Source organism: Scardinius erythrophthalmus, assembly GCF_964197995.2.
Source record: "Scardinius erythrophthalmus genome assembly, chromosome: 11".
Classification (NCBI taxonomy): domain Eukaryota; kingdom Metazoa; phylum Chordata; class Actinopteri; order Cypriniformes; family Leuciscidae; genus Scardinius; species Scardinius erythrophthalmus.
Window position 1 is genome coordinate 32,767,051 of NC_138231.1, and position 72,089 is coordinate 32,839,139.

General features: G+C 39.0%; 1 protein-coding gene across 3 annotated transcripts; it reads left to right on the forward strand.

Moving 5' to 3' along the window:
- Window positions 1–7,508: 7,508 nt before the first annotated feature.
- On the forward strand, window positions 7,509–37,367 carry tnfaip2a (tumor necrosis factor, alpha-induced protein 2a). Of its 3 annotated transcripts, none has more exons than XM_081379547.1 (14): window positions 7,509–7,634; window positions 13,788–13,925; window positions 16,326–16,445; window positions 16,886–17,026; window positions 27,476–28,106; window positions 28,230–28,344; window positions 29,357–29,479; window positions 29,614–29,708; window positions 29,790–29,882; window positions 33,921–34,047; window positions 34,243–34,368; window positions 34,519–34,674; window positions 35,548–35,669; window positions 35,889–37,367. In XM_081379547.1, the coding sequence occupies exons 1-14, from the start codon at window positions 7,610–7,612 to the stop codon at window positions 36,046–36,048; spliced, it is 2,172 nt and encodes a 723-aa protein (XP_081235673.1). In that variant the 5' UTR covers window positions 7,509–7,609; the 3' UTR covers window positions 36,049–37,367. The 3 variants fall into 3 exon arrangements, with proteins under 3 accessions (XP_081235673.1, XP_081235675.1, XP_081235674.1); XM_081379548.1 differs by having other exon boundaries at window positions 7,540–7,634; window positions 13,833–13,925; XM_081379549.1 differs by lacking the exon at window positions 13,788–13,925 and having other exon boundaries at window positions 7,527–7,634.
- Window positions 37,368–72,089: the final 34,722 nt, after the last annotated feature.

The window sequence follows — 72,089 nt, forward strand, 5'->3', positions numbered from 1 at the left end:
CACGCAATTGCGACTTTATTTCAGGCAATTCTGACTTTATATCTCGCAATTCTGAGAAAAAAAGTCAGAATTGCGAGATGTAAACTCGAGATAAAAAGTCGCAATTATCTTTTAAAATGTTTTATTCTGTGGCGGAAACAAAGCTTCCATAGCTTACCTCCTGGCCTCTTCCTCCCATCCATCCTCCCTGACGCGTACCGTTACGGCCGGCCCAGCTATCAGTAGGCGCCGGCGGAGCCGCGGTAGCCTCCCTGAGAAAACGTTTTGAAAAGACGGGCTATGGACCCAACCATTTCTATAGGAGGGGAGGGGAGAACTCCCTCACATGGTACAACCCATGCTGAGTTGCGCGCTGCGGTGGCAGAATGCGGAACGTGTGTATCCTAATGTAACTAATGTGACATTGAAATGTAAAAAAAATAATAAAAAAAAATTCCTCGACCGGCCCAAAAGTGAAGCGGCCCACCGGGAATACTCCCGATTCTCCCGATTACCCACTCCGGGCCTGCTTCACAGTCTGTCATTGTTCGGTAACGTAAAGTGTGTGTTCTTGCCGTCTGTTTGCCTGTTCTGAGGATTATTGATATTAAACTCGTGTTGGAACCTTATTCTTCATCTTCATCTTCTGTGACACGACACAACCGAAGTTTGGGTTCAGTGCATTATTTATTTATTTATTTATTTATTTATTTATTTATTTATTTATTTATTTATTTATTTATTTATTTATTTATTTATCTATCTTCAGCAAGGATTTATTAAATTTACCAAAAGTGACAAAGTAATTGATAATGTTACCAAAAAAATCTATTTCAAATAAATTTTGAAGTTTCTATTCATCATAGAATCCTGAAAAAAATGTGTTATGGTTTCCATGCAAATGTTAAGCAGCACAACTGTTTTCCACATGTATAATAAGAAATGTTCTTGAGCATCAAATCATCATATCAGAAATATTTCTGAAGGATCATGTGACAATGAAAACTAGAGTAATCTTGCTGAAACTTTTGTAATACTATTATTGTTTTTATGGTATTTTCAAATGATCAAATAAATGCAGCCTTAAGAGACCTTCAAAAACAATTTTAAAAATGTTCCTGACTCAATTTATGAATATTAGTGTAGTCTGTGATCCATGTTGTTGGCTAAACAACAACAACAACAAAATATTACACAGCATTTTTTTTATCTCCTCAGCATGGTTTAATTGTAGCAACAACAACAGCAATAAATATGGAAGAGTGGTGATATTACTGGTCCCGATGGGTGTGGATGCATCATAACGCAAAAGAAAAAGTTTAAGAATTGCCAGATTAATTTATTCTGCAACAAAAAGTGTCCGATTGTGATTTTTTTTTATATAAATTCAGTATCATTAAGTGATGAGGGAATCATAAAGAATAAAATAGCTTTTCCTTAATGACATGCAAAATTAAGCTTTCTGTACTTTGGATTAGTTGGACTAATTACTTCACAAAATGACTCACAGTTTGAAGCACTTGCATTTTATGACGACATTAGATGATCAATATAATTGTTCTAGAATTTTTAAGGGGAATTTTGACCTACTATATCATGTGTTTTCGGTGTTACCCGTCTTAGTAAGTGCCTGCATTTGGGTAATTTATTGTTAGTAACTTCAGTTGCCTCAGTATTTTGCTTGTCAAGAAAGCATGTGGATAGCCTATAGTTTTGGAAGCCAACATGTGACCATTTCTATCACATAAGAAAAAGGAATGCTTTGGTAAATCATAATTATGGCACAAAATGTCATAATTATGACATACAATTATTAAAAAAGTAATAATTACAATTTTTAATTTTTATAAATTGTATTTAATTTTTTCTTAATTAAAATTGTCTACCTCATAATAAGGACTAAGTATCCCATGATTTGGGGGTTTTATCTCATAATTATGATTTACCAAATCATATATTTTTTCCTTATATATAATTAGGTTTCCATATAGTTCAAACTTGCACATACGGCATAAAAACAGCCCTAATTTTCTTCTGCAGCACAAAGAAAGACTGGGATGAACCTTATGTAAGGTAAAGAACCAAATCTTGAACTCTAACATTTATCCAAGACCGAAACGACTCTCATCATAGCATCAACTAACTTCTTGTGTGTCATCAGCTCTGAGCTGACACCACCATCCTCCACTCGGATAGAAAGAGAGGCATTGTGCAGAGGCATTATAATGACCATCATGCATCGTAAACATTGTGACCTCTCATGAGGAGCTTTTATCATGTATCATGGCTAGATGTTTATTATGTGCTGATTAACAGCAGTTCACTGAAGCAGGCTAAATTTTATTTATATGTAGCCTAATGAAAGTTGTACTGCCCTTATGAAAGAGTGTGCTTAATTGTATTGAATGTACACTTGTAGTGTACTTCAGATCTTACATGTGTATTGGCCTTTATATTAAGTGTCTTTTAACTATGTGCTAACATTTAATCATTTAATACAATGCACTTATTGTGTACATGTTTTAACATTGTAATTAAATTTAAAAATACCCGCATATAATTGCAGCTGTATAACTCATTTCTGTAATTATTCATTTCAGTAATGTATGATTACACTACTTCCCTTACCCCTTAACCCACCTTTAAACCTAACCATAAACATGCCTACCTGTATTCAACCTCAATAGCAGAAAAAGTGTTTTGCAAAACAACATGAACAAAATAAGTACTGTACCTAAAAAAATGTTTTTGAAGTACAGTGTAAAAGTGTTAGCCTGGTAATACCAAACTCTGCTACTTCACTTTGCTTCGTAGACAGAGTCTGGAATGGCATAATAGAGAAGTGTTTTCTCTCTCGCGGGGTCGCTTGTCTGAAGTTTAAAATCATTGGTTACCCGTAAGCCAATCACATGACGTTTGGTTATGGCGTGTGTTATGCGCATGCTCAGCCGCATCTTACTTCCACTGTAAACCCATGTATGATGCGAAAACAAAACCATTGAGCGAAATACCGGAGTAAACATGGCTGTGAACGACTTTTGCAGATTATGTGAAGTAAATCTACGCATCCACGGTACAATCAGCGTCTACGTCACGGTTCTCAGCCCGCCCTCTGTTCGTTGATTGGCCCGGCCGTCCGAAGGCCGTTGGAAAACTTAAAGATAGGCTGCTATCTCAGACTGACTACAGAGGCGAAATGAAATTGAGCGGAAGTATAAAGTCTCACGTAGTCAGGCTATAAAGTGTAAAGACACCTATATATATATATATATATATATATATATATATATATATATATATATATATATATATATATATATATATATATATATACGCATACTGTACTTGCAGATAATATTAATGAAATGCACCATAACACAAAGTCAAGTATACACTTTTAAAAAGTATGTTGCTGTGCTTTAAAGAAGTACACATTTTGATGTGTGATCTAACATAGTAAATCACATGTAAAGTACTTTATTAGGCTATTTTAACCGCAGTGGGTTAGCCTATTTGATATTACATTTAAAGTTAATATATTTAAAATGTACTAAATTGCACATTGATCATTATGTGTAATTACATGGGCTATATTTTTAAACACTTGTTATACATTTCAAAAGAAATGCCAGTTATATTTTAGTTTTTCACTTTCAGCAATAGGCTTTATTTCAAAGACAATAAGGATGACGTTACATAAAGATGTTCTTAAGTCCTATAAGTGGGTCAAAAAATCACTCTAAATTTCAGCTAATCAATATTGATTAAATTGCAACAGGCAATTAGGGGTCTGAAAACATTACATTCGGTTAAGTAGCCTATATTCTTTTAAAGTAGCCTATTATTTCAGTAATAAGTAGTCTAGCCTACTATATATATATTTTTTAAAGTATGCTAAAAGTGTGAGTCTTTTACACAAGGGTGGACTAAACAGTAACCATGTTGAATATGACAAGATCAGCATCATCCCCCGAACAGTATCGAGTTACAACATTCATTTTTTCAGCAAGCGCCCACTATTTGCTGTGGCAGCAGGTGCCCTTAAATATGCGGTTTTATTCTGTAAGTCACTAACTGGCGTGTTTGCTGGTGAATGTGAATGAGCAGATGATGAGAACAAATGCAGATTAGCCCCCGCTATAGCTAATATGTGCAGCAGTCTTCACGCGGCCAAAACAATTTGTCATCGGGTGTGAACGAGGTCTGAGGATGAGCAGGGCGATTCACATGAAGGTGAAACGCACGTGTCATATTTGCTCATAACGGACTCCCCAGGCACCCCCTTTCAATAAGGTCTAGAAGGGAACAGTTTAACATAAGCCTAAATATAATGTTACAGTTTAACAGTGTGTAGAGTGTCAAGATAACCACATAAAGAGCCGTTGAAATCTATGCAATAGTGTAAACTATACGTAGGCTATAGCATGTAGGCTATATGCTTTTCATTATCTGTTGTTTTGCCAAAGCACTCCAACACACTTCATAAAACCTTATTGCTGTGTCTTTATTTGATTATAATTACATGTTCGCCTGATGATGTTATTTTAAAGTGAACTAGTGACCTCATGCGGTATGTCAAAATAAAATAAATAAGCCAGCTCGTTTTATACACTAGATGTCACTGTCTAACTGGGTCTAACATTATTTCTCAGTGGCTTACAAATTCGTTAAAAGTGGACCAAAACAAATATATAAATCTTTAGGCTTCTAAAAAGTGTAAAGTCCATACTGAACATAGTAGTTTTACAATCACTCAAATTTGTAGTTTTCGGGTCAGGTCACATGATGCTCTGAGATCACAATAAAGGTCAAACAGCACTGCAAAGATGCTCAAACTTGTATTTGACTTAAAAAAAAAAAAAGACAGACAGACAGATAAAAAAAAAAAAGGTCTCTAAAAAGAATAAAAACAAATGTCTAAATAAAATGCGGTTTGAGCTAGTTTGAGCTAAATATAAGGCAAGCTAAATACCAGTAGGCTATGACACCATGCAGGCAGTGAGAGTTGTTCATTACCATGAATCAGAAAAAAAAAAACATTTGTAAATTTGATTTGTTAATAAAAATAAAATCGTATGTTTGGAATTAATTCAGCAGCTCACCTTTTTAAGAGCCCTGCTTGAAGCTCTGTGGAACAGCGTAGCTATCCTGACCCACTACACAAGCATCCTTTATGGTTAGACTGATAATAATTGCTATTTTAACTGCACATAACACTTAACTTCGTACCTATAAAACTTAAAATGTTTTTTTGCCACCGTTAATTTGAATAATTGCACGTTTAAGGTGAACTGACCTCATGCATTACAATGAGCACTTCAAATCCACTAGATGTCACTGTCCAACTGATGCCATAAATAGTAGACTGCAGTCGACAATAGGCCATTGTTTCTCATCTCATTTATTTACATTTATAAATGCAGTCCAAAGCTGCCCTGAAATAATTCCTGACTTATCCAGGATGAATGACAGTTTTGATGTTCATCAAATTCATTAAATATCAAATGTATAGTCTGGATTTTTTATTTATTTAAATGTATTTACCAAAATATCAGTTATCAGCTGTCATTATATTATTCTATATTAGGAGTAATCATTCATTTCATTAACATAAACCCCCATACTACAGAATGTAAGCGTTTCCCACATTGGAATGTCCATACATTTGGGAGACCTCTGGAGGCAGCAGTGGGAGCATTTCCAGAGAAACCACGCGGTTTCAGAGAAACTGTAATGGCTGTGACCCATTCTGATGAAAGAGAAGGGGGGGGGGGGGGGGATCTATAAATCATTTTTGGTAGTTTAATTTTTTAGTTAAAAAAAAAAACAATCTCATGGTTGCATTATACCAGCAAATACTTAGACAATGTGGTTCCTATATTTGGTATATTACCTCTTTTTATTTCATATTGTCCTTCAGAAGCTGCATACAGGTTCAAATATTGCAGAACATGCTGTAAAAAAAACTGAAGAACAGAGGGCAGTTTAACTGCTCAGGATGGACAAGGGGCTTATGAACAACAGTCAATCACAAAACATAAAAATGTTGGGGTTTATTCAGGTAGCAGCAACACACACTACTAAGACTATACACTAAAGCATATGCAAGCTTTAGGGAAAAAAGGGTATTTTTTTATATTAAGCTACTATTTTGTTTTGTGACAATAGCCTATATAGATATAAGTAGGCTACTGGCCTATTTGGAAGAACTCAGAGTGCAAGAGAGAAATCACATGGCTTGTGTGAAGAGGTTAGCGGTTAGCTTGCATAACAGATTCAATACACATCTTTGTTGCCAGTCTCTAAAATTAAAGACATTTATTTAAATGTTCTGACATAAAGCACTTATGTTTCATTATCAGGCCTTGCTTCAATAAAAAAACTTTCTTGTTGTCTTATTATAAGTCACTTATTGTAAGCCATTAATACAAATGGGTAATATTTATAATAAATAAATCCTACTGTCAGAGTAGACATTCAATTTTAAACCGAAGAAAATGAGGGCTGCTCAGAGTGCCTCTTCCCTGCATAGCTAAATAAAATGAGATGCAATTTACTGCAACTACAGATTACATTGTATCACTATAATCAAAACTAAAATACTAGTAAATTAACTATATAGATTCAGTCAGACAGCTAAAATTACATAAGCAAAAAAACTTGAATCTCATTAAATTACCCTTCTTCTCTAAAGGGATAGTTCACCCATAAATGAAAATGGTCATCATTTACTCATCATCCTAATGTTGTTCCAAAACTCTATGAGTTGATTTCTACTGTTGAACACAAAAGTAGATATTTTAAAGAATGACTGTAGCCATTTACTTCCATAGCAGAGAAAAAAAAAATGGAAGTCAAAGGTTACCAGCATTCTTTAAAATATCTTCTTTTGTATTCAACAATAGAAAGAAACTCATACAGGTTTGGTTTAGAAAAACATGAGGGTGAGTAAATAATGACAAAATATATATTTTTGGGTGAACTATCCCTTTAAAGTTTGCTATTGAGTTTTTCATTGTTAATGCTGTTAAAAAAATGTCTAAATCAGATTGCAGCACAAACTCTCAATAGCCTACATTTACAGCACAATAGTAGTAATGCTACTCGCAATACAACAACTCAAAGGCCATTTCTAAAGACTGACCTAAATCCAGTGTCCAATCTGTAAAATAAAAATAAAAACAACCAAATTTGGGTAATTTTGGGAACCCAGTGCTGCATGGTCAAAAAGGGACGCTTGTTATTAACGCTTGTTTTAAGTTAAAATAAAGAGAGAGGAAAAAACAAGAACAAGTAAATGGCATTGTCAGACACATTCATGAGTCATCAGACATGAGTCATGTCAGAAATATAATTAGGATATTATTATTTGTATTCATTATATTTGAAGTCCAGGAAGCTGGCTATAGCAATCAGTATTTAAATGAAAACATGATAATACAGAGTCAAAAGCATCAGCAGTCTTTCTTTGGGAGTCCAGCTTTCCACTAGGTCACATGATGTATGGAGCTCATCACCAGCAGTCTATAAGAGCAGTGGGGGCTCAAACACAGAATGACACAGCCAGCTGAAAGCTGAAAGAGAGACTGAACACACTTGGGCAGCTTTTAGCTGCATTGAATACTGGATAATGCTGCTTAGAAAAGCGTGGAAAGGTAAGACAGATCTATAGCATGCATGACCAGAGCCGGATTAACGCAAAGGCAAACTAGGCACGTGCCTAGGGCCCGATTGGCGGGATGGGGCCCAGACAGAGGGACAAAAAAAAAAAAAAAAATGTACAAATGTCCTATCTACAATTTATTTCAAAATGTATTAATTAACTAAAAATAGTGACGATGTTTATCTTAACCATAGACTGTTACATTACGTCACATTAACGCCAGCCCATGACTGTATATATAGAGGCGCCAGCCAGTTAAGTCCGAGGGGACGTCAGAGGCGGTCAACGAACGCATCCATCAGGTGCAGCGAGTGCGAAGCAAAAGCCTAAATAGGCACGCAAAGAAGCACAGCTCGAAATGCAGGTCATCGATTTTGGAGTGATTGCAATGTATTTTAAATATAAACGTGTGGGCTACTGTAGATCAGCGTATTTCTGGAAAAATCATTCACCGCTTTGTTTGTCTAGTCTACGAGTTTAAAAGAGCGCGAGCGTCTAACGTGCCCAGACGCGACGCTTTGAATTTGCGCGTACAACGAATAACATCGCGTTGGGAGCTGACTAGTAAAAAGCTACAAAAGTAAAAGACAAGACGTTTGTATTCAAAGTTAAAAAACCAACACACTGCAACATTTTTAAATGTTTCAAATAAAGGATCTCATATCTATGGGTCTATCTTCTATATTCTGATGCTGATGATTAGATAATACCCTGACATCATAGCCTATACGAATATTAGATTAGAATTTTTTTCCTGCTCAGTAGCGATCGTATCTTTCTCTTCCACTTGATTTGTGTATAGCATATTTAAGGTAGCAATGCAATACATAATACCATATTACTGATATTAATAATATGACAATATCTGCAGATATTGATTAAATGGGAGGGAAAAATACTGCCCATAACGCAGCTAAAACAATTATAAAAGCAGGTTCATGTTCATCTACTGAAGTGGGATTCTGGAACTGTGAATAAACTGAATAAAACAGCTAAAAATAACAACAAGAACAATAACATCTTCATTAAACAAAAAAGAGATTACCTTAGATAAATTTTGATGTAGTAGCTACCAGTAAAAAGTCTGGACCCATTACTATCTTTAATGTTTTTGAAAGAAGTTTCTTATTATGCTCTACAAGCCTGCATTTATTTGATCAAAATACAGAAAAAAACAGGAATATTCAGCGAGGATGTGTTAAATATATAAAAGTGATAGTGAAAACTTTTTTAAAACAACTTTTTAATAATCAAAAAATCCTGAAAAAAGTATCACATGTTATAAAATAAAAATTAAGCACCATTTCTAACATTTGATAATAAATCAGAATATTATAAAGTTTTCTAAAGGATCACGTGACACTAAATTCAGCTTTGAATCGCAGAAATATATTTTAAAGTATAGTAAAATAGAAAACCATTATTTTAAATTGTAATAATATTTCACTATATTATTTTTCTGTATTTTTGATCAAATAAATCCAGGCTTGATGAGCATAAGAGACTTCTTTCAAAAACATTAAAAATAGTAATTTGTCCAAACTTATGTACTGTGTAAGTAAAAATATACTAAATTTAAAATTAAATGTTGTATAAATAAAAAGGTTAGGAATCATATTTGTTTCAAGTGTTTTTTATTGGGGGTGGGGGGCCTCCAACATGAATTTTGCCTAGGGCCTCCAAATGTCTAGAACCGGCCCTGTGCATGACACCATCATATTCTGAAATGATTCATTTTTGAATGCAAGTGGGCATGAATTAAAACTTTTCTTGAGGTCTGGGTAGTTTATCTACATATACTATACATTAGTGTACTATATGCGTCGACAAAATTCTTAAAAGATTCCTACAAGCCGTTCATATGCACAACAGACTGTAAACTGGGCATTTTTCTCCGCTTATGTCTGTGGTGCTGCTGAACTGTGGCGAACGAAAAAACAAGTGACAAGGTATTATTAGACGTTGAATGTCACGTCGTGAAATGACAATTTAGACCCAATAGGTTTTCCGAATCTCGAATCACAAATGTGGTTTTGACCATTATGTTAGAATTTATATCTCGCACCTTTTTACACCATTAGAAGACAGCGAATACAAACTGATTTTAGCATTATTTATTACTCATATTACATTTGCAGTTTTTAGCTCTCTCTCTCTCGCTCTCTCTCTCCATCAATAATTTCCATCTACATTTTGCGTAAAAAATGGCATCTCCAGCCTTTTTCCATCCATTTTGACGATGAAAAGGTGTGCGTTATGACGTTGTTCGTAATAAAATGCATTATCACATAAGTTTTGTATGCTATGTCAGAAAACAACAGCCATGACATTCAGCGCAGCGCCATGACAAGAATGAAAGCGAGGCTGTGAGGCATCTCATTTATGTAGGATCCTTGCTAAAAGTGTACGTGCGCCTGAAAGCCGAAAAATATTCAGACTTATAAAACCGTTCGTACGTACGCCAGAACATCCGCAGAATTAACTTTATAAATCCCAGTCAGCGGAAGATAGTGCGCACATGCGTCTCCTCCCCGAAATAACCATATCATGGAGCTTACAACGCCTAGTTTTATTTTACTTCATATCCTCATCTGCATCAGGGTTATTATAGTTTTGCATTTTTCATTAGTTTTTATTTTTATTTCGTTTTGACTTTTTGTTTTCCTTTTTTGTCATTTTACCTCAAACTAGCGACTAGTTAACTTTCTAAATAAGGCGCAATCGCTTCTCGGGTCGACATTTACACTGACAAAATTATATTCAGAATTTAAAATATTTTATACCACTTTTTAATGTGTGATTGTGTAAAGGTGTTCACGAGATAGAGATACCAACCTTTCGAACGAACACTCGTTCTCATGGAAACGCGGTGTGCACGGAGGGGCTGTGTGTGTGTGTGTGTGTGCGCGCGCGCGCGCATGTGAGAGACGCTGACAGAAGCCTATGGGGGCCGTTTGTAAAGCGGCTTACTACGCTGAAAATAACAGCAACATTCTGTCACATTTAACTTCAAACAATGTTTAAAAAACTGGTATGAATTTTTGACGGTCACTTTTACCACATTTACAACAATATTTGTCAACTTAGGGATATTTTAAATAGTTAAATCTAAATATTAAATGTTACACCTAAATGTTAAATCTAAATGCTAAATATAAATATAAATGTTAAATCTAAATGTTAAATCTAAATCTAAATGTTAAATCTAAATGGTAAATATAAATATAAATATAAATATAAATGTTAAATCTAAATATTAAATCTAAATCTAAATGTTAAATCTAAATGTTAAATCTAAATCTAAATGTTAAATCTAAATGGTAAATATAAATATAAATATAAATGTTAAATCTAAATATTAAATATAAATCTAAATGTTAAATCTAAATGTTAAATCTAAATCTAAATGTTAAATCTAAATATTAAATCTAAATCTAAATGTTAAATCTAAATCTAAATGTTAAATCTAAATGTTAAATCTAAATCTAAATGTTGAATCTAAATCTAAATGTTAAATCTAAATCTAAATGTTGAATCTAAATGTTTCGGGTGAAACTAAATATTTAACTAATATGCAAATTACAAATGCCGGTAACCGGAAGTGCCAAAATAAAAGCTTGAGGTGGTCAGTGTGTTTATAGCATGGTTTATAGTGTCAAATAACAAATACAAACCATCTCATCCGAGGAAACGGACTCTTGGACATGGATTATCGTGATAATAACTAAAATAATAAACACGTTTGGAGAAACTGTATTTGAAGAGTAGGCTAGTGTCACTTTTATGAAAAGTGCGGGACTTATGACCTGTAGCCATAACAGCCAGCCACTAGGGGGCTCACTTTGACTGAATGTCATGTCATCACTCTCATCACGAAACTCTACAGTTTCTCCAAACGTGTTTATTATTTTAGATAGTTATTATTGTTATATTATAGTTATTATTATGAGATGATTTTTAATCGTTATTTGACACTATAAACCATGCTATAAACACACACTGACCACCTCGAGCTTTTATTTTGGCACTTCCGGTTACCGGCATTTGGAATTTGCATATTAGTTAAATATTTAGTTTCACCCGAAACATTTAGATTCAACATTTAGATTTAGATTTAACATTTAGATTTAACATTTAGATTTAGATTTAACATTTAGATTTAGATTTAACATTTAGATTTAACATTTAGATTTAGATTTAACATTTAGATTTAGATTTAATATTTAGATTTAACATTTAGATTTAGATTTAACATTTAGATTTAGATTTAATATTTAACATTTAGATTTAGGCTAACATTTAGATTTAAATTTTACATTTAGATTTAACATTTAGATTTAGATTTAACATTTAGATTTAGCATTTAGATTTAACATTTAACATTTAGGTGTAACATTTAATATTTAGATTTAACTATTTAAAATATCTCTAAGTTGACAAATATTGTTGTAAATGTGGTAAAAAGTGACCGTCAAAAATTCATACCAGTTTTTTAAACATTGTTTGAAGTTAAATGTGACAAAATGTTGCTGTTATTTTCAGCGTGAGATGCTTTACAAACGGCGCCCCATAGAAGCCGTTTCTCAATACCAAGTACGCAAAGTTCGGACTTGAGTCCTTGGTAGTTCGGACTGACAAGTTCGACTCAGGAGAACGAACTCCCGAGGACGGGAGGACGCGAGTCCGATAATTCTGCAAATGGAACAGCAGCGTACTTGATAGCGTCACTCAGCTTGCTCTGTCTGGATACCCCGGTTATCTCTTTATAGGCTACAAATAAAACAAAATATGTTATAAACCACCACTTTGCCTCTTTTCATTTTCATTTAAAAAAGATCTTTAACATAATGGCCACACAAATGAGGTTCAGGCAAATTGATTATCTTCACTGCATATTTACAACAACCCGAAATATAAAGCACAACCCTGACTCTTTTTGTTTTCATTTTAAAAATATGATGAATAAAAAACATTATAATATTGATCAATAAAACGAACATTTAGCAAAAAGAGACAGGGTTGTGTCATATATGTATATACAGTGAAGAGAATGTAGGCAACATGTAGGCTATTATAATAAAATATTTTATGTTTTAAATATATAAAATAAAATGACATAACCTTTTTTGCTAAATGTCAGTTTTAATGATCAATAATAGCCATTCTAAAAGTATAAGTAGCCTAAAAGGTATAAGAAGCTATACAATAATAAAGCCAACGATTCAGTCAAACATAAGTCAGCTCTCTAGGCTACATAGTTAAATAGACTAACGTTAAATAAAGCTATAACTTCACTTTGCCCTCAGCTAACGTTTTGCCAGGGAACAAATAATACATTAATGAGACAAATAAAATAAACAAATCGCCTGTTGGATATACACAAGACGATTTAAATCTCATGTTATACCCATAGACTGTAAAAGGTTATACCACTAGACTAGAGACATCCGAGCCAACGGCAAGTCAGCAGCAGAAGCCGAGGAAAGGCTGTTCTAGGCAGGGTACGAGCGCCGAGCGTCCGATTTCCTGGTTCTCACAACTCCGAAAACGTCAGATCAAATTTTCAAATAGGCGCTATCTTTATAAATAAACCAAAGATTTGAGCGTTAAACAACTACATTCTCGCCTGAAATACTCTTAAAACTACATTTCATGACACATTTATAGCAGTATTTTTAAATTACACGGGGTTTCTCCTCTGCTATTGACGCTTGCTGGTTGGTGGTGTGAGATGCATTCTGGGATACCTGGCTTGTCAAGTCCGCACCATAGACTGGTCCGCACAAGTCACCTCTTGATGCATCCTCGGTAAAAGGGGCGGATCAAGAACACATCCGGGGATTCGAACTGGACTTGGCTAGATGTGAACTTTGAATTGGAATAGGACTAGGGCAGCGACTGATGACGTTTCACAAGTCCACAAGAACACAAGTACAGACAAGAACACATATTGAGAAACGGCTAGAGAGAGGGAGGGAGAGCAGGGAAAGGAAATGAAATGCAGCTGAACGGTAACTCCATTAATGAGAATGGCATATTTAATCTAAATGTTTAGCCTATATCAGAAGTAAAACATAGTTCACTTCAAATCATTCTTTTATTTATTTAAACTGTTATTGTGTGCATGCACTGTATTTCTGATTAGGACTCATGATGAAGATTTACGGTTCTTCATCTGCGTCGGTTTCAGATAAATTTGCGTCAGTTTCACAAAACGGCCCAAAGCGCTCGCTGGCGCGGACATTTAAGAAGGGATGGATATTTGCTTCAAGTGATAGGCTTGGTGAGTGAAATTATATTTGTATTATCTTTCTGTATATGTATAATTTCCTTTAGATTTTCGGTCTAAAAGTGACCAAAAATACATTTAACTCCAGCTCACCATAGGTGTCGCCAAACTGCTCCATCTCCAAAACGTTCGTACGTATGGGTCAGAGTTTGCGTGCAGGTGCGCAAATTTTCCCTTCAAGTTTGTTTATATAAATCACAACTTATTCTCGGAAGTGGCGTACGCCTCTTTCAGGCCCTGTTTTGTGCATACGCAATAATTGTTTTCAATGAGGCCCCTGAGATGTGAGGTGTTTTCAATGGCATCTTCTGTAAAAAAAAAAAAAAAGATGTATAAAGCTCCTAGATCACTTATAATTTTCTAAAGTTCATGTTGTCTGGAGTTTCTTGTCTAGCCTACTGAAATTTCTTGGAAAGATATTTTTAGTGTTTCGTCAGCAGAACAATCCAAAAAACATCTCGGTTACGTATGTAACCTTGGTTCCCTGAATAGGGAATGAGACGCTGCAAAGCCGTCGCTATGGGAACACCTTCGGTGTGACTAATGTCTGAAACCCTTATCATGCCACTTCATTGGCCAGTAGCGCTTCGTCCTGCCCCGAGAATGTCACATATGCTTCATATCACATATGCTTCATGCGTAGTCCTAAGGTCCTCAACTAATCAAGCACCAAGTCTCGATGAGCTACTGCCAAATCCTGTAATTGAGCTAATATCAGCCTTACGAACACTTTATGAACGTTCAAGGAGCCAGATCCAGTCCGAACGGAAGGACACGGTATTGGTAAGCTTTGCCCTCGGAAGCGAACCTGAGGATCTTCCTGTGTCTCTTGACGATCTGGATGTGGAAGTACGCATCCTTTAGATTGACGTTCACAAACCAATCTCCAGTTTGGATATGAGACAAAATGGACAGCATCTTGAATTTACTTACCCTGAGAACAAGAATTAGGCAACATAAGTCCAAAATTGGACTCAAACCACCATCCTTTTTGGGCACAACAAAATAATGGCTGTAGAAGCCTGATTCCATCTGAGTGGGGGGGGGGGGGGTATTTCTACTATAGCCCCTTTCTCTAAGAGTGACAAAATCTCCTAAATCAAATCTCCCAAGGATGCACCATCATAGGAAGAATCCCTTTGAAAGGAGGCTGGCCTTTTCAGAATTTGATGGTGTAGCTGTGACGAACGGTACGTAACACTCACTGCGAGATCTCGGGCAGGCGTTGCCACATGGCCAATTAATCCGCCAGGGGCCTTAATCGTTCCATTTTTGGAACCTGCCATACCACAGGTACCAATACATCCTCTGATTGAAGAGAGCCTCTGGCATCTGCAAAAACAGGTTGCACATGTGGAGAGACCACATTTAATGATCTTATTGTTATAGACTGAGCTCCTTGCATATGGCCCCGAGGCACATGAGTGGCGGGAACCTTTAAAACAGCTGCCCAATCACCCGATCGGGCTGGGCCACCACATCGACAGCACATGACATGCGCACATGACTCTAGGGCTTTTCCACAAACTCTGAAGGCTGGAACGCACTGAGAATCTGTGTCATTGCTTGTCGAGAGGGCTGTGCCAAAAACCGACCCAGGTGCAATCTGCGGTGGGACAGTTAAGACCGGAGCCAGGAGGCCACGATGAGAGAGGCAAATACACTTGTGCGGTTCGTCCAAACTCTCCAATGGAGGGCCTGGCATCCAAGGACGAGTGAAGGAATCAGGAACTGCTGCTGGGAACCTGAAAATGAGAGGCCTTGGCCGTCAAACTCAGGTCTATCCGTTTGCGTTGCCCCAAGCGAACCATTGGACGAGTCCTAGGACCCCAGTCTCTGCAAGGGGGTTCCATAGGCGATGGCTCACTTCATTGCACCTCACGGGGGAGCTATAGAGAAGACGAGTGTGAACAAGCTGAAGGCAGTTGCAGCTCGGCCTCCTTAGACCTGCGTGAGATGAGCTGGTGAAAAACAGCAGACTGCTGTTTCACTATCTGAAACTTCTCCACCACACCAGTGACAGACTCACCAAATAGTCTTAGACATGGAACGGTTTTATCCTTTTCTTTGTTGTCAGTAAGAGTAAGCCAAAGATGGCGCTCTACTGACACCATTCCCGCCATGGACCTGCCTATTGCCTGGGCAGTATGCTTGGTAGCTCTCAGCGCCAAGATTTGCTCATAATTCTACAAGCTCTTGAAGGCTTTTTACAGTTCAGAATCATTACGGTAATTACGACATTTTTAGAATAGCATGGTAGCACATCCTGGCAGATTAACCACCTTAGGGACACTTACGCCCCAATATTCAAACAAAGGGATTTATTTCTTTGAAGAATTTACAAGATTAATGTTTTAATTTGTACATTCACTGTTGTGTATTTTATGCTTTCAGATAAAGACCTTGACATTTGTGAAGAAATCAGAAGCGATGATGGCATAGCTGATAAAGATCCCAACGCACAATGTCAGAAAAATCAGCTCAAAAAACATGTTCTCAGCCCCGAAGCATTAGGTAAAATAGCAGATTGTTTTGTTCATGTTTTGGATGGTTTGTCTTGTTGTCTACATTGCTACATGTTTCATTTATGAAATTATAAGTCAGTGAAGCTCAGTTTGGATTTCCATTTACAGATCATTAGCACTATATTAACACCCTATTCTGATGATATGAACAGAAATAGCAGTACACCAGCATATTGCTCATTAGCTTTACATGAGCATCATAAAATGCTGCTAATATTGCACTGTCGTGGTATCTCTTTCGTGCTGTTCAGCAGCTATGTGGCGCTAACAGGAGGGTTGGGGTGCCAGTGATATGCATTAGCGGAGCAACTTCGTCAAGCTTAAGTGAAGTCTATTAAAGAGTCCATTAACTAGAGTTTTAATTAGAGCATGTAATTTAGAGAAAATGAAGCAAGTTTCTTATCTGTTAATTTCTGATTTATACTTTAGTTGTGGACCTTGATGCCTATGAAGGCATAGCAAGTTCCCCTGGTGATCCCGAAGAGGAAAGACCGAAACATGGGTTCAAAATGAAAATTCCTGACTTCATGAAACGGCAGAAGAATGCAAAATCCCACGAAACTCCATCAGGTAACAGACAATCTTTTCATGAATTCAAAATTACAGGAACTATTTTACAGGGGTTTTAAAACTGGGTTATAGAAACCCAACAATATATATATATATATATATATATATATATATATATATATATATATATATATATATATATATATATATATGTAAGGGTGGAATTCCTGCAGTGGTTCAAGCTGCAAGAACTGCTGAATGACTAAAGAAACGTTATTGGCAAGATGGTAGAAAACTGCACATTTCTTGTCTTTAACCACCCACTGCCACTTATACCAACGACGGAAATAAGTGCAGTTACAATAGCTTAATATTTGTGGGAGAGCGTTGCTATAGATAGTGATGATATTGTATTGCAATATGTAGCACTTCAAAGTCAAATCCGAATCAAAACTAGTTAGCACATTAGTTGCAATTGAAAAGGTTTAATGACAAATTATGGTTATGGTTACACACTCTAAAAACTGCTGGGTTAAAAAATAACCCAACCTTAACCACACCGCTGGGTCACTATTGGACAGAACACGCGCTGGGTTGGTTTGACCCAAGTGCTGGGTTTTACCATTTAACCCATATTTCTGGGTCATTCATTTGACTCAACCAGTGGGTGAAATTAACCCTCTTGCTGGGTTAAGTCTTACTCATGTGCTGGGTTATTTCTTGTCTCATTGCCTTAATAAAATTAGTAACAAATATTTGTTATATTACGAATGTAAAATAATTATTATCTCTGTAATACAATAAACCAGAGAGGCCACAGTATATGTGATTTCAATCTTATTTAATTTTTTTTTTAATTTTATACATTTCTTTAATACTTTTCGTTATTGAATACAAATGTTAATCAATGTCAAAGGTCTGACATGTCCCCCTCATTTCATCCCTGAGGCACAGAATGTGCAGCAATTCACCAGTCATCCCATTTTGTAAATATTCAACCATGTTGGTCCTCACAAGTCAAGTAGAGTCATCTTTAATTATATAGCACTTTTTACAATACATATTGTATTAAAGCAGCTTCACAGTAATACTGTAACATGAAAATAATACAAAAAAAAGTTTGTTTCTAGATGAAAAATTGCGTCATTGTCCACCTTAAGGCAAATCAATAATATTGTTGAATATTAAATGTCCCCAACTAAGCAAGCCAAAAGCCAAGGCAACAGTGGCAAGGAACCAAAACTCCATCAGGAGACAGAATGGAGAAAAAAACCTTGGGAGAAACCAGGCTCAGTCGCTCAGTTCTCCCCTGGCCATCGAGCGAACAGTGTATGATTATGATTCAGGCAGCATTACAGGTCAGAGGTCAGATTGAATAAGAAAATTCAGAATATTTATCCAGTTCCATCTGGTTGGAAGTCGGAGTCATCACACCGGTATGGAGACGAGTTTGTTGAGGATCAGTCGTGTCGATGAGGCCTTCACAGGGCTGATGAGGCTGGCACATCAGGGATGCGTCATGGATGGGTCCAGGCCCAGGTCCACCTTCTGATCTGGATACGGCCTGGATCCGGCTGACTTCAGTAAACTTTAGAATGAACAGAAAGACAAAAATTAGCATAGATGCCATTCTTCTTATTAAATAATGAGTACATCAGGTGTTATAGGAAAGTGTCCCCGGTTCCGGCTGACCTATGCAGCCTAATAATCATTTAACTGATTTGAATAATAGAAATGTATAATGTTCTATATGAATGCCAGGTAAAAGATATGCGTTTTAAACTGACAGAGTGAGTCTGCTTCCCAGACAATCACTTAGAGTGTTGCAATAAAACTGACATGCAAGTTAATTTTTTTTTGTGGAAGTATCAATTTATTATTGAATATGCAATTAAAATATTGCAAACATTAAATGACCAAATGTGAAAAACAAACAAAATGTGTATTCAGTATTTGCAAACTGAATTATAGTAATAGTAATAAAAGAGTAATTTGGACAAATATTATCAACATTAAGGCATTCAAATAAAACATTAGACTACTTTATTAAAAGTAAAATATTACTGTAATGTTGATAGTGTTAACGTTAACCCTTTCAGGCTCAAATTAAGTTTTAGTAACAGGAAAAATCTGATATTTGGGGGAAATTATCATATGGGGTAGTACAATAGAATCCTGACTTTTTTTTTAGAGAGACCTTCACATGCAAGGCGTTCTGGGATGTTGCAGATTTGCAACATTGGCCCAGTGTGGTAATTAGACACTGACAACTGAATATGATATGAACAATAACTTTTTATATACAACTTTTCAAACAAAGTGCTTTTCAGTGGCAGAACAACAACAAAAACAATATGGGATCCAAATCCAATATCTCAAATCCTCATTGAGTAGGGCATGTTTCCAAGTCACTTTGTCGTGTGGTACTCCAAGAAACAGTTTTTGTCTTTTGTAAAGCACAGAAGTACTTTGCACTTCAGGCAGGCCATTTGCGTGTAGCCACTCTTGCACAGTCTGCATCGTCCACGTTTCTCAGCATGGATGGGGAAATGATCGCATCGGTCTAATCTGACATCAACCGATGGTGCAGAGATCCTCTGAAGTGGAGGTGGAGGTGGGGCAGCCTGATGGGCGGTTGGATCATCTTCCAATGACGGTCGTCCTCTTTTCCTACTGTTCAAGTCAGCCTGTTTGCCAACCTTGATGAGGGCATCTGCAACTTGAACACGGAAGTCAAGAAGTGGCATATACTTCTTCTCCTGCTTCTGGGTGAGATGACGGCGATAGAGGAGCCAACCATTGACCAGTGATGGCTGGCTAAGGTTCATTGTCATCTGGGACCTCAGTGTCACTGTCTGCATGTATGTTATGAATTTCAACATCAAGGTGGTTGAGATTAGCGTTTGCCAGTGGCTCATCATCATCAAAGCTGGAGTCAGACTCGTATGCTTCAGGAGATTCCTCAAAATCTGGATCAGCAATTTTATCATCTGGAATGGATTCTGTGTCAGATAAAGCACCATCAGGAAGGCAAACGTACTCAATGACTTCCTTGACTGAGTAAATCTTTCGTCTGGCTGCCATAACACACTGGAAATCCTGCATAGAGAGTATTCTGTAAGGTAGTTTGCCAAAAAATGCTTTGACACAATGATCTGTACTAATAAAAGTGCCATGGAATTTAGGCTACATCAGTTTTCCTCACTGCACAGTCAAATGAACATGGTATTGTGCCATTGCTTTTGATCAAATCTGCCTCTGATTGTTTGTAACTTCACTCCAAATTATAACATTTTCCATATAGGAAAATAACCCTAGTATAAACTGTTGCTCAAAATATAGGCAAACTAGTAGATAAAGCATGTGGTATCCAGTGGTACCTATCTGGCCACACGTTGCAAATCTGCAACGTTGAAATAGAGCTGCACCAGGTGAAAAATCCAGAAGAGATCAAATCTACTAATTGGCATTTACTGTGTCTATATACACTTATGACTCTTCTTATGCAGTTTTAGTTTCAAATTAATGGAGGTTGATAGTGATACTTACACGAAATTGATGCCAAGAAAATCAGTTTCAGGGAATCCATGGAAACAAACATGCTGGAAGTGAGACTACACTGCCATCTGGTGAGCAAGTGGGAAACTGTTTGTTGCTAATGGACAACCAAGTCCTGCAGTGGTACTTCTGAGTAAAAAAAACTCATTAAATATGTATCTGGAAAAATAAGGTAGTTAATTTTTAACTGTTGCAAATTAGCAACGCCTGCCTTGAGAGGGTTAAAACTCACAAACCCACAAAGCTGCTCGTTAATCTCCTAACTGGCGCTGATGATCGCCTCGTTTAGATGTTACACACAATAAAATACTTCGGGTAGGCTATCGTAAGTTTGCATTTTTTAAGTTTTAAATATTGACGATCATTCGTTCAACTAAACGGGTTTACTTTTCTTCTCAAAACTGACGCCTGTCCATTTATTTCTCCTTTCCTCAGTCGCTGTTTATAAAGATTGCAAGTCATATCCTACATAATAAAAACTAGGCTATATCAAGCTCTTGAAAGCCTTTTTTGGCAGAAACGATGGTTCGAGACAGTACAGAAGACACACGCAGATTGTGCTGGAACTTACCTCAGTCACTTCTTCTGACGAGTATTTCTAAAACTACGCCAGCAGACTTTTCACTCACAACTCACTAGCTAGCCTACATAAGAGACTCATTTCCCGCTGATTTTACGTGCGAGCCCTGTGAGGAAAGTGCGCGTATGGATTTCATAGTACAAAAGCTTATCTCACTTTTAAATACGCAACGTCCACAATGAATAGGCCTACGATAATTACATGATGAATTTATAATTTAAACTGCATATTTCAAAAAGGCTGCTGATATAGCTGGTTTAATTTCAACTAAGGATTTAACGTGGCATTTTGTCAAAAAAATTCTAACCGGCTAGCTGTGGCTATTTAATGTTTCACAGAAATAAATAGTTACCCCTCACACTTCCATATCAAAGACTGTATGTTGAACAGTGAAATTAGCTTGCTGCTACCACCACAACTTATTAAAAAATATAGGTAAACATTCATATTAACTTACCATAAAACAGCTGCCTGCTCCGAGTGGCGTGCTCCTCGAGTCAGAAGTGAAGAATCCAGAAAGTTCCGCAAAGAATGAAAAAAGTAACCAGTTGCTGGGTCAAAATAACCCAACCAGCGGTTTATTTGTGAATGACCCCCTTACAACTCATTTGACCCAGCATGATCAACCCAATTATGTGTTTACAGTACCCCAAACAGCCCAACTTTTTGACCCAGCACAATCAACCCAACAATTTGTTTACAGAAACAACCCAGCATTTTTTTGAGTGCACCTAAAATAGTTACAAAATATATGTATGAGATGATGATAACTTATATTATTAATTGTACCCAGCATATATGAAAAATGTTACCTGAGAGAGAGAGAGAGAGAGAGAGAGAGAGAGAGAGAGAGAGAGATAGAGAGAGAGAGATAAAGAGGAGCCCCCAAGAAAGGGACCCAGAGAAGAAGATAGCCAGAGCATCCAAGAGACAGAGCAACAGTTTCAATCGTCTTTTATCCTTTCCTTGACCATGTGACTAAAACCCAAATGTGAGACATTCAAACTGACCAATCAGATAATTACACTTCCACCACTGTACTAAAGGTGTGAAATTCATCTACCCCCAAAGTACAAACATTTGGCCTCCAAGCCTAGATCACTATCAGCCCCTCTGTGCCTTTTGTAACTCCAAATGGTCATTGTGGTCGGAAGAGGGGGTAGAAAAACAGTCAAGCAAATATATTTGTTCATATTATTTTCAATTCTACAATTCCCCCCTTGGCACCATTGGCCACACACATGGAGTCCAAAGGTGACACAATCCATAAAGACATGCTTTCTGTTGCGTGTAGTTGTATCTTCAGACTTTTCGTCCAAGCTTGTTGCAATCTCAATTGTTAATGTTCAGCCTTTGTTCTCCTTCAGCCTTGCATGAGGAGGCTCCATCAAATGGTGTTGCACCGTTCATAGAAATGCAAATCATCCATCGAACACTTCACACCTCCACAAGAACAGGCACTGAATCTGTGAGCAAACACTGGTTCCTCTTTCTGAGGCAGGACACAGAATGTGAACTTTGGTTGCAGGGATCCTGTGGTCTTAAAAGAGCATAACAACAAACAGCAAAAGCAGACACATGGCATTTGTCATTGATCAGAGGATTGATATGGTCAGATTAAAATTAGTCTTTGGCAAAAAGCCCTTAAATTGATGTACTTAAAAATATGGTCAAGGGAGAACAAAAGAAGATCTTACAAGCTCTTACACTGTTTCTGGAAACATTTAAATAAATTGCATTTCAACAAAACAAAAAATGCTGGTTTAAAACCCCATTCCATGAAGAGTATCAGCAAAATATTCAGTGTAACCAAACACAGAGATTCAATTGAATTAATGTCCAAAAACATTGTTGCAAGTAAAATGGACAAAATACAAATAAGCAGAAATGGTTTCAAATGCATTAATGAGAATACAAATATTTGTACTTGGGTAAAAATTAGAAATACTGACATACAATTTAAAATTTAACTTGGTGAGACTAATGATTACTTAAGTGATAAAGTAAATCCAAACAAAAACAAAACAAACAATTACTGGATGCAATTCATAGTTATAATTCAGTCTAGATGTAAAGACTTAAATAACATTGTATGCATTAATTTTGTGAGGCAGAATCAGATAGATGCAGATTTGTCTTTGTGTGAAGATCAAATGGTGGCTGCATTTAGCTGTGGCTATGTGTAAATTCATCATGCCCCAAAACAAAGGTGAGGAGGTTTTACAATTGTGATGCAAATTTGGTCCTGTTGTTGTAACAGGGAGCCAGCATGAGAATGTGGGTATGAGGTGTGATCTGGCTCAAAATGTTCCCACACCATTGTTTCAGTTAAAGGAGCATGAGAAAAGTGCAAAGTACAGAGTTACTGAATCCTGTTCTGTTGTGAGGGAAGCATTTTCATGTTTAATGCAAATCGTGATTAACATTGTGGCCACGTGGCAATTCTATGCTCCTTTGCGTGGTTTTACTGCAGCTATATGGAAAAATAGCAGAGTTTTCCACTAAGGAGACAAACAAATTCAACATAGTCACACGTGCAACTTAAAATTGCTATGCAATTCCAGTAAAACAAATATTCCAATTTACACAAGATACATGGCCTAGAATTCTTAGCATCTACAGCCTTTTAACCTAAGTGTTTCATATAACACTTACAGTAAAGCACTCATGTGTCTTAAAGAATAAACTTAATTAGCCTATGTGCACATGTAGTAGCACAAACAACTATAACGTGTGTTCTATGAGCACAATGTGTTACACACAATTACAAATTTGAAAATACAAACAGGATCATTGCAATTTGGATATTAAACTTCTTGCTATTGGGCTACTAACCCACTAGCAAGTGAAGTTAATAGCTGAAGGCCTTGCATGAACAAAGCAGTTAACTCACTAAGAGTTTTGCCTGTACGTGCAGATCGCTGATTTTTGCTCTTAGAAAGTGGTTTACTATTTTTCTGAAAATAAGGTGGAGGTCTGCCCCTTCCCAGTGACCAGCATTTTCCCTCTTTATGGCCTATTTTCTGACAGGAACAGCAAAACCTGTTTTCTTTACCATAGGGATGTTTGCTACGTTCTCCTGGAGTTTGAGGATTTTCACGACTCTCTAATGCTTGTACACCATGCGTTCTGGTACATGACTCTGCGCTATTACGGTGTTGCATCACCTTAAGAACTGAAATAGGCACACTTTCTTGGTCAGTTGCACATGCATTTTCTGAACTAAACATTTCAGATTCATTAGAGCAAGTCACCTCCTCTAAGAAGTGAACATGCTTTTTAGTCCCATCGCTGTTAAAGCTCCAATATGTAGGGATTTTGTAATAAAATTTCCAAAAATAACTTGCACAGTGTGATATATTTCCTCCAGTTATGTACTTACAATATCTCAAAAGTCTCCAAAGATTTTTTATTTCAGAGAAATTCCGATTTTAAATAACTGGCCGTCCCGGAAAAGAAATGTCGCGCCTCAGTGACGCAATGTCCGCTCTCTCTATCCTTCTTTCCGGTGTGGACCATGTGATAGGATATTCCACCACACCGGATTTTTTTTTTTTTTTTTACAACTTTATTGAGGTTTTTTTCTTATCACAATAAACAATAAAGACATCTGACAAAGAATAAAAAAAGGAATAAAATAAAAAATATGACCCACATCACCGGAATATCGCATGGTAAAATGCGGAAGTGGTGGTTAAAGCGTTATAGCCATAGACTGTATGGTTATAGCTGTTATGGATCACGAACTCTTTGGCGAGTATTGAAGTGCCAACAAAACGAAAGCGTCCATATTCGGATACACGCGGAGTCACGGACTGTGTGACAAACGGAGGAATAAAACCCGGATAAATATCGGCAGGCGTTTTCGAGATGGAGAGAGCTGCGCGTCTGGACTTGTCAGAGACTCTCTCGCGAGTGTATTGAGACAGGTAAGACATGCAACTGTCAATAATAGCACTTATAAACAAAGTTATATTGCTCTTTGTACTTTGGTAAGGCTTTTTATCACGTGTGGTGACCGAGATTATGGCAGTACAATTACAATCGGAGATGATGTTAAAAAAAATATTTAGTCATTACTTGCAAATGTTCGTTCAAATTTACTTTTAGATATTGGTTTGAACACGTTAAACAACACGGCATTAACCATAAAAAACGTAAAACTGCACAACATTAACCAAACAAATCATTTGACAAATAGCTGTATGTTGTAACGGGATAGCCTAATATAGCATAACATTTCACGTCCCTTGCAGTTCATTAATTATGATGACATAAAATAATACGATAAGACATACAGGTAATACAAAAACGAATAAATTACCTCATCCGTGATCATGATTCATTAATTCCATTTAGATACATCGCTAGATGGTGAAAACGCATTATAAACCACATCTCCCATCGTCACCTCCTTCATAGCGTCATCAAGCTTCGCCTTTGTTATTGTTGGAAACTGCGCCCTCTTGTGGTCAAATACCAAAGTCACATACTGGAGCTTTAAGCATTTTGGGAGACAATTTAGCATTTAGCTTAGCCTTGAGTTCTGCAATGGTCTCTTTGTGATTTTTACACTTTTCAGTCAGGGCAAACTGCTCAGCTAGACATTTATCTAGCTGCGTTTGAAGATCTTGAATCTTTGCCTCAGACTTTTGTGCCTCTGCATTTTTAGATTGCACTTCTTTGCATTTAGCATCTATACTTGAAGATAGACATGTTGTTAACTCACGTAGCCGTGTAAAACTTATGAAGTTTAAAGCCTCAATTATTTCAGCATGTTTTGATTTCTTTTGATGTTTGCCAATTGTGTCCCACCATTGGAGCATTTCTTTATCTGGACATTTAATTCCAATGTACTCTTTTTTGAGTTTACACAAGGTAGGCTCAACTTTTTTGCTCCATAAAGCAAACAATACATCACTATTATCAGATTTTTTCCCTTCCATCCCCGAGGAGATCTGAATATTCACAATATTTACAAATTATACAGTAATGGGACTATTAAAGCTATTCAAAACCTTCTAAATTCTGTTTCATTCGATTCATGCAAATGGAGACATTTCCTATCATACCATTAAACAATGAAAACAGACTTACCCATTCCATGGTCAGAAGGTCAGCTTTAATCCATTCACAAAATCAACTGTGAAAAATGTCCTCATTCTGTTTAAAGTGAAATTTCAGAAAACACACTGCAAGGGATCCCGGGTTTCGGCACCATCTGTAAGGGTGGAATTCCTGCAGTGGTTCAAGCTGCAAGAACTGCCGAATGACTAAAGAAACGTTATTGGCAAGATGGTAGAAAACTGCACATTTCTTGTCTTTAACCACCCACTGCCACTTATACCAACGACGGAAATAAGTGCAGTTACAATAGCTTAATATTTGTGGGAGAGCGTTGCTATAGATAGTGATGATATTGTATTGCAATATGTAGCACTTCAAAGTCAAATCCGAATCAAAACTAGTTAGCACATTAGTTGCAATTGAAAAGGTTTAATGACAAATTATGGTTATGGTTACACCTAAAATAGTTACAAAATATATGTATGAGATGATGATAACTTATATTATTAATTGTACCCAGCATATATGAAAAATGTTACCAGAGAGAGAGAGAGAGAGAGAGAGAGAGAGAGATAAAGAGGAGCCCCCAAGAAAGGGACCCAGAGAAGAAGATAGCCAGAGCATCCAAGAGACAGAGCAACAGTTTCAATCGTCTTTTATCCTTTCCTTGACCATGTGACTAAAACCCAAATGTGAGACATTCAAACTGACCAATCAGATAATTACACTTCCACCACTGTACTAAAGGTGTGAAATTCATCTACCCCCAAAGTACAAACATTTGGCCTCCAAGCCTAGATCACTATCAGCCCCTCTGTGCCTTTTGTAACTCCAAATGGTCATTGTGGTCGGAAGAGGGGGTAGAAAAACAGTCAAGCAAATATATTTGTTCATATTATTTTCAATTCTACATATATATATATATATATATATATATATAAAAATCTAAATGCCCATTTATACATTTTATCCTCTACATTATACATTTATTCCCTTGTGTATGGTATACCTGGGGTTTTCTCTTTGATGCCAAGGACTCTTTAATATGACCCCTAATAAAATATATTTAGCAGCTGTATATTTTCATAAACATCTGTTTAAACATATTATAAAAAATATTGAGGATGTGGCGAGCAGGACGAGGCCGAGGGCCGTGAGAGAGCGGCACGAGGCCGATGGCTTGATTACTGATGAGTGACACGACGAGGCCGAGGGCCGTGAGAGAGCGGCCTGCTCACAACAGAGGGTTATTTTTCAGAAAAAGTTAAGTGAATATAACAGAATTGTCTTCTCACATACTGCAGTGGAACTGGATTTTAATGGAAACCTTGAACAGAACCGTCTGGCTAAAGCACAGCAGCAGCTTGTGAAAGCTGAGGAACGTCTCTTCGGTTCAAATGAAGTGGCCAGGACAGAAGAAGTGGAGGACAAGTTGCAGAAAGACTATGAGATCTTCATTTTGCGACTGAGGATGGCCATCCATGATTCTTTCAGTGAGGACAATCAGGAGACACTCAAGAGTGCTTTGACTTCAATACTTCAAGAGGAGGAACAAGACAGACGCTGGGCGGAAGTGGCTGTGGATCAGCGTCCAATATGGAGGCCCACAGAGTGCAGAAAGATGCATGACAGTCTACTCCAGACGGTCGTGGAGGTACGAATGAAGACTGCAAATGAACAGGAGAATACAGTAGACAAGCTGTCTACCTCCTTGAAGACAGTGGTGTGTCAAATGGGCAAACAAGTACAAAAAGACCTGCTTAGAGTGGTCCGAAATCTGAGAGAATGTTATCCACCAGACTTTGACATCTGCAGAACGTATGCTCAACTCTACCATCAAACCTTCTCCACCAGACTCCAAGAGCTTGCCAGATCCAGTATTGATTATGAGGATTGCCTCTATATATTGAGTTGGATTGTCAATTACTACCCAAAGTAAGTGCCAATTAGCATTTTCAAAATCATGACCTATTACTTCCTAAATTATATTATAAATTATTCAACATTTTCAGACACAGTTTCTGAAATGTTAATATTCTTTAATATGTTTTTTCTCAGAGATGTATTGAAGCACAAAGAACTAGAGGAGCACATCAACAATTCATCGATTGGACCTTTGTTACCTGAAGAAGATCTTAAGAGATTAGAGGAACAGTACTTCTCATACAAAGAGGTCATTCAGTACATGACTGTTATTAGAAAATGGTTAATCAATAGTAAACTTATTTCAGAATAACACAATTGCATAATCTAACAGATTCGTATAGAACCACATTTCCAGAAAAGTTGGGACATTTTGTAAAATAACGTCAAATCAAGAATCTGTGATTTGTAAATTCTCTTTAACCTTTATTCAACTGACAAAAGTGCAAAGAATAGATTTTCAATGGTTTCACTGACCAACTCAATTGTATTTTGTAAATATAAACAAATTTAGATTTTTTGATGGCTGCAACACACTGCAACAAAATTGTCACATTAACTTTTACCACTGTGTCACAACACCTTTACCGCTGCCTATGTTGAATGTTCCTTTTATACCCAATCACGATGCCGCACATATTACCAATTCACCTGCTAACTGTAGACTGTTTCAAAAGAGTTTAACTTGGATATTCTGTAATTTTTTCACTTTTATTTTTCCAACTTTTTTGCAGTTGTTGCAGCCATCAAAATCAAAATTTGTTTATATTTACAAAATACAATTAATTTGGCCAATGAAAACATTGGACATTTTTTATTTGTACTTGAATAAAGGTTCAAGAGAAATAACACATCACAGATTCTTGGTATTATTGCATTTTACAAAATATCCCAACTTTTCTTGAATTGGGGTTGTACCATGTTTGCCCTCTTTGCGTCCATTGATGCAATGCACCACACCACAATGACTTGAGGCTGCCTTCCAAATCCATTCATCCCGTTGTCAGGAGTAGCACAACTGCATGTGGTACATCAGAAAGAACAAGGCATCCATTTACTGTAGGCGATTCACCACTATATGCAATGTGGAGCATCCAATTTAGGCAACTTCAATGATTATAATGTGTTCTATTTGCTTCTGACCGAACGAACAGCTCACATCTGGTGTAGATATATGGTATTAGTTAATGTTCTTATTACTCTCATATCATTTACAGCTTTAGTTTATAGCCTAATTCCTCTTGCTTATTTTCTCTCATTAGAACGAGATCAGAAAGTGGTTATCCAACGTTCTTGAGAAAGAAGTGAAAAAGTGGAATGATGGCTTCGATCCAGAGATAATGGATGGATACTACTTCAGTAACCTTGCTGTAGATGTTTTACCAGTAGGTTATAGGCTCTACTCACTCTCTAACCATCATCTTAATTTAGTTATGCATGTTGGTATCATCAAAAAAATTTTTTTTGTTTTTGGCTTTATGTGGTTAGCCATTGAAGTGTAACCATTTTTGTTTCATAGCTTCTTGATGCGACTGTGAGAGAGGTCAACACAGTTTTGAGCTGTGAAAGTAAAGCCTGGAGTCTTCTATGCCAGCTGGACAGCTTTTTTCTGAGGTAGATAATTAGTCACTATCTTTGTCACATTTTCATGCATTAAAATAAGACTGACATGCTCTCTCCTTTTTTCAATGGCAGCTATATGGCAAGTCTAGAGGAACTTCTCAAAAGAAAACAAGAAAACGTTTCTAAAACTCTCAGTGCTAGCCTCAATGATATTTACCTGTTTAGGTGAGTTTAAATGATCATTTTTCTACCTTACTGCAGCAATTATAAAATATGTATATTTTTTAAAGGTGCAGTAAGCGATTTCTGAGAAACGCTGTTGAAAATTTAAACCAACATCTAAATATTTTCTAGATGTCTGTTCTGTATATGTGCTGAAAAATAAAATAGTGTTTGAACGTATTGATAGCTGTGTAAATAGGAGAAAAAAATAAAGTGGGCTCATTGAACTGATTCACGGAGCACCAAAACAATCTTGTAGTCAGTCAGCAGTAGGGTGTGTATACAGTCATGATGGGGGAGGAGAGAAAGTGAGCAAGCGGGACATTTGTAGAAAGACTATAGGAAGGAAGAGAGATGGCTGAGATATTACCAAAGAGGAAAAGGTCAAAAGAATATAATTGCAAGAAGAAGGGTTCCGATCAGGCAAGACCTAGAACCTGCTTTAATATTGGAAAAGCTTTTCAGAGTTGGAGAGAGAGCGGGAAGGCATAAAAATGGATGCTGAGGTTGCTTTGTTTCCACTTTATACTTGAGCAACAATGTTTTTTTGCTGTTTCACAGAAGATATTCTGTTGTTGTTAAATCACAGCTGATTCATCCATACTTGTCTGATTTGGAAACTGTTACATTTTGTGTTTGTTATATTGGGTGTGGAGCAATGAGGGGGTGGGGGGTGTTTCTTTTGGGTATGGTGTGTTTGTTTGGGTGTAAATTTCAAATGGTGCATTCAAGTCATGTCGGAAAAGATTATATTTATGAGTTGAATGTACATGAACGCCACCAAAAAGTTGTTAATACCAGTGGGAGGCCCGATCTGAACGAGCATTGACATTGTCAACAAAATTAACTTGCCTGCTCAAAATATGATAGCTTGTACATGATTGTAATAAACAATATGATAAAGTTTACAGTGGCTTCCTAAATAATTAAAACATATAAAAGCAATTTTTGTACTTTATTTTCTAGAAGAAAATAATTTTTGTGTAGAGTAATTAAAAGAAGATAAACCGCCATCTTGCTCCAACAAAAGTTACTTAAACGCCCCTGACATCGTAAACATGACTTCCCAGAGAGCAAAATATCATGTTAGGTGCTTCTCAACTTCTTATTTGTGCATCCTTGTTTCCTTCCCTCACTTCCTTTCCTCGTGTCAGCTCCACCCCTTTAGGATGTGAGGGAAGGATACACTTGTGTATCCTCGCTCATGACTCCGAAGCTTCCTCGCTCCTCGTTCCTCGCCTCATCGTGGTGCAATTAGAGAATTGAAAAGTCCTTGAAAGATGTTTATGTTATGTTTATGTTTTATTTGTATATGTCCCCGAAGGGCAATTGGTTTTACAGGAAGACAGCATACAAAGGGACAATTTACAATACATAAAAAATTCTGTAAAAAAAAAAAAAAAAAAAAGTATACACACAAAGTACATACACAAAACCCAAACAACTACTACCTTCCACCTACCCCCCCCCCATACCCGAATTTAACAGAGAGATGGAAGTAGGAATAAATGAATGTTTATACCTGTTACTTTTAACAGAGGGAAATCTCAATCGAGATCCTGAGGGTAGAAACTGAAACTCAGAATTGAGAGGATGTGAAGGAACCATTAAAATGGATCGGGCTTTCCTAACTACCTGCCGTTTATACAAGTCGATAGGGTGACTCTGCTGAACTCCTAAGATCTTACTGCTAGTATTTACTATTTTCACCAAAGCAGTCTTTGCCTTCACACCAAGAATTCCATACCAGCATAACATGGTACATGTTAGCACCGACTCAATATAAGATTTGTAAAACAGAATCATTAACGACCTATCAACTTTAAATTTGGACAGTCTTCGAAGACAGTACAGACGTTGCTGGCCCCTTTTACAAATCGTCTCCACATTTACATTAAAATTCAGCTTGTTGTCAATCACACACCACAGATACTTATATGATTCCACAACATCAACCTCCTGCTCTGATAGTTGTTCTCTTACGATCAGTTTGATTACGCCTAAAGTCAATAATCATGTTTTTCGTTTTTAACACATTTATTAGCAGGAATGCATCGTTGCACCAATTAACAAAATCATCTACCACGGGGCCATGGTCGCATTCACCAACATCAAGAAGGCTGACAATCGCGGAATCATCTGCAAATTTTACAATAAATCTATTGTCATGCCTACTTCTACAATCATCAGTGTATAAAATATACAGGAGTGGAGAAAGGACACATTCCTGAGAGGACCATGTGGATGAAGACAATACCTCTGACAAACAACCATTAACCCTTACTCTCTGAATGCGATCAGTTAGAAAGTCAAGGATCCAACCAACAATACTAAAATCAAAACCAAACCTTAAAAGCTTCTCTACTAAAATATGAGGTTGTATCGTGTTAAAAGCGGATGAAAAATCAACAAATAACATCCTAGCATGAGTCTTAGTTCCCTCTAGATGCTTAAGTACCAAATTCAACAAAGTGGCCGTAGCATCCTCAACCCCACGCCTGGCCCTATAAGCAAACTGAAGAGGGTCAAGGGAATCTTCCTCCTTTGTACGAATCTCTTTTTTAAGCAATCTTTCAAAACTCTTCGCAACCAATGAGGTCAAAGCAACTGGCCTAAAATCATTTAGTACCACTGAATGATTATTTTTCGCCACTGGAATGACTGTGGAAGTTTTCCATAATCTCGGCACCTTCTGTTGAGTAAGGGACAGTTGAAAAACATAATAAAAAATAGGTCCCAATCGCTCTGCACAGGAAATAAGCAGCCGACCCTCAATATTATCAGGGCCTGCACTTTTCCTGGCTTTGGAATGTTTAAACCCATTAATTACATCCTGTTCTGCAAAGGGGATAGATCCATTTACAGTTAAATTGTTTTTCTGCTCACTACGAATATTCTCAAAATCACAAGTATCAAACCTTACATAAAACTCATTAAATGCATTTGCAAGCTGAAAATCATCTCTATACCCTTCCAATACCACGCTAGAATCTTTCTTAGGATTTGTCCCAACGATGGTTTTCATGCCATCCCATGCTGAGCCCAAATTGATCTTTTCTTTATAATGCACCTTCGCCATATTTATTTCCAATTTCACTTCCTTTTTTAACCGATTAAACTCAAAAAGATTTCCTTCCCGAAATGCACGCTGTCTTTCCTTAAACAGCACCCTAAGTGATTTAGTTATCCATGGTTTATTATTTGGATAGACCTTTACAGACCTCACAGGAATAATGTTATCCACACAATATGACACATAACAGCTGACAACATCAGTAAGTTCATCTATGTCAGCACATGACTCTTTAAACATTTCCCAATCAGTGCATTCATAACACCCTTGTAGGATCGAGATGGAATCTTCAGTCCAGTTCTTAGACTGTCTGATTAAAGTTTTTCCCCTTCTTAGGGCTGTACGATACAATGGGACAAGTTGTATACAATTATGGTCAGCCCCACCTAACGGGGGAAGAGGGAGAGATTTATATGCACCCTTTATAGAGCCATACCATAAATCTAGAGTCCTATTATGTCTGGTTGGACATGTGACATATTGGTAAAGGTCTCTCAAGGTCTTATCCATCAAACAATGGTTAAAATCACCCATGATTAACATTGGTGCATCGGGAGAAATAAGTTGCAGTCTTTGAGTTACTTGTAGAATACTTTCTGAGGCTCTATCTGCATTAGCTCTCGGATGGATATAGACAACCGTAACAAATAAGATGACTGAGTTCGATCGGTTTCTGAGTCACGGGCTGGTGGACGTAGCGAGGAAATGAGGAAGCATCAATTTGAGTAGCACCGAGTAGCACCCTGTGTTTCAAATTGCTTACTGCTCCTTTAATTGACAATAGTGTAACGTCTTATATTACTCATTTTTGAATTTGTATATCATTTTTATATAAAACTTTATGTAGATTACAGCTCTCTTTTAACCGAAAACATGCAGTCTACTATCAGTATTTAATTTAAATAAAATGTAAAAAATTCATTAAAATAAATTATAATATAGCAACCATTATTTCTCTATATCCTCAGGGATTATGTACAAAAACCAGGGCATCTTTTCTCAGAAGACACTAGAAAGGCTTGTCTGTCCACATTAGCAGACCTCAAAAACATCTGTCACAAATACTTCCTCAGTCGGAGTCACACAGAACTGAAGGTTAGTAAATAAGGACAAAATCACGAGAGTACTTTTTAACCTGGAGATACTGCCCTGATCATTTTTTATTTTTACATGTCCTTACTGGGAAAATAGCATTGAGCTTTTCTTCCATGTTCGTGATGCTTCTTTACAATTCATATCTTAAATTAAATTTTACATTTTGGAAATAACCAGACTTGTTTATCTGTACAGCCGATGTACTGTAAGCTGTGGACTCAAGCCTGGTTTGCTGGACATTGTGAGGTTGAGGAGGAGCTGATGAAGGCGCTGGAGAATAACATAGATCAATTCAAAGAGCTAAAGCCTGTCTGCCGAGAGGTCAGAATCACTTTTACAGCAAATATTGTTTCCGACAGTCCTATAACATGATGTAAATCGACATATAATCTTACATTGTTCACTAATGTGGTGATTAAGAAACAGCTATAGATATATATTTGAAGATTGCATGTCTCTATGTGTGTATAGGAACTGCTGGCCGAGCTGCATGTAGAAGTAATGGTTGAGTATGTGAGACGAATGATGAAGAGAAAACTAAAACTGAAGGACAAGCAACAGCAAGATGCAGCTGCTGAGTTCATCATCCATGACAATAGCCAAATCTGCTCTGTGTTTGCCAAAGTGGTAAGATCACATCCAGATGCTGCATGTAATAAACATACACACATGCATCCAAAGCATGTGCAATCAGGATTATCATCCACATTCAATTTTAGAAAAAAATAAACTTTTGACTCTTACTTGCAAACACAATCCAACGCCTTCTTTATTCTGGAACCATTTAGGAAAACGCTGGAATTCCTGGCTCATAGTGACACATGGTTTTCATTATGTTTTTTTTTTTGTTTGTTTTTTATCCTCTAATTTCTCTCCTTTACTTTTCTGTTCTCTGAATTGTAAATCAATAGTGTAGTGGATGTTAAAAGTAACACACACACACACACACACACACATAAGCCATTATATGAGTACATTAACATTTCAAAAAGTGCAAACAGATTAAACTACAATGTTAGTTTTGGTGGTGAATATAGCAGAGAAATGTGCAAATAATTTAGCGTTAATTGATTACAATAATTGATTATTGTAAATATGTTCTGTGTTTTTATCCGTTTCCTTTTGCATTGGAAACAATAAAATAATAATTAAAGCCGCAGAGGCTTTAGAGTGTTGTAGGGTTAATTTGTTCAAATTATTCGAAATATTTAAAAATTTGTGTGCATGACATACTAACAGTAACATACAGAAGTCTGGCACCATTGTTTTATGCATGTTATTAAATGTTGTCTGTTGTTGGACAAGAGGTTCATAAATGATTCTCATGTTTTGGAAAGATGTTTGATGCGTGTTTTTTTTTTTTTTCAAATACACGTTATAAGTGACTCAAACTCACAGTGATGGAGCAGCGTTTACAGAGCCGTACAAGACACAATATGACATTGAGGCACACGCAAAATATGGACCTTTTCAGTGTATTCTCTTTACATTATTCTCTAGGGATCTGAAGAGGAATGGCTCTGTCAAATATTGCCCAAATTATCAGAGATTCTGAGACTGCAGGATCATGGGAGTTTGCAAATTGAGATTGCAACACTGGCAAGAGACTATCCTGACATTAGGTGAGTCTGATAGATGTGAGCTGGCAAGATGCAGTTATTTAACCTGAATGGGAAAGAAACCAGCAAGATATCTTATTTTCACATGTCTCATTCTTTATACAAATAACTATTTACAACATACATATTAGTAATAATGTCATTAGGAAAATGAAAGATAAACAATCAATCTTCCAGTGTTTGTCTTTTTTATCAGTTATCTTTGTTGTCACTCTCCACTAGTGAGCAGCATGTTCTTGCTGTCCTGAACCTGAAGACCAACCTTTCAAGCTCAGATGTGCGTAGGATAAAAAGGTGTTTGAGTGAAAACAGAGGCACACAGGACACTGTGTCCTCCCCTGCCTTCTTCTCTAAAGTACTGGTCAAACGAAAAATCATCTGAATGCCATGTTACATCCATGGCTAATGTAATCAACTGTGATGCAACTTGTGATACATAATCAGTATTATGTTATTTAATATTTATTACAGTTTTTCTCAGTTGTTTACACAAATACTGGTACAAAAAAACAATTTACACAGTATACATCCCAACCAACACAAAGTTGTACATACAGTGGGCTACATACAAAACAACAGAAGAATTGACTGTATACAGTTACAGTAAAAAAAAAGAAAAAAATCCAATGTTGGCATCCATTGCTCCATTGAAGAGCTGCCCTGTTGCCCTTTCATGCTAAAGCTCTGATTGCTAATTGTAAAACTGTGTGACGGGTGTTTGCCCATGTGATGAGTCAGTGTGCATATTTGAATGGCTGTGTGTTCCTTGTGAAAACAAGAGATTTTCTGCATGAAAATTGTGCCAAAAGCAGAGAATTGTGTGTAGTGTTTTGAAAAAAGTGTGTTTTAGAACTGCAATTTGAGTGTAAAGCAGGAATTGTGCTTGTAGTTTAGCAGAATTGGCTCAGGGGGTTGGTGAATGAGTTACATGTTGTGGTCATTGTGTCTCAAGTACCAAAAAATGTGTGTAAACAATCGAGAAAAACTGTAAGAGCACAGTGATGAGTACAGAATAACTTATTCTGTTAGTTTCAGATTTTTACTCTTCTCTATCACTAAGGTCAGGAATAAAATATTTATTTAGAATAAAATGTGCTGTTTCAACGTACTGTTAAATACAAAATGTGTTTATATGGATGTGTTGATAATTTGAGAGCACTGAGATTGTCAGTTGAGAAAACCTCAGAAGTATGTAACCTCTAAAATGTCAAAAGGTGTATATTTATCTCTGTGTACTGTGTTTTAGTTTTATTTGAATGTTTGATTGGAGTGACCGAATTGAATGCAGGGGGAAGCAGCTGTAAGAAGATATTTAGAGAGCAAGAGAAAAACAATGTGGCTTGTGGGAATACATGGTGAAATTAGCGGTCTAGCGGAGACTGTTTTCACAATGGACTCAATATACATATTTCTATTTGAAAGCTCTGAAAATAAAGACAATTAGTTAAATGTTCGGCTAAAATGCATGTAGGCCTATATGTATTATAATCCAGCTAAGGCCTTGCTTCACAATAACAAACTGTTTATCGTAAGCCATCAATACAATCATAAGATTGCCATCATAAGCCATCATCAGCCAAAATGGTACATATAAAGAAATCCCATTGTCAGAGTAGACAATGTTGTTTGACTTTTTTTTTTTTATCTTTGCTGTCACTGTATGTCTTTCTCCTATAGCTAAATAAAATTTGTCATGGAACAAAAGTTTTGATGGTCCTTTGTCCCCTATTCAAGAGAAGGGCACATGAATGAATATACAGTGTGTGTGTGTGTGTGTGTGTGTGTGTGTGTGTGTGTGTGTGTGTGTGTGTGTGTGTTGGGTCAAATAATTTATAATAAAATACTGCAATATTCCATGAAAATAAGAATTGTCAATTTTGATTTCATAGTGACTTTATGTATAGAGAAGCATCCATTAGCTAGGCTATAACTAGAAACTGAATCACTATAACCGGAACTAGGATAACTATTCAGTAACGTTAAAACTACTTTTGAACAGCAAGTAAACATTTTCCTAATTCTATTGATGTTGATTTCGACAAAAAAATTAGGACTTAGGCTACGCTAGATTGTACTCATAATACAGTACAAAACAGTTCCTTGCAATGAAGCGAACGTGCTGCAGAAGTGTACAGTGTTTGATTGATACGTTATTTCTGTTGTTTGGATTAATATTCACTGATATGAAAGATGTATTGTGCTGCTGTTGTTGTTGGGCTCCGCACAGCACAGTTTTACTACCCCACCCCCCTTTCGGTGCCCCTGAAAAAACTGTGAGGGGTTCAAATGCTTTACAGCTGAAAAGGTTGTCATTCTGGTTGTCATTCACTTATTTAGTGGACCATAGTGTATAATGAATAGTGAATTAGGGTATAGGGGTAATTTCAGATACAGTCCCAGTATGTGTCCTTTACACCCGACAACTTGTCTTCTTAGCCTACATGACGTCCCATTTCCTGTATTTGGTCAAAGCGTGGGAGCGAAGGGTGAAAGTGAGTAAAACTTTACCCAATGGGACACACTTACACTATAATTACCCAAGTGTGGGAATTGGCACAATCTCAATGATTAAGTACAGGGGCGGACTTAACCAATAAACGAGGTAAGTGGTCGCATTAAGACCACCCCAGGGAAACCCAACCAACAAATAGGGTAGAGTGTGACATTACTGTGAAACAAAACATAAATGTGACTAGAAATGCCATCCCAGTTTTGAGTGACTATGGCAGGAGTTATTCACCAAATATTAAAATTGCTCAGCCTTCATAATTAATTAGTATTTTGATAATATTTTTGAACAAAGGGGGCGTTTTGCCCCAGCGGTGGGGTAAAATGTCATGGGGTTGCAGAGAGATGAACCCAATCGCAGACAGTATGCAATACACACAGATTTATTAAGACAAAACAGGGAAAACAAAACCCACGAGGGGGCAAACAAGACAGGAATGACTAACTAGACTAGACTAAGACTGACAGAAAACAGAACAATAAACTTACAGCTAAGACAGGATCAAATACTTCACAAGACTTCTCAACAGGTTACTCACAAATGAATCGACATAAAGATTGGCAATGAACCGGCCCAGGACAGCAAACACAAGGGGATTAAATAGGGAGCAAACTAATCAGGAACAGGTGACACAGGTAAAGCAATAATCTAATGATAACGAGATGAGATAACAGGGGGGCGGGGTTACATGACGAGACAACGCAAGCACACAGCCAAACAAATGGCCATGTGCTTACACACAAAACATGGGTCTGTCATGATCCTGCCTCAAAACAAGAAAGATCTAGGACATGAAGGCAGAACCATGACAGAACCCTCCCCCCAAGGAGCGGCTTCCAGACGCTCCCTAGAGGGAACATGAAACACGGGACAAGACCGACTGAGACATAGACACAAACCAACAATACATGACAAAAACTAATAAAGGCAGACATGAATACACAATGACAGGATTGGGGTGACATAATAAAAATAAAAAACAAGGAAGAGGAGGCGGAGACAACACAGAGTTCATAGGGGAATGTCCAGGGTGGATGGGAGGACTGGGGGGAAACACAAAGTCCTTAGGGGGCAGTCCAGGGTGGATGGGTGGACTAGGGGTCTTGGGTGGACAGGACGAGGGCTGACGGCGAGGGGTCCGGGCAGACATGGATGGGGACACACGAGGGACAGTCTTGGGGGAAACAGTCCGGGGTGAAGTGGTGACAGAGGGAACAGCTACAGCCGGCAGCGGAGCGAAGACAATGGGTGAGGCAGGTGGTAAGGAAGTGGAGAAAGATGTAGACTGTGATGCTGGGACAGGGCTGGACACAAAATTAGGGACAGGGCTGAACACATTAGCTGGGACAGGACTGGACACAGACATCCTCCTGTCAGCTGGGACAGGACTGGACCCATCTGCTGGAACAGGGCTGGACACATTAGCTGGGACAGGGCTGGACACATCAGCTGGGACAGGGCTGGACACAATAGCTGGGACAGGACTGGACACATCAGCTGGGACAGGCATCTCCAGAATCTTGGCTAGACTGGACAGATACTCGGACAAGGTTCTTACAGCGATGACAATCGGCATCTCGTGGCTCGCCGAAACCGACCGCAAAACAGCCTTAGCAGCTGAATCGGCCGCTGCTCGCTCTGCAGCCCTCATGACTGCAGACTCTGGAACAGCGCTTGCCGTGGCGGCCTCAGGAACAGCGCTTGCCGTGGCGGCCTAAGGAACAGCGCTTGCCGTGGCGGCCTCAGGAACAGCGCTTGCCGTGGCGGCCTCAGGAACAGCGCTTGCCGTGGCGGCCTCAGGAACAGCGCTTGCCGTGGCGGCCTCAGGAACAGCGCTTGCCGTGGCGGCCTCAGGAACAGCGCTTGCCGTGGCGGCCTCAGGAACAGCGCTTGCCGTGGCGGCCTCAGGAACAGCGCTTGCCGTGGCGGCCTCAGGAACAGCGCTTGCCGTGGCGGCCTCAGGAACAGCGCTTGCAGTGGCGGCCTCAGGAACAGCGCTTGGGACAGCTAGAGATGAAGAGCGAGAGGCTCCCTTTCTCCTCTTCTTTTTCCTTGAACGCGAAGCCGAATCTGTAGCTGGGCTAGCGACCAGTTGGAGATGTTCAGCTGGAACCGTAACTGGAGCTGGGAGGGCGTTCTCGGGCAACGCTGACTCTGTAGAAGATGACTCCGAAGGAGAATCCCATGAAGTTCGCCTCCCTCGTTTGCCACGGAGATCAGCAGGTGTGGGTAAAACCTCGGGAGACGAAACAGTCCCAGCCTGAACACCCTGGGCAACAACAGCCAGGACGCGATCCTCTGGGACCACTGGCAGCGAGGCGGAAGGCGGAGACCGAGGATGAAGCTGGCTGCTCCTCCCGGGAGAAACGATCCCAGAGACGGGCATAATTCTTAAGGATCCACTCACCCTCAGACGAGAATGGGAGGTTGACCCTCTTTCTGTCGGTGGAAGCCGACAACCAGCATTGTTCATTGAACTTCATTTGTTGCTGGAACTGGGAGGACACACTTTCTGCTGGGTTCTTCTTTGGCCGGTTCATTCTGTCATGGGGTTGCAGAGAGATGAACCCAATCGCAGACGGTATGCAATACACACAGATTTATTAAGACAAAACAGGGAAAACAAAACCCACGAGGGGGCAAACAAGACAGGAATGACTAACTAGACTAGACTAAGACTGACAGAAAACAGAACAATAAACTAACAGCTAAGACAGGATCAAATACTTCACAAGACTTCTCAACAGGTTACTCACAAATGAATCAACATAAAGATTGGCAATGAACCGGCCCAGGACAGCAAACACAAGGGGATTAAATAGGGAGCAAACTAATCAGGAACAGGTGACACAGGTAAAGCAATAATCTAATGATAACGAGATGAGATAACAGGGGGGCGGGGTTACATGACGAGACAACGCAAGCACACAGCCAAACAAATGGCCATGTGCTTACACACAAAACATGGGTCTGTCATGATCCTGCCTCAAAACAAGAAAGATCTAGGACATGAAGGCAGAACCATGACATAAAATGCCCCCTTTCTTACCAATCAGTTTGCTTCATAGATCAACAGCAAAATGAACAGACTATAGTTTTTAATCTCTAAAAGTAAAAGGCAAGTAATGTATCAACATGTATACATATTAATATTTATTTCAGGAATGTCCAAAATAGCCATTTTTTTACATTTATATTTATACTGTAAGAACTGATTTTCTTGCTAAGACAAAACTCACCCTGCAATAAAGCCATAAAACACACCCTGGACAGAAGATAGCAAAGTCAGAGCACAGGACATTGTCCTGTCCACACCTTTCTACATCCTTATCTCTGCATCCCCCTCTCCCTCCACCCTTCCTCTTCCCCCAGTCAAGTCACTAAAAGTTCACTGAGATTGTCTATATCACATATGATGTATCTTGTGAATCTATTGTTTTTCCTTTACATGTTTGGTATCATTTTAAGTGTCTCAGTGTGATTGGTAAAATGGTCTTAATTTCATTGCAGTCATTGGTTTAATGAGAAAGATTGAGAACTTAGGAGAATCCTGTTCTCCTCTCTGGGTGATGTCTCTTCAAGATATCTCTGAAACCAGGTGCTACGCCCTGGGGTACATGAATACAACCCTTTTGTTCTGGTCTGGGTATTTAAGGCTAGGTGACAGAGCAGTCTTTGGGACCCTTTAACCAGGAACATACCCCATACAGTGCTGTTTCAGTGTTTTCCCGTTGGAAAACACTCACACACCACTGTGTGAATCTGTCAAGAATGCATTGCTTACTTTTAGTGTCATCTTTGAGTAACTGATGTTATGTATTTATTTTTTCTGAACTGGCTTTTAATCATTTACTTGTGTAATTTGAATGGTACATTTTTACCTGACAAATAAATGTTACATCTTGATTTATACTGAAGTTTTCTGAAATCATTATTTTAGTAGACTATGAGGAGGCTGGTGCTACCGCAGCTCTGTGTCCAGGATAGGTCAAACTAAAGGCGCATATGAACGGAGCAGTAGGCACGTCATCTGAAGACCTTTTGACTCTGTCTTATCACTGACTTGGCAAGTTGTAAGGAAGTGGCTAAATAAACTACACTTTTTTGTATGAGTGAGCAGTAGGCAACCGACTAAAGAGATATTAGCAAACCCTGCACCCTCTGACCAAGATCAGACTGGCGAGGCTGTGTCCGTGAAATCCACGTAAACCCGAGGCGTGTGACTCTGTGCGGCATCGGGTCCCTTAAAGGTGCCTTGTGTAATGTCCACCAAAAAATCAATTCATACTCCACATTCCATACCAGATGGGGGCAGTATACCTCCAGAAAGTGATTTGGTCTACTCTAGAGTAACAACCGAGAAACGGCATAGTCTCTATGCTCCGCCCCTACCTTCACAACGACCCTAGAGCCATAGCCGAAGCCGAGCCAACTCCTAATAGAGGACGTTTTGACTCCAGAGGAACGTTGGTTGATGTCAAATGATTTTGAAATATGACATCTTCAAGCTACTCCCCTTCACCTTTACCAGTGAATATGTTCATATTCGTGAGACACACGCAATTGAGACTTTTCACACGCTCTCACGCCACACATCAATTTTCTCACGTACAGAAAAATCGTAAAGCAAAGAGGACACGGAGACCGACAGACTAGACAGAGCAGGGGTGCGTTCTCCGATAACGTTGTCTCTTAGCGCGCTACGAAGACTCAAAAGGTACACCTTAACTACAGGTATACCTTTCCTACGTGTGTTCTCCGAACTATACCTTAGGATGTTGCTTAAGGTAAACCTTCTTAAGTTCGACCTTAGCAGGCGCTGTCCATGGTGGAGGTGCTGAATAGGTTGATATCGATGCCTCGATGATCGATTGTGCGCTCTTTCCTTCACAGCGGTATAGGTAAAGTATTGAGAAAACAATGTTCTTTATAAAGAAGCGTTTTAGAAATAGTACAAACTGCATTTGTCGGGGCTCATTGAAATATGTACATGCAGAAATAAATATGAGTATGTGTTTATAATTTAGCAAGTGTGCAATCCCAAACCGTCACGGCCATAAGTGTGTTAATGTTCTCCACAACGTAGGCTATGCTGATTATCCACCAGCCATGTAGTTGACATACACTAACTGGCTCCGCGGACGGCGCCGTCTTTGATTTAAAACAAGTACTCGCTGTCTCGCTGCTATAGTGTCACAGTGTCTGGTTTATGTTCCTTGGGTCACCACTAGATGTCCTCCTTCCCCCACGGTGTCCATTACACTCTTGAACTACATCCCCCATGATCCTTGTCTTTTCATTGCACTCAGCTGCCCCTTATCACTGATCATTGCACTCAGCCTGTTCCCCATTAGCATTGTCATTTCCCTGTGTATATAACCCTGTCTGTTCAGTATGTGTCACGGAGTCCTTGTTTGTATCACACCACTTCGAGTTCTGTTCTTGCCGTTTGTTTTGTTCCTGTTTATGTTTGGATTGCTGTATTGGATATTGACCTTTGCCTGGACTGTTTATGAGATTGGATTACCCTAACATTAAAGTAACATACTGCATATTGGATCTACCTGTCTTCTGCTCCGCCGTGGCCGCCCGAGTGGTCGTCTCCGCCCTGGCCGCCCGAGGGAAAGTCTCCGCCCTGGCCGCCCGAGGGAAAGTCTCCGCCCTGGCCGCCCGAGGGAAAGTCTCCGCCCTGGCCGCCCGAGGGAAAGTCTCCTCTGTCCTGGCCGCCCGAGGGAAAGTCTCCTCTGTCCTGGCCGCCCGAGGGAAAGTCTCCTCTGTCCTGGCCGCCCGAGGGAAAGTCTCCTCTGTCCTGGCCGCCCGAGGGAAAGTCTCCTCTGTCCTGGCCGCCCGAGGGAAAGTCTCCTCTGTCCTGGCCGCCCGAGGGAAAGTCTCCTCTGTCCTGGCCGCCCGAGGGAAAGTCTCCTCTGTCCTGGCCGCCCGAGGGAAAGTCTCCTCTGTCCTGGCCGCCCGAGGGAAAGTCTCCTCTGTCCTGGCCGCCCGAGGGAAAGTCTCCTCTGTCCTGGCCGCCCGAGGGAAAGTCTCCTCTGTCCTGGCCGCCCGAGGGAAAGTCTCCTCTGTCCTGGCCGCCCGAGGGAAAGTCTCCTCTGTCCTGGCCGCCCGAGGGAAAGTCTCCTCTGTCCTGGCCACCCGAGGGACTGTCTGCTCTGCCCTGGCCGCCTGATGGACTGATGTTTCTGCCCTGGCCGTCTGCACAGCCTGCTCCGCCCAGGCTACCCGATGGACTGTCGTCTGCTTCACCCTGGCCGGCCGATGAACTGTCTGCTTCGCCCTGGCCACCGGCTAAGCCATCACCCCCTGTTCCTGTTCCCCTCCATGGACCTGGCCCCCCATCCCACCCCCTGATCCTCCACCGTTCCACCTCCCTCCTTGACTCTGGTTTTGTTTGTGTTTGTGGGTCTTGGAGCGTCTGGTAGCCGCTCCGTAGAGGGGGGGTTATGTCACAGTGTCTGGTTTATGTTTCTTGGGTCACCACTAGATGTCCTCCTTCCCCCACGGTGTCCATTACACTCTTGAACTACATCCCCCATGATCCTTGTCTTTTCATTGCACTCAGCTGCCCCTTATCACTGATCATTGCACTCAGCCTGTTCCCCATTAGCATTGTCATTTCCCTGTGTATATAACCCTGTCTGTTCAGTATGTGTCACGGAGTCCTTGTTTGTATCACACCACTTCGAGTTCTGTTCTTGCCGTTTGTTTTGTTCCTGTTTATGTTTGGATTGCTGTATTGGATATTGACCTTTGCCTGGACTGTTTATGAGATTGGATTACCCTAACATTAAAGTAACATACTGCATATTGGATCTACCTTTCTTCTGTTCATGTGTGGATCGTGACATATAGCTTTAAAGTTTGTGCAACTCATCTTTCTTTATATAGACTCCTAAGCCTTTTCTGTCAAATGGTTCGCCAGCTAATGTGCCTTAGGATAGTAATTAAAAAAGCTAACAACCATTAGTGTATGGAAACTTTATTAATGAAAACACTTCCATACACTGGGTGTAGGCTATAACAACTTAAGTATTTTATGTGTAAAATTTTAAAGTAAAGTAAAAATGTAATTTTAATACTAAATCAGATTTTATATTAAATGTTCATATAAAATTTTCTCTGTGTAATTAAACTGCGATGTAAAAAAGCTTTTTGCGTAGTGGTGGCCACTAGCGGTATGAACTGTCAGCAGCGATAAGGTATAGCTAAGAGCGCTCCAGACCAACCTTACGAACGTATGACTTACAGAAGGTATACTTAACTAAGAAGGTTTCGGAAACCACGTATTAACGATAAGGTACTTCTTAAGGTACAACTTAAGAACGACGTAGCGTTAAGGTAGTTTCGGAGAACGCACCCCAGGTTAGTTATGATATAAAAAAATCTCAGCTCTCAGATTCTGTCAATTTTATTACGCAATTCAAACAATAAATACCGTTTTGGCGCTTGTAAATGTTACACGACAGATCCCTAGCGCACGTGAACCGATCATCTCTACTAGCTAATAGTAAAAAAACACGAACACTGTTGAAAGATACAGTAGGCTACAACTTACCAAAATGTATTCCTCATCCATCAGTGTTTTTTATCAGCGTGAAGAGGTCAATAACATAGCTGGAGAACAATTATGTCAGATTTACCTCAGGAAAGCCATTTAATAAACATAATATAGGTCACGTAGTTTGCGATTCCGAGCACGTTTTTCTCCCTGCAGCGGGTGGTTGTGGTGGTGGTAGGGGTCTCTTGCCAAGGGCTTCAGCCATTCTTCCGCTCTCTTCCCTGAACTGAAATGTAGCAGTGGGCTGTACTTTCCACACGATTGACATCAGGTTCAATGATGCGTGTAGCTCATTTTTTGGATATTTTTACCTCAATTTTTACACATGGCACCTTTAATGAATTAATAATTTAAAGTATGGGATACTCAGAATAATCAAAGATCTAAAATTAATTAATAATCAATATTTATGACTATTTTCTAATAAGAAACCCAATCTAAATTTGATTATCATTTGAAATTGGAGTCAGATTAAGCGTAGAGCTAAAGTAATATTTAAACTAAATTCCAATAAATTAAGTGAACTTCACTGGAGCGCTGGAAAGACATTCACGCATTAACCCTTCGCCCAGACCGTTGGATTCCGTCTTTGGGCCAATGGGTGGTCCTTACAATACATATAACTAAGCCATGCAAACAAATATGTTGTAATAAATAAATAAATAAATAAATAAATAAATAAACATTAATTCATTAGGCATTCACTGTTCATCCATGCACATTTCGCAGATGAATTCCCCTCGAATTTCATTGGAACAATCTACATGTTCCCACTTTTGGCACCCCTCACAGCTTACCCCACTTATTGAAAATAACTCCCCACAGTAGAGGCATTCTGTATCATCTTCTTTCTTCTTATTCTTCACTTCAGCTGCGCTTTTGCGTTGAACTTTTTTTTTGTGTGCCTCTGTTTCGTGCAGCTGTCTTGTCCTCCAACATTTTTTTTATATGGCGAGGAGGTCAGCACAGCTGAAGATTCACATGCCCTCTTTCGTGGCCTCTTGTTTTTTATGTTTGGCCTATAGGGGACAGCTCTTCTAGAATCGAGGAGGGTGACTGTCTCTGTCCTTTAAAAAGGAATAAAAAATACATTAGAATACAGAAACCCACTGGGGCCTGTCAAACGAACACACACACACACACACACACACACACACACACGCACACACACACACACACACACACACACACACACACACACACACACACACACACACACACACACACACACACAAACACAAAATTTAGTGATGAATAAGATGATGACAATGATGATGATGACAATGACAGTAGCCTAACAGTAATAAAGGTTGTAATACAAATTAAATGACCAGCTAGAGTGTGTCTTCAAGTGACTGGAAGGCAAATTATAGTATAAGCTCTTTAAAATACATAGTTTTTCTTACCATGTTCAGCTGGCCTCTGGAGACTTGTCCCAGGTTGTGGTTGGGAGTGGGCGCTAGTGCTGGGGACCACAGATGATCCACTGGGGCCTGTCAAGAGAACACACACACACACACACACACAATTAAGTGATGATGAAGATGATGATGACGATGACACTAGCCTCATAGTAATAGTAGTTGTAATTGTTAACCACCTTCGGCTCCTTCAAAGTCTTCATCTTTGTGGACGGTCTTGTCAACAGGCCACATCCCACAGGCCTTGAAACCCTTTTGGCCCTTCCCCACACACGCTGAAGCTGAGTAGGCTTTATCGAAAAGCCCACACACAGCATAAATATCAATTTGTTGTCCTGGGTGAGAGGTCATCCAGTTATCTGCAGCTGTTTTGTATTTTGACTTAACAGACTTGGAAAAGGTGTGGTCTAATGGCTGCATCTTGTGGCTGCAGTGGGGTGGGATGGTAATCATTATCACCCCACGCTCTCTGGCAAGCAACACAGCCTCGAGGGTCTTATGCGAGTGGTGGCCATCCAATATCAGAATGTGAGGCCTCTGAGGAGTGCATCCAGTGCTGTCACAAAAATGTCTCAGCCACTGGTGAAACAGTGTACTGTCCATCCACCCTGAGTCAGTCACTCCACCAATCGATCCTGCTGGGGCACCACACAGCAGGCGCTCATTCATTCGTTTTCATGGAAAAATGAACAGTGGTGGTACAAACTGCCCAGCGGCATTCATGGAACAGGCAGCAGTGACATTAAAGCCTCTTTCCGCACTTGTGAATCTTGCCACATTGTGAATGTTGCCCATGAACAACACAACACAGATGCAAACTGTCATGAATTATGTGACTGTTGTTCCTTTTTTTAGCCATGAGATGTCCTCAGTGTTTTTTGTTTTATGCCTGTCACATGTTCTCATTGATTTTTTACTCATTATCACCTGAACCTTGTTAAGCTGCCTATTTAAAACCCTTGTTGTCTTGAGGTCTTTGCTCAGTCTTGAGTTGAAACAGGTGCAGTCCTGTTGACTAAACCTGTCTGTGAGTTATTCTCAGAGTTTTTTTTCCCTGTGTTTGTTGCTTGTCACCGACCTGTACCAGCCTGTTTCTTGGATTACGAGTTTGCCTTCTGCTTCTGGATTATTCACTCATTCTGACTGTTATTGTGGACTTTGACCTTTGCCTAGTGATGGCAAAATGAGGCTTCCTGAACCACTGAGACCTCGCAGCCCATTGCTTCAGCCAAAGGTTCATTACTCGAAGCTTCATTCAGCATTGCTCACTATTGACACCTAGCTACTGTGCAAAGAAATAGCAGTAAAATTAATTCATTCTGAACCAGTGTCGTCCCCCGATAAATAAACATTTGAAAACTTCAGATGCAAAAGCATCCAAGTGCCATCTGAAATTTTCTTCTAGAATGATCTTTTTATCAAGCTTGTATATTTAATTTCAATAATGTCACTTAAATGTCAATGCAAATTACCTATTAATTGTAATTTAAGTGAAATTACTGAAATTAAATATACAAGCTTTATGAAAATGATCATTCTAGATGAAAATTTCAGATGGCACTTAGAGGCTTTTGCATCTGAACTCTACTTTTATTTATTTTCGTCTCACTGTTAATGTCTGTAACCTTTAAAAAAGACCTGAGCAGACATTTGTCCATTGCCTGGGTATAATATAAAATATGTATCTTTCTCTGTCTGAATTTACTTGTGCAGAGATAACTGTCACACACACACACAGTTAATTAATTATTCATAAATATTTTGGATAATGACAGTATGAACACAAGTGTGACACTGTGTTGAGTGCAGTGCTTATGGTAGAGGGAGTGTAGTAAAGTAAACTGCAACAGCATAGTCTGGGGTGGTAAAAAATTGATTCTGGGGGTTATTGTGCAGTGAACTGTTACTAGTTTTGTGCAGTGTTTATTGGTGCTTATTGGACTGGGGATATAGAGGAGCAAACTGCAACACTGCATTTTGGGGTGGGTGAAGGAAGAATTACAATAGATTTTTATTTGGAAACAGAATTATTTCAAGTGTGTTGGGGTTTAGACAATTCCTCTTCTCTGACAAAATCTCTCCATCCTTGGAAAAGATCCTTTCACAAGGAACAGAGGATGCAGGGGAACATAAAAATGCCAGTGCCAGTTGGTATTTATGAGGATTTCCTCTTTCTTGCTAGCTCCATTTCCAGGAAAAAGGAGGAGGTCACAAAAGCAAACAAATCCAGAAGGGCAATCCAAATCAAAAAGCAATCCAGTCCACATCCAAAAATCCAAATAATCTTATCTAATTCATATAACAAGACTATAATATAGCTACTATAATTAATAATAACAATATACTATAACTATTCTAACCTGGAAATGCAATAATATACAGCCCTATATATGACACAATAACGTCAATGACAAAGATAGTTATCTAACTCCTTTTTCCGGAAGCAACACTCATACCGAACCGATGACGTATCCACACAAATCAAGAGGTGTGTTCGACATCGGCTGCGGCTGGATGTATCCGATCGGCGAGAGTAGCCGCGTGCAGGCGGGAGGAGCTGCAAACGGAGACGTGAAGTCGGACACTTTCTGGTTCCCGTAGTGACCGCTCACGTGGTGTTTGCATACTTTACCACAGCTGAAGTGAAATAAATGCAATATTTGCCAAATAATGTTTCAGAGACATTTTCATTCAATACTTTATGTAGGGCCTACTGCTTCACACAGCGTCTGTTTGAACAAGAATAAAGTTCAACATAAGCTACTATCAATGAAGTGGAGTCTACGTTTTTTAACCAGTTTTATTTTGATAAACATGACACAATATAACATCACAACTACATGAAAAGAGTGTTTACTGTTATAAAAAACTGATTTGTGCGCTTTAGAGGAACTAAAGGTGTTTGAATAAACACGCAACGCATGTGATCATTGTCATGCAATGGATCTGGCCAATCGTGGAACAGGACTGGGTCCTCATTAAATTATGGAATAATTTTTTAAAACATTTTAAAATAGTCCTATTTGTGGAAAAAAATATGTAATATTTGAGTTACATAAAAGCTTTTTATTTGTTTTCTTCCTAATTGTCCTTGAAATAGTGGTAAAAAAACAACAACAACAAAACACCCCCAACACAAAAATGGTTTGGCCACTGATTAAAATTTGATGTCATTTGATTTGAAGATCAGTACGCTCAAAATGTCCGGTGCTCAGAAAAGAGAAGAAGAGAAGAAGAAAATAGAGGCCTGGGAGATTTTCTAAACAAATATTTTAAAAAAGGTGCATGTGACGGTGAAGCTGGAACTAGTAAAGTCAACTTAGAGCCATAGACAGTAAAAGAAATGGACACAGCAACCCCATTGGAACTCAATTGAGACAAGTGAAGCCCATTTTTAGCTATTTCTTAGCACTTCCTTTCCTGACGCGCAGACTCAAACCGAGCAAAGTAGGGATGGCCCGATACCGATACTGGCATCGGGGATCGGGCCGATACTGTCCTCATATACTCGTCCTCGTACTCATAAAAATTCGCCGATACCACGCACCGATACCACGTACATTTTGCAAAACGAAACTGGCCGCCGCGAGTGCTTTGTGGAGGTGAACTGTGAGGCATAGACGCGCGAGCTGGTCGAGCACATCCCTTTAAACAGACATCAGTGGAAAGTTTGTTCAGTCGGATGTCAATGGCAAAGAAAATAAAACGAGGCATCAGGCAGCTTATTATTAACGTTAACTGACGAGAGAGAGAGAGAGAGAGAGAGAGAGAGAGAGAGAGAGAGAGAGAGAGAGAGCGCACTTCTGTTGGATGCTCTTGATTGCTGATTGTTCACTCACTCAGCACATGTTATTTGGATGAAAACTAAATGTAAGTAAAGTAAAACATGAACTGTTACCTGATTTAAGTATACCGAGTGGTTCCCTACATTATTACAGGACGTGTGCAGGTCAAGTTTCATGAACGCAAACATCCAAAGCAGCGTCTCAGCGCACGAATACTGAATTAAATAGACTTTCACATATTGCGCTTGTACGGACGAATTCACACAAAATTGTGTAATAACGCCTGTCTTGGCGAGTATCCTATAGTAAACAAAGTCGGTTATATCTCAAATGAACGTAGCATGTTCAAATGCGGTCGGTGCGGTGCGTTCGGTCTTAAAGGGGCAGCAGCAGTCTAATGTTAATCAAACAAAGGACAAAGAAATACTCACTGCTCTTGACTAAATAGGCTACCCTTTTCAACTTTACAAAAATATCCATCTATATATAATTCATACAGTAATGAATGCTTTTTTCACATTTGATTACTTTTTTGAAATTTCTGTACAAGTTAGATCTACCCGAAAAACTCTAAAAACACTGTTTATTTCATTTGTCTTTCTTTGTTCTATTGTATTTATTTGTCCTTTTTGTAATTCGATTGTTTGTTCTTATTTTGTTACTGACTGCTTGTTTTAAATTCACATTAATTATGCTGGTAGTTTTTGTAATAGGCCTATCAAAATTGGATTAAATAATTGATATTTCACTGGTTTTGACAAACATTTGAACCGCTGACACGATCCTCAGCACTGAGCCCTGCTGAAGCAGCTCTAAATATTGCTGTGGCTATTAAATGAAAGATAAAATATGATTGAGCAATAGAATGAACAGTGACAGTAACAGAAACTCATACAATGCATTTTAGCAGGCTTAACTAAGCATGAAAATAACTGAAAGAAATATATATTTGATGAACAAATTAAGCCAACTAATATGATTTATATTCTTTTGGTTTATCTACTAATACATTTAAAAATTACAAATGCAGTGAAAATTCAGGTATCGGTTACGGTATCGGTATCGGCGAGTACCAAAAATCTAAGTATCGGTATCGGACTCGTTCTGCAAAAAGTGGTATCGGGACATCCCTACAAAGCGTTACACGGACCACGTGAGCAACCCGTCTGTCTTCTAGTAGCTGTGCCTAGAGAAATCTGAATCATTCCCTTTCGAAACTTGCAGAGACGGAGAGTGTGAGTAGGAGCTGTCCATGAGCTAGGAGCAGGAGCAACTTTTGCTAGGTATTCTGATTAATTATATTGTCATTTTGCCTCTACGTCCCCCCGATTGCCCGCGAGCTTCTCCTCCCGTCCATACGGTAATCTCTCTACTGTGCGACAGAGAGTCGCTTGGTTATGACGCAATCGTTAGCCTACTTTTACAAAAACTGCTTCTACGGGGCCATAACATAAGCTACAAGGTAATGGATCATTTTATACATTGTCGTGTTTCTTTAGAAACAAATAATGGCCAAATGGAGTCTTCAAACGCCTCAGATGTAAAGTTATTCGCTGTCAAAGTGACCCAAAATGAATGGGAGTCAATGGGATGCTAACTGCAGGTGAAGTTCTGCTACAAGATGGTGGCACGCGGTCGGCTTCAACTTCCGGTCGACTTCCTTCCCGCCTGCTTAGAGCAAGGTACAAAACAGCGCAGCCAATGTTCCCGAGCCTTGGGCCACCGCCATTTGGGTGCAGCAAGGTCTTTCCTGTAACAGCTACCAGAACTTTACTGATGAGATGCGGCGAGTGTTTGACCATCCAGTCGGAGAAAGGGAGGCAGCCAACAGGTTATTCCAGTTGTGTCAGGGCAACTCCTGTGTGGCTGAGTACGCTGTGCACTTTTGCACCTTGCGAACAACTGGCGACAAAGGACCCAGCCACAGATCTTGAGTCTCTGTTCGACCAGACTATTCGGCTTGACAACCGTATGTGAGAGAGGTGACGTGAACGACAGCCGGAGCTTCAATCCACCCACGGAGCCAGTGCCTCTGCCTCGAGTCCACTGCGGTGGTCATAAGAGATCCAGAACTTGTCCCCTTGTCCTGAGGAACCTATGCAGCTAGGAGGCATCCGACTTTCTCAAACCAAACCAAACCGCAGGATGAGGGAGAGATGCTGTCTCTACTGTGGGAAGCCAGGTCATTTTTGCTCTTCTTGTCCTGAGCTCTCGGGAAAAGTGCAGTCCCGTCCCTGCAAATTCCAGTTACGATTTCCTGGGGACATCAACATCACCACACGCTGCAGGCCCTGGTGGACTCTGGTGCTGCTGGGAACTTCATGGTTTCCTCCCAACCTGGACCACCCTCTCACTGTGATTGCCCTTGATGTACCATTGACCGTTGTTATGGCCAGCTCGTTTCGACCGTACATAAAGTATACAAGTACACTTAAGTAATGACTTGCAAGATTTTATTAGTCTTCAAAATACAGATAAATTAATATAACAAAGTCTAGGGTTCAAAATCAAAGGGGAAAAATCATAATCCAGATGGGGAGGAGAAAAGGTTGATATGGGCTGTAAACAAATAAAGGTTCGCAACAAGTGACTTCTCCAGAGGGTGTCGATGTTTTGTTGGTAAAAAAGATGGCAGTCTCCGACCCTGCATCGATTAACGTGGGCTGAACAAAGTGACTGTGAGGAACCGCTATCCTTTACCCCTTATGTCCTTAGCTTTTGAGTTGCTTCAGGGGGCAACAATATTCACCAAGCTAGACCTTCGCAATGCCTACCATTTGATTCGAATCCAAGAGGGGGATGAGTGGAAGACAGCTTTTAACACTCCAACAGGACATTGCGAGTACTTGGTTAGGCCCTTTGGATTAACCAATGCTCCAGCTGTCTTCTAGGTACTCATTAACGACGTCCTGAGGGATATGTTGAACAGGTCCGTCTTTGTTTATTTGGATGATATCCTCATTTTCTCAAAGTCCCTACATGAGCAAGTACATCATGTCAGACTCGTTCTTCATCGTCTTTTTGACAACCACCTGTTTGTGAAGCCAGAGAAGTGTGAATTCCACGTTTCTGAGGTGTCCTTTTTGGGATCCATCCTGTCCAAGGGGAAACTTTGCATGGATCCCAAGAAGAATATAGCTGTACATGACTGGTCTCAACCCACCTCTTTCAAGGAGGTCCAGCGCTTTCTTGGGTTTGCTAATTTCTACAGGAAATTCATTAGAGGGTTCAGTTCAGTAGTGGCACCACTGACCAACCTAACCAAGAAGCGATCGGGTACTTTTGTCTGGTCTCCAGAAGCTGAGCGGGCTTTTCAAGCACTAAAGGTGAGGTTTACTTCAGCTCCAATCCTTACCTTACCTGACCGTCTCCCTCTTGTCGTTGAAGTAGATGCTTCAGATTTGGCCAGATACCCAAACGGCCCTGGTCCCACATCTCCATGGACTTCATTACGGGACTTCCCCCCTCCCAGGGACACACAGTCATTTTGGTTATTGTGGACTGTTTTTCCAAAACCTGCCGTTTTATCCCCTTACCCAAACTCCCCACAGCTCAAGAGACTGCCGAGCTTATGTGCCAGCAGGTTTTCCGAACATTTGGCCTCCCTCTAGACATAGTCTCGGACCGTGGGCCCCAATTCACTTCTCGCTTCTGGAGGGCCTTTTGTAAACTGATTGGGGCCACCGTCAGTCTCTCCTCTGGCTTTCATCCTGAGTCTAATGGTCAAACGGAGAGGCTCAACCAAGACCTCGAGACCACACTTCGATGCCTGGCCTCCACCAACCCTTCGTCCTGGAGCAGGTATGTCATCTGGGAAGAATACACTCATAACACACTGTGTTGCTCTTCTACAGGTCTCTCGCCCTTTGAGTGCCAGTTTGGGTTTCAGCCTCCACTGTTTCCAGACTAAGAGGCAGATGTTGGGGTCCCTTCAGCACAGAACCTTGTCCGACGGTGCAGACGTGTCTGGCGTAGGGTCCGGTCAGCTCTTCAAAGGTCTGCACAACGATACCAGCTTCAGTCTAACCGCCATTGCAGACCTGCTCCACCACTACACCCTGGGCAAAGAGTCTGGCTGTCGACACGAAACCTCCCCCTGCGGGTGGCGTCCCGCAAGCTGGCGCCTCGGTTGGTGGGGCCCTTCAAGATCTTGAGGAGAATTAATCCAGTCTCCTACCATCTTCAACTTCCCCGGGCCATGCGGATTAACCCTACCTTCCACGTCTCCGGTCTTCGACCTGTTGCCACCAGCCCCCTAGCGCCAGTAACAAGACCTCCACCACCCCCAAGAGTCATTGAGGGTGAGCCGGTTTGACACCGGTGCAGTCCTGTTGACTAAACCTGTCTGTGAGTTATTCTCAGAGTTTTTTTCCCTGTGTTTGTTGCTTGTCACCGACCTGTACCAGCCTGTTTCTTGGATTACGAGTTTGCCTTCTGCTTCTGGATTATTCACTCATTCTGACTGTTATTGTGGACTTTGACCTTTGCCTGGATTATTACTTTTGATTTTGCCTGTTTCTTGGTGGATAGTTTTGCCCCACTTTTCAAGTAAAGCCTTGAACTGAGTTATTGTCTCTGTCTCTGCATTCTGAGTCAAAACACACCACCTTGTTGCACCAAGGTAGAGCCGGGTTCGATTCCCAGTTGGACATAACACAAACAGCTTACAGTAGTCGGTATTAATGAATGACAGCCCTGCTTTCTGTTCAAAATACCTGTCAGATAAAGAGCACTGTGAGCTTTTTAGGATCGGGCAAGTTAATTTGTTGTAAATTGCATTACCATTACATTAAGACTTGGGGCCCTATTTTCATGATCTGAAACGCAAGTATCAAGCGCAAAGCGCAAGTAACTTTGTGGGCGGGTCTTGGGCGCTGTTGCTATTTTCCCGGCGGGATAAATTACTCTTGTGCCCGGCGCAAATCTAAAAGGGGTTGGTCTGAAGTAGCTTCATTATTCATAGGTGTGGTTTGGGCGTAACGTGAAATAAACCAATCAGAGAGTCATCTCACATTCCCTTTAAGAGCAGACGCGCTTTTTCCATAGCGGATTGCTATTGTAACAGCGGATTTGCCAGGCGCGCGCCAGGAGCGGTTCACAGCCGAGGAGACCAAAACGCTCTCGTCACGGCCGTAAAAGAGAGAGAAGTTACATTGAAATGGATAAACCCACCCAAATTAACTTAGGTTAAACAGGCGTATGATAATTTGGGTAAATGTGTAAGCTAGATGTATGCTTTTATAATAAATTGTCTATCTATCTATCTATCTATCTATTGTAATAATGTATAATTTGCAAAAATGAAAACTGCTGCTTCTGTGTAGATGAGAGAATTGCGCGTTGTGCACACGCTACATTGATTATGGCCAAGCATGCACCCTTAAAATAGCATATGAATCACATGTGCAACGCGCCACTGACTTTAAACTATTTTTCCCTGGTTAGTGGCGCAATTGTTTTCTAAACCTGCAAAATAGCGTGAAGGAACGTTTGTGCCGGAACAGGCCTCCTCTTTGCGCTGAACCGCCCTGGGGAGCGCAAGTGTATTTCCTAACTTACCGACGTGCGCCTCTGGAGGGAAAAGTCCGCTTTGCGCGGGTGCAAAATAGGAATGATACATGCGTCGGTGTACAAAGTCAATTGCGCTGGGTGCAAGATAGGGCCCTTGATGTTTTATTTAACAAATGTAAAAAAAGGTTGAAGGTTGTAAGGTTGAAGAGACAGCAAAATAAAGGTTGCAACAGCAAAAGGGTGTACGTGTGTTGGGGACCAATACATGGAATTGCTTAGGGCTCCTAAAAGTCCACTCCTTATTATGTGTTCGACAATTCAACTGCGAATGGACTTGCCAATTGTCACGATTTTTCCAATTGCAGTCAGGATGAGTTGAAAACGCCATCAAGGCAGACACTTTCTGCTTCCCATATAGTGATGTATGGTGTTGTCACGTTTATGTTCAGTTAGTGTCATCTTCATGGAATTTAAGTTTGTCTGTCTTCAATGACATTTCATTTTTTCTATTTTCCCGTCACTCATCACAGTCACCATGGACACTAATCCTCCACCACAGCTGCTCATCATTTAGTTCGTTATCTCTGTGTATCTAGGGGCTGTTTACACAACACCGTTTTCAACTAAACACTTTAAACTTTTTATGCGTTTTGGTCATTCATTTACACAACAACGCGTTTTGGGTGCCTGAAAACGCAAACTTTTGAAAGTGTTTCAAAGTGAAAGTTTTTGAAAACAGTCTCCGTAAACAACAAAAACATGAATCTCTGAAGACGATGATGTCATGTGACATGTCTATAGTTTTTCATCACCATCTAATGGCCTGGCAGCAGAATACAGTGTTTTTAGTCCTTTTCGGATCCGTGTGAATGGGGGTCGTTTTGACAATGGTCAAAAATGAGTTTAAATGAGTCTCAATGGGTTAGAAATAGTACATAGAATGGCAGTTTAATTGAGTCTAATAAAGAAAAATAGGTTTGCTGGACATTGTGAGGTTGTGGAGGGGCTGATGAAGGTGCTGGAGAATAACATCAATTCAAAGAGCTAAAGCCTGTCTGCCCGAGAGGTCAGAATCACTTTTACAGAAAATATTGTTTCTGAGTCTGACAGTCCAATAACATGATGTAAATACACATATATAATCTTACATTGGTCACTTATGTGGCAATTAAGATACAGTTATATATATATATTTGAAGATGTGTGTGTGTATAGGAACTGCTGGCCGAGCTGCATGGTTGATTATGTAAGACGAATGATAAAGAGAAAACCGAAACTGAAGGACAAACAACAGCAAGATGCAGCTGCTGAGTTCATCGCCCATGACATCAAATCTGCTCTGTGTTTGCCAAAGTGGTAAGATCTCATCCAGGCCCACACATGCTTGCATGTAGAATAAACACTCACATGTGACCAAAATATGCACAGAAAAATGCACTACATTTTCATTTGTGTTCGAATAGAGCACACAAATATAAATCATAGTATTTCCTACTGGATCTTGCTTGCAAACACATTCCAACTTATTTATTTCTGGAACATTCAGGAAAACAACAGGAATTCCTGAATTGTGTAGTAAGACATGTTGGTGTCATTATGTTTTGGATTCTCAGAAACCTCCAGTTTTGTAGCTGACTGTATGGATTTGCTGGAATTTCCTTCAAGTTTATTTAAGATTGCTATTAGTATTTTGAACTTAAAATAAGAAAGTATACTTGCAGTCTACTTGTTATGTACTTCTCAGAAATATACTTAAAGTTGCACTTAAGTATACTTGACTTATACTGAAATAAGTATATTTGGCCTATACTTGTACTCTATCTTTTGATATACTTAAAAGTATAATGAAGTATTCTAAGTATTCTTTGCTTGTTTATTCTTTTCATTGAGTAGCCTATTAAATGCTTTTTCACATAGTTTTACATACGCATAAAGTATACTTTTATTCACTATTTAGTCCAGAGTAGTATTGAAATAATACCCTTTCAAGTATACTACTAGTACATTGATATTACTAAACTTACTAAATAATGTATATTAAAAAATAAGATATTTTTTGTAAGGGCTATTAAAACAGCTTTTTGTCATGTAAAAAATGAAACAAAGATAAATAATGTCAGAAATGTTGTACCCTAAATGTAAAAACGACAACTTTTACAATGCCACTGCAAACCGAAGTGACACATTTCAGAGACACATAAAACATAACCTTACTGCATATGCTCACCCTTTGTAATTGGGGATGTGGCTATGTTCAGAATTAACTAATCATCAAGCTCATGTGAAATAGTACACACCTGTCTTCACCGAAAGTGACTGACTTGTTCCTTTTTCATGGATTGAAAGAATTACAGGCCTGGGAGAGCAGGAACATGAAGCCAATTGGTGTTCACCGACCTTCTCTGATTTTACTTGCAAACATCAGCATTTACAGTATACAGGGTTCGGGGGGTGTAACAGCCAAGCAATGAGAATATACATTACATTCTTACAGAATGTAAGACAAGTCCATTTATGGCCACTTTCCGATTGAAGGCAGCCCTTTCAGGCCCTCTCTCCTAAACAAAAAAAGAGGGCCCCTTTCTAGGCTGCTTTCCAAGAAACACACGTGTTTATACATGTGTTTCTGTACATCATCACTTTTTTTTTGCTCTCGAAGTCAAAGGGGGCTGACTAAAACAAATATTAATGCTAATAATAAAGATTAGCATTTGTTATACATTATAATTATTATACTTGTTGGCTGGGTATACTTTTTCAGTTAATCAGTTAAATTGCCTCTTTTTTTCCTGTGATAGAGTGACATAACATGTAGACTTCAGCAAGACTTAATGTTTTTGTATGACGGCAAATCAATGCCAATAATAAACGAGCGCACAACTGATGCGGGCGCGCGCGGTAAATGACTTCCGCGAGAGGATAACAGATCTACACGCGAAGAAACGGGAACTCGCGAGCTCATTTAAACCCTGCGCGCGCGCATAACATCATCTCTGCACGCGATACAAGCCCTCTCGCGCGCGCATGATCATTCCCCACGCGCTCGCGCTTGATCTGCTCTCGCCTGCTGCTTTTGCTCGCTCGAACAATTTTATTTTTGGCAGTCGAGGGGCGGGACTTACTGTTTTAATAACCTCAAATGTCATTGGTTACTTTTCCCCTTTTCCAGAAGTCAGTTGCGATTGGACGCCTGTCCAATGACTCGTAATTCACTTGACTTGAGACATGAGACATCACTTCATTTGTTTTATTCATTGTGGTTTATTGATGTGTGATGTGATTTAATGCATTGTTAATACAGAATAGATTCTTACCAGATAACTTTATTAACAGAAAGTGTTGTTGCATTGTATTGTCAAGAGATATTTAGGCTACAGACTATGACGCATTTCCATGGTTATTAGCATTGCAAATTGACCCAAATTTGTATACATTTTTACATTTTATATTTATAACACTGTGATTTGTGATATTGGCATTAAAATATCTTAAAGAAATTGGAGAAAAACGGGAATGTAAAGTCATACAAGTGAAACTCGAAAAATTAGAATAAGTTAATGTGCAAAAGTTCATTTATTTCAGCTTACAAGGTGAAATTAATTCAACCTACAAGGTGAAACTAATATATTATATAGACTCATTACATGCAAAGTGAGATATTTCAAGCCTTTATTTGTTATAATTTTGATGATTATGGCTTACAGTTTATGAAAACCTTTTCACAATATTCTAATATGGAATTTGTTTCTAATTTTGAACTATTGCATGATGTTCTAACTTTTCGAGTTTCACCTGTATTTGCTGTATATCACCACTACATTACCACTACTCTCATTCACCACTATTTACGTTTACCCAACCAAAATTATATTAGTTCTGTGAACCTCAGAAATGTAAAACGTGACCATTAAATAGTTGCAAATATAACAAGGGCTTTGGATGAAAGATACATTACTTGTTTATATCAATATTCAAGAGTTGTTGTGTAAGCTTTTTGTTATCATCCTGTGTATTACTATTATGTGAATTTTGAGTGGTTTATTATATTTTCTATTAAATGTAAAAGGGATTCTGGATTCTCAAGATACAGTACAAGGCATAAATAATTACACCCCTCTGAAACCCAAACAAATTCAGAATTTTTTTCTTTATCTAGGACATTTTAAAAAAAAAAGATATGTTATGTTCAGATGGGGTGTAATCATTTATATGGTGTACTGTACTTGCCTCATACTTTCTCTTATTAAGTTAATAGTTAGATGGTTAAGATCACTATATATTTTAATATCTAATTTGCTGGGTTTAATTTTGTTCCTCTATATTTTGTAGCAAATTCTGAAAAGGCATATGTAAGCTAATTCATGCTGTGTAGGCTACTGTATCTTAACTTGAAAAGCCAGAACCCCTTTTGCATTTAATAGAAAACATAATTAACCACTTATATTACCTAAAAATGTATGTGTCATTAGTCTAGCCTAAATATCTCTTAACGACACAATGCAATAAGACTTTCTGTTAATAAAGTATCTGGTAAGAATCTATTCTGTATTAACAATGCATTAAATCACATCACACATCAATAAACCACAATAAATAAAACAAATGAAGTGATGTCTCATGTCTCAAGTCAAGTGAATTACGAGTCATTGGACAGGCGTCCAATCGCAAATGACTTCTGGAAAAGGGGAAAATAACCAATGACATTTGAGGTTATTAAAACAGTAAGTCCCGCCCCTCGACTGCCAAAAATAAAATTGTTCGAGCGAGCAAAAGCAGCAGGCGAGAGCAGATCAAGCGCGAGCGCGTGGGGAATGATCATGCGCGCGCGAGTGGGCTTGTATCGCGTGCAGAGATGATGTTATGCGCGCGCGCAGGGTTTGAATGAGCTCGCGAGTTCCCGTTTCTTCGCGTGTAGATCTGTTATCCTCTCGCGGAAGTCATTTACCGCGCGCGCCCGCATCAGTTGTGCGCTCGTTTATTATTGGCATTGATTTGCCGTCATAGTTTTTGCTATTAGCTGAATTACATTAACATTTTATATTGAATGTCTACTGTTAAAATATTATATGAACTAAGCATTACATGCCATGTTAAAGAATATTTAATTTTTACCAGGTGAAAAATGCATACTATTAAATGTATTAAAAATGTACTTACTGTAAGTATGTTTTTAGCAGTGGCGGCTCCTGCAAAATCTCTCAGGGGGGGCAAATGTTTGGATGATTGATAAGGATACGGTCCACCCATGCAATGGATAAATTAACAGCTTAAGCATGTAAAGGCAACTTCACTACTTTAATATTAATGAAAAATAAAGTGACTCTTACAATAAATCTCCTTGTTTGTTTCTATATGAGTGTTAACAATTCAGCGGCAAGTCCAAATCAATTCAAACAAAGCCCAGCCAGGATGCGAATTTCCAAAAATGTTTACTCCAATTTCAATTCAATAAGAAACAACTGAAATCACATAACGTTAACTCACTATTTACTAACGTTACTTGCTCTGGCCAGCGTAATGTTAGCGCAAATCGCTCTGAATCTGAAGGGCTACATTTATTTCTCCATTTAATAAACGAAATATTCCGTCAGATAAATATTTGTTGTGACAGAAATAGTTACATTTTCAAGCATTTTATCCCAAATTTAAGCACTTTTCGAACCTTAAACACATCCAAATTCAAGCACTTTCAAGGATTTCAAGCACCCGTACGAACCCTGCACATATTTACACTATTCACTATTTGATGTACCTTTAAAGACGGTGGCAGTTTTCAAGTGCTCTCAAACACCTCGTCTAGCGATGCTGAACCAATTTATCCTGATCACTACGACGGCTGAATGGTATTTCTTTTAATGACACGATAGAATTAACTGCGTTCGCCATGACGTTGTTCAAGTTCAACTGGCCTCAACTCGCAAGATGTCCCACGTCTCTCTCGCTCTCGCTCTCTTTTTTATTTTGATTTTTTTAATCACATTTGATAAAGATATTAAAGTAGTGTTTCATTTTTTTCTTGTTGTTCAAATTCAAAATTGTTTTCAAATATTATTTGTCACTTAATCTTAAAGATTTTTAATAGTGTATGTTTGTTCCCACCAATCGCTGCACAAGTTAAGGGTACGTATGATGACGTAAGCACGTTAGTGCGAGCCCTCCCGGAACCCATAGAGAATGCATTGCAGTGCCTGCAGTTCGAAAAAAAACATCTTTGAATGTAAGTCTATGGGAACACTCTGGGCGATTCTCAGCCAGAGTGAAATCGCCCAAAAAGAGGCGGTACTCCACAGAACGTGACATGGCGCTGATTGGACTAGACATTCTCTGATTACAGAGGCAGATTACAGTGACGTCTAGCGTAACTCTGTGGTTGAATGCGATTGTGAATGTGATTGAAAAAGTCCCTTTGACACTTTGGTGGTGCGTCGCCCAATCGCCCTAATGAAGAAACCGCCCCTGGTTTTTAGTACAATACAAATATGCTTTAATGCATTTTTAATATATTTAAACAGTACGTCTTTTTCACTTTGTAAGTACAACATGCAGGGAAATGTCAAAACATACTGTGTTGTAATAAAAACGTCTAGGTTACTGTAACCTCTGTTCCCTGAGAACAGGAAACGAGACACTGCGTCGATGACGCTATTGGGGAACGCCTTCCATGTGAACCGGTGTCTGATAAGCTACAATCACGAGAATCGAATTTGACTGGCGAGTGGCGACAGCCTATGACACTACTGGTACGACCCAGAAGTATAAAATGGGCGCCAAGAGAACATTGTTCCCCAATAGCGTCATCAACACAGTGCAAGTTCCCCTTCGAAAGGGGACAGTTACTTTTTTAACAGAGGTTTTTGCTTTAATATGAAAACAATTAATTAAAAACTCGGTGAGTGTTTTAGCGCAATTTTCTGACGTCATGGGATCACAACACTAAGAGATAGTAAATCTTTTCCTGGATTTTTTTTGTGCGTTCCCGAGATTAGAACTTCCTTATAGGGATGGCCCGATACCGATACTGGCATCGGGGATCGGCCGATACTGTCCTCATATACTCGTACTCGTACTCATAAAAATTCGCCGATACCACGCACCGATACCACGTACATTTTGCAAAACGAAACGGCCGCCGCGAGTGCTTTGTGGAGGTGAACTGTGAGGCATAGACGCGCGAGCTGGTCGAGCACATCCCTTTAAACAGACATCAGTGGAAAGTTTGTTCAGTCGGATGTCAATGGCAAAGAAAATAAAACGAGGCATCAGGCAGCTTATTATTAACGTTAACTGACGAGAGAGAGAGAGAGAGAGAGAGAGAGAGAGAGAGAGAGAGAGAGAGAGAGCGCACTTCTGTTGGATGCTCTTGATTGCTGATTGTTCACTCACTCAGCACATGTTATTTGGATGAAAACTAAATGTAAGTAAAGTAAAACATGAACTGTTACCTGATTTAAGTATACCGAGTGGTTCCCTACATTATTACAGGACGTGTGCAGGTCAAGTTTCATGAACGCAAACATCCAAAGCAGCGTCTCAGCGCACGAATACTGAATTAAATAGACTTTCACATATTGCGCTTGTACGGACGAATTCACACAAAATTGTGTAATAACGCCTGTCTTGGCGAGTATCCTAGTAAACAAAGTCGGTTATATCTCAAATGAACGTAGCATGTTCAAATGCGGTCGGTGCGGTGCGTTCGGTCTTAAAGGGGCAGCAGCAGTCTAATGTTAATCAAACAAAGGACAAAGAAATACTCACTGCTCTTGACTAAATAGGCTACCCTTTTCAACTTTACAAAAATATCCATCTATATATAATTTATACAGTAATGAATGCTTTTTTCACATTTGATTACTTTTTGAAATTTCTGTACAAGTTAGATCTACCCGAAAAACTCTAAAAACACTGTTTATTTCATTTGTCTTTCTTTGTTCTATTGTATTTATTTGTCCTTTTTGTAATTCGATTGTTTGTTCTTATTTTGTTACTGACTGCTTGTTTTAAATTCACATTAATTATGCTGGTAGTTTTTGTAATAGGCCTATCAAAATTGGATTAAATAATTGATATTTCACTGGTTTTGACAAACATTTGAACCGCTGACACGATCCTCAGCACTGAGCCCTGCTGAAGCAGCTCTAAATATTGCTGTGGCTATTAAATGAAAGATAAAATATGATTGAGCAATAGAATGAACAGTGACAGTAACAGAAACTCATACAATGCATTTTAGCAGGCTTAACTAAGCATGAAAATAACTGAAAGAAATATATATTTGATGAACAAATTAAGCCAACTAATATGATTTATATTCTTTTGGTTTATCTACTAATACATTTAAAAATTACAAATGCAGTGAAAATTCAGGTATCGGTTACGGTATCGGTATCGGCGAGTACCAAAAATCTAAGTATCGGTATCGGACTCGTTCTGCAAAAAGTGGTATCGGGACATCCCTACTTCCTTAACATAATGCCGAAAACCCGAAGTCTCTAGGTGGTCTGGTTGAGGAGTAGATAGAAGTGCAAGATTGGTGCGCAGACTGCGCACAGACAGAACATAAATCATGAGTTAACAATCGGAATTTTGTCCGGTGGAAAATTGCGCTAAAAATATATTTTTCCCCTTTCACAGACACTGTAATCAGTTTCCAAACATGACAGTGTCTGAGGTGCCAGCACTGATTAGAAGGAAATGCAACAATGAGGCAAACTCAAAGACCAATCCCTCTCCACTTGAAGGATGAAGCTAGTTTTCAGCTATTGCATTTAACTTTTTGCAGCTATTAATGCCAGCACTTTATTGACTGTAGTTTAGTCAGAGTTGTGTTTTTTTATGTTGTTTATAATACCTCTGCAATCAATGATTTTATGTTAATGTATTTTGTTTACAGTTTTCATATGCTGCTGTAATGAGGTAGTACATTTAAGTTAACTATCATTCAAAGTGTGTGTGTGTGTGTGTGTGTGTGTGTGTGTGTGTGTGTGTGTGTGTGTGTGTGTGTGTGTGTGTGTGTGTGTTTATACAAATATTTTTTACTGTGTTTTACTGAATGACATTTTTTCACTGTATTTTTAATACATTAAAATATATTATTTTCATACTAAATGGTTTTGTAAAAATGTCTTTTAAATATACTAATACTAGGTCTTATAGTGTTCTACTAATACATTATTAATAAGCTGATATTATATTTAAAATGTACTGGGAACACATTAATGTGAAGCTAAAAATATACTTCAGCTGTAGTTCTAAAACAGCTTTAAAAATACAATTTAAAGTAGTGCTATTAAATTACACTAAATGTACTTAAAATGGTTCCATTTTAACACAATCAAGTATATTAAAATATATTACTATTACCTTAAAATTGGACTTAAATACATATAAAAGTACACTTGAAGTTGTTTCAAAATAACATTTAATACACACTTAATACAGTACACTTAAAATACATTAAGTATATTAAAATAAGCGCAATTTAAATACACTGCTCAAAAAAATTAAAGGAACACTTTGAAAACACATCAGATCTCAATGGGGAAAAATATCATGCTGGATTTCTATACTAATATGGACTGGGTAATGTGTTATGAACGAAAGGATGCCACATCGTTTTATGGAAATGAAAATGATCAACCTACAGAGGACTGAATTCAAAAACACCCCGAAAATCTAAGTGAAAAAATGATGCAGCAGGCTTGTCAATTTTGCTGAAATTTCATTGCAGCAACTCAAAATGGTATTCAGTAGTTTGTATGGCCCCCACGTGCTTGTATGCATGCCTAACAACGTTGGGACATGCTCCTGAGACGATGGATGGTATCCTGGGGTATTTCCTCCCAGATCTGGACCAGCGCATCACTGAGCTCCTGGACAGTCTGAGGTGCAACCAGGTGATGTCAGATGGACCGAAACACAATGTCCCAGAGGTGTTCTATTGGATGTAGGTCAGGTGAGCGTGGTGGCCCTTCAATGGTATCATTCCTTCATCCTCCAGGAACTGCCTGCATGCTCTCGCCACATGAGGCCGGGCATTGTTGTGCACCAGGAGGAACCCAGGACCCACTGCACCAGCATAGGGTCTGACAATGGATCCAAGGATTTCATCCCGATACCTAATGGCAGTCAGGGTGCCATTGTCTAGCCTGCAGAGGTCTGTGCGTCCCTCCATGGATATGCCTCCCCAGACCATCACTGACCCACCACCAAACCGGTCATGCTGAACGATGTTACAGGCAGCATAACATTCTCCACGGCTTCTCCAGACCCTTTCCTGTCTGTCACGTGCTCAGGGTGAACCTGCTCTCATTTGTGAAAACCACAGGGCACCAGTGGCGGACCTGCCAATTCTGGTGTTCAATGGGAAATGCCAATCGAGCTCCCTGGTGCTGGGCAGTGAGCACAGGGCCCACTAGAGGACGTCGGGCCGACGGGCCCTCAGGCCACCCTCATGAAGTCTGTTTCTGATTGTTTGGTCAGAGACATTCACACCAGTGGCCTGCTGGAGGTCATTTTGTAGGGCTCTGGCAGTGCTCATCATGTTCCTCCTCGCACAAAAGAGCAGATACCGGTCCTGCTGATGGGTTAAGGACCTTCTACGGCCCTGTCCAGCTCTCCTAGAGTAGCTGTTTGTCTTCCTGGAATCTCCTCCATGCTCTTGAGACTGTGCTGGGAGACACAGCAAACCTTCTGGCAATGGCACGTATTGATGAGCCATCCTGAAGGAGCTGGACTGCCTGCGCAACCTCTGTAGGGTCCAGGTATCGCCTCATGCTACCAGTAGTGACACTGACCCTAGCCAAATGCAAAACTGGTGAAAAACAGTCCGAAAAGATGAGTAGGGAAAACATGTCAGTGGCCTCCACCTGTAAAACCATTCCTGTTTTGGGGGTTGTCTTACTGTTGCCCATCTAGTGCACCTGCTGTTAATTTCATTAACACTAAAGCAGTTGAAACTGATTACCAACCCCCTCTGTTACTTAACTGACCAGATCAATATCCCAGGAGTTTAACTGACTTGATGCTATTCTCTGATTAACAAGTGTTCCCTTTATTTTTTTGAGCAGTGTATATTTCCTTTTCACCTGGGCACTCACATAGAGTGTATATTAAAACAGATGTGTGCAGAGAAGCAAAAACTTCTCTCCACTCCAACCCCTGTAGCCTCAAAGTCCAAAAAGGAAGAAAACAGGGTAAAACAGAGACAGAAAAGTCAGGCTGATTAGATTTATCTTGCGGTATACTTGAAGTCGGTCCATTTTAGTACACAAAAGTACATTTAATATACTTAAAGTTATGCTTTACTACAACTTAATTACAACTAAAATAAACTTAGTACTAGTGCTGTTAAACGATTAAAATATTTAATCGTGATTAATCACATTAATATCATAGTTAACTCACAATTAATCACACATTTTTATCTATTCTAAATGTCTCTTGATTTCTTTTTGTCCCATTATTTTTTCTCATTTTAATGCTCTTATCAACATGGAAAAGTGTATCGGCTTGCTTTGTGCAAATGTTTTTTTATTGAAAACAACATTGGCATATACTGTAGTGTTTAATTTCACACTAACATTCTCACTTGGAGCAGTCATTCACACTTGGAGCAAATAATCGCATCAGAGAATTCACATCAGCTGTGTTCTTGGCCGTCAAGTGGTATTTCAGACTGGACGTGCTGCGATGATAGCTCAGTTCACAACGACAAAACACACAGATCACTTTGGTATTGTCAATGGAACCATTTGGCAACTTTTTAAAAGTAAACTTTCCATTCAGAATCTTATTGGCATCCATTTCGGCGTCTCGTGCTCGCCATCCACTCAAAACGTAACATTAGCCTACTCTTTGGCCGGCTCGCAAGCCCAAACAAGTGTGTGCGGCGTGCCTGTTGTTTTGTTTCCGGTCTAGCTAGATCCGCTGAGGTGTTGTAGTTTTTCTAACATCACTAGTTGTTGCAACAGCATATGAAAAAACTAAGTTTGCTGGGCCAAAAAGAACGTTAATCTCGCGATAAAAAAAAATTGGGTTTGTGTTAACGCCGTTATTAACGCGTTTAACTGACAGCACTGCTTAGTACAAAATTAGTTGCTTCAAAATTGTACACTTTAAATTAACTAATCATTGACAAACTTGAAGTATACTAAATTAGTCTGGCTGCAAGTGTACTTAGCTTTTTTTTTTCTTTTCACCAGGGTCTTTTTTGTTGCATACTACTACAAGAGCCATATAGGCCATAAAGAGCATATGATACATCAACAAGATCTCATTGTTGAAACTCGTGAGGGCTATAGATCATTAGATTTACCATGGTACAGTGAAGACAGTCATCAATAAGTGGAGAAAGTAGCACAACAGTGACATTATCAAGAACAGGGCATCCCTCCAAAATTAATGAGAAGACAAAGAGAAAAAATGGTCATGGAGGCTCTCAAGAGGCCTACAGCAACATTAAAAGAGTTGCAGTTCTTTCTGGCAACTTCTGGTTGCTTCTTTACATTTGACAATTATCTCCCGTATTTTCATATATCTGTCTGGGCTATGGGCTTTTTCAACAACAACAACAACAACAACAACAACAAAAAAACTCCAAGCCCAGCTAAACTTTGCTAAAATATATTCAGTGTCGGAAAAGCATGTGGGGAAAAAATGATGGTCTGATGAGACCAAGATAGGCCTTTCTGGACAAAATCGTGGAAAAAATATGCTTTGGGGCTGTTTTTCTGCTTTTTTCAGCTGGAACTGCTTTAGTGAAGGTGGAAGGAATCCTTAATAGCTCCAAGTATCAGACAATTTTGGCACAGAACCTTCTGACATCTGCTAGAAAGCTAGAAAATAAAGAGAACTTTCACCTTTCAGCATGACAATGATCCAAAAGCCAAAACGCACATGTAAATAAACAAAATAATGGCTTCAGCAAAGAAATATGAATGTTTTGGAATGGCCCAGATGGAGACAAGATCTGAATCTATAGAAGGACCTGAAGAGGGCCATGCACAAGAGAAGAAATGCCCTACTAGCAATTTCACAGATCTGGAACAATTTTGCAAAGAAGACTGGGAAAATATTCCCAAGTCAATATGTGCCAAGCTGATAGACTCCTATTCAAACTGAGTGTTGTAGTAAAACAAAGGGTGCTTGAACTAGTTCAGGGGTGTGCACACTTGCAGATAGTATTCCAAGTTTTTTATTTATTTATTTTTTCTCTGAAATCTGTCACTTTGGTTTTCAGTGGCATTTACATCACAAACACCGGCTTTTTTAATAGGGCTGTGAAGACTTTTTATATCCACTGTATTGTTTTAGACACAATATGACATTGAGCCCCAGACAAAATATGGACCCATTTAATGTTTTCTTTTTACATTGTTCCACATTGTTTTCATTGTTCTGTACATTGTTGTTTAAAAGAGCATAATAAATTGTGTGAATGCAGAAAGAGTTTGTGTAAAGGTCATATCACTGCAAATGAATAGTTCAGATGCAAAAGCCTCTAAGTGCATTCTGAAATTTTCTTCTAATATTTTGTATCAAGCTCGTATATTTAAGTTCAGTAATTTCACTTAAATTGCAATGAAAATTACCTATTAATTGTCATTTAAGTGAAATTAATGAACTTAAATATACAAGCTTGATAAAAATTACCATTCTTGAAGACATTTTCAGATGGCACTTAGAGGCTTTTGCATCTGAACTCTTCAAATATACATTATAATTAGTTTTCTAAGTGAAGCACCATTCTCTTCTCTGGGGATCCAAAGAGGAATGGCTCTGTCAAATATTGCCCAAATTATCAGAGATTCTGAGACTGCAGGATCCTGGGAGTTTGCAACTTGAGATTGCAACACTGGCAAGAGACTATCCTGACATTAGGTTCTGATAGATGTGAGCGAGCAAGATTCGGTTATTTTGAGAGGCAAATATAGGCCACAGCCAAAACCATTACATGATGTTTCACTCTCTGACCTGACTGCCTAAAATGATCATTTTTATCAGAATAATCTATTTTCAAATATCTTGTTTTCATTATACAAAAAACTTCTTTGAATAATAATATTTTACAAAATCAATATTTTTGACATTTGTATTAGATGGCTTATAGCAGAATGAACAATATTTTTGAATTTGGTGTTTAGAGAACCCTATAGTGTCTGTATTGTTTCATCAATCTTTGTTGTCACTCTCCACTAGTGAGCAGCATGTTCTTGCTCTCCTGAACCTGAAGACCAACCTTTCAAGCTCAGATTTGTGCAGGATCAAAGTGTGTTTAAGTGAAAACAGAAGCAGACAGGACACTGAGTCCTCCCCTTCCTTCTTCTCTAAAGTACTCATCAAACAGGATACTCTCTGTTACAACTGTTGCAACTAAAAACACATGGATATTATTCTTTTAAAGTTTTTCTCTAATGATTTACATGTCATTGGTCAGTCCATCTCAAGTGGTCCAATGGAGGTTTTTTTTTACCTATTCCCGATTTTCCCCTTTTTTTATTTATTTAATTGGTATTGGTAATTGGTATTGCAAAACCACTACTTTTTCATTTTTATTTTGCTTAAGCACAGCAGCTATCTTTGAGTTATGGCCACAAAAATGTTTGGTTATATGGACATTCACAGACACCTCAATGTCTCACCCCAAGTCTAATACATTATAAGGTGGACATACAGAAACTGTAAATAATCGTGACATTTGTATATACATTTTTATACTTTTCTTTACATATTTTATACTTTTTTACATATTTTATTTAACTGTTACCAGAATTTAACTGATCACTTTTTCCCATAAATATAAGCATTAGTCTAGAAATACCGGGTTAGTACCTGGACATCCCATATGCCATAGCTCTCAATACACCACAAAGACTTGGTGTCTTGGACACAGATGAGCCAGTGAGACGTGCACCAACAACTCTGATGTCTCCCATTACGTATGTTGTGTGTGGATTGCAGTATTTTGTGTACAGCTGTGCTATTGCTCTGCTAATTTAACCTTCACACTCTGCTCTTGGATTGTAAAATCAGCGAAGATTGGCCACCAACCTCCAACTCTATTGGCCAGTGTTTCAGTTTCATTGTCTAACCCCTGTAGGTCTCATTTCAAACTATACATTACATTATTAAAATCCTTCAATCAGTATTTACTCTTGTTTGTAACTGGTACTAGTTGGTATATAAATGTTTTGCATATACACTAATGTTCATTCCCCGAGCCCCCTCATGGCGCCGACCCTGTCTGCCAGCTAAAGGATAAGAACAAATACATGTGAGGCAATAATGAATCTTTTGTACACAGAGTGGGGTCTCAAACAGAAAGATATTGTATTTTCAAAATATATAAATAAGACCTAAACAAACCTCTTTTCTCTGATGTATCAGACATGCATTACAGCAAAACATCATCTTGGTGGCTGTGCTTGATATGTGGTGGTATGTAATGAGTCAGTCTTGCCTCATCCTCCCTGCCCCTGTCAGTTCTTCATAAGCAGTGTCAACAGCCTCGATGATGTTGTTCTTCCACTCTAATTGTTCTAAACAACATTATCTTGATTGTTTACAGTGACTTGACCCTGCCTCCCTAAACACAGACTGTATCTCTGAAAGCAATCTTTAATTATA

Coding starts and splice junctions, on each gene's coding strand:
- tnfaip2a (XM_081379547.1), top strand. CDS start 7,610: ATGCTGCTTAGAAAAGCGTGGAAAG. Junction 34,048..34,242: donor GGAGTCACACAGAACTGAAG/GTTAGTAAATAA, acceptor TTATCTGTACAG/CCGATGTACTGTAAGCTGTG. Junction 34,675..35,547: donor GCTCTGTGTTTGCCAAAGTG/GTAAGATCACAT, acceptor ATTATTCTCTAG/GGATCTGAAGAGGAATGGCT.